Source organism: Triticum dicoccoides, chromosome 1A (genome assembly GCF_002162155.2).
Source record: "Triticum dicoccoides isolate Atlit2015 ecotype Zavitan chromosome 1A, WEW_v2.0, whole genome shotgun sequence".
In the NCBI taxonomy this organism is placed as follows: Eukaryota; Viridiplantae; Streptophyta; class Magnoliopsida; order Poales; family Poaceae; genus Triticum; species Triticum dicoccoides.
Window position 1 is genome coordinate 564876228 of NC_041380.1, and position 72089 is coordinate 564948316.

At 44.7% G+C, this 72089-nt stretch overlaps 1 protein-coding gene, 1 long non-coding RNA gene and 1 other non-coding gene across 3 annotated transcripts; all 3 read left to right on the forward strand.

The window, feature by feature from the left end:
• Nucleotides 1–33912: 33912 nt before the first annotated feature.
• On the forward strand, nucleotides 33913–33984 carry TRNAD-GUC. Its single transcript has one exon. It is a non-coding gene; the product is annotated as a tRNA-Asp (tRNA).
• A 12643-nt stretch (nucleotides 33985–46627) lies between these two features.
• LOC119334712 lies at nucleotides 46628–48671 on the forward strand. Its single transcript, XR_005161523.1, has 3 exons — nucleotides 46628–46938; nucleotides 47132–47249; nucleotides 47932–48671. It is a non-coding gene; the product is annotated as an uncharacterized LOC119334712 (long non-coding RNA).
• A 78-nt stretch (nucleotides 48672–48749) lies between these two features.
• On the forward strand, nucleotides 48750–51782 carry LOC119291055. The gene is made up of 4 exons (XM_037569767.1): nucleotides 48750–50439; nucleotides 50546–50848; nucleotides 50930–51035; nucleotides 51108–51782. The coding sequence occupies exons 1-4, from the start codon at nucleotides 48926–48928 to the stop codon at nucleotides 51498–51500; spliced, it is 2316 nt and encodes a 771-aa protein (XP_037425664.1). The 5' UTR covers nucleotides 48750–48925; the 3' UTR covers nucleotides 51501–51782.
• Nucleotides 51783–72089: the final 20307 nt, after the last annotated feature.

Here is a 72089-nt window from a genome sequence, read left to right on the forward strand (position 1 = left end):
AGCTTACATAGAGATTGTTCTGTGATTAAGGCTTCAAGCTGGTCATTTATGTCAGGTTTGCATGAGCTAAAAGAATAAGATACAGTGAAATCTTTCATCAGCTGATTTGACCTTTCTTATATTAATATCACAAAGTTCCGCACATATGGGCTGTTCTCTGATAAATGTGGCATCACTTCTGTATTGAAGAACATTACTAGATGGGGCCAAAAGAGTTGTCTTTGTTGATCGATATGCTATGGCCACAACATTTGTTTCATCGTTTATCCCAATTTTTGCCTTCGTCCTCCCTCTCTATTTATATCAGAATTTGGTGTGACTTTCAGATATATTTGAATGTGATTTGGATAGACATTGACATGAACATATGCCCCCTACATTAGTAGTTCAAGTAGTTTAGAATAGGAGACACCAGGATGGCAAGTAGAATACCAACCAAACCACCCCCTTATGTGATTCCTATTGCCACATATCATCCCAAGTTTTGCTCTATGTACCTTCCATCGTACAATAACCATCAACTTGATCAAAAAGGGACCAGGAATGCAAATCTTAAAGGAAAGGCTAAGACAGACTCTCTTTGTCATGATGCTATATTGTTCATACATAGTATTTGCACTACTAGGCCCGCTGCAACGCGCGGGGCATCATCTAGTTTTTATAAATTGTAGGTACATATAGATAATTTAGATGGTGTTTTCTCTAAAGATGACTTGTTAGGCTATGACACATTTATGTCACTGCATAGCATATGCTCCTTTCTTCTTTTCTTGGAGAATAAAAAAGCAGCCACTTCTCTCACTCACTCAATGCACAACAGCCTCCCGCTCTCCCTGCACAGCCAGTCAGCCACTATGTGTCGACACATGTCATCTCCCCACCATGCGTCGCTGCCACCATCTCTCTCCTCGGCACCTTCCCTCCATGCCATGGCGAATCACACCCTTCATCTCCCCACTACCTCCCCTCCACGGCATCCCTTACCCCTCCCCTCCACGCCATGGTGAATCACATGCCTCCTCTCCACATTGCCTCCCCTCCCCTCCATGGTGTCGCTCGTCCCTCCTCTCCTCGCCACGGCGTGGCCCACCTCCTCTCCCTGACAACCTCTTGCGTCCACGCCTCGGCACAGTGCTAGCGCACCCATGGGTTTGGCATCCTCGGCAGCCTGATCCGAACGAGGCGTGAAGAAGGGCGCACAATTCTCTATTAGTTCCATCCATAGCTGACCTGTTTGTATGTGGGTTGGATGACCTCGGGAATAGTTGTGTGGCTTGGTGAGGAGGTGGGAAAATGCCATAGTCGTTGGGCTTGATCTTCTATCGCAGCCGAGTCGTGTCAAGCACAGTCGTGCTGTTGGGCCATCGATCTCCATAACAAGGCCATCCCAGGTCGATTCTCGATGCCAAGGAGTGCACACCGTCACACCGAGGGCGATCACCACGGCGCACGGCCTGCTACCCGCCATAGCACTTTCCTACTCTGAGTGTGGCAGCCACCGGAGGACTAACACCACTGACTCTTAGATTTGACCTGCCCGTCCCACCCACCCTACTCGTTTGTTGTTGTTGCCGGCACAGTTGTCCTTCCTATTCATTGCCTTTCCGCGCACAACATGCACCACCTTCTCGTTTACTTCATCGGGTCATGTGAGAGATAACTCGGAAAAGATCTAAGTCACGGGCTCCTTATATCGACATGGGTGACAGAGTTCGCACCTCGGGGCCAACGTCCCAAGAGGAAATTGAGGCACAATGAAACCTGGAATATTAATTAACTAAAACTCATTAATGGGGTAATTGTAAATTCCTGAAGGGGCCCCATACTAATTCTCTAGGATCTAACAAGAGTTGCAATGAAGTTTGACATCAAGCTATGGGCATAGTTCATGGGCGCAGCTTCCCTCCCCTTCCTTCCGTTCCGCAGTCCACATCACTCCTCGCACCCCCGCTTATTCTCTTCTCCGAGCCACCGCTGCCATCCGCATAGCATTGGTTCTACTTTACTTCAAGATTTCATGTGAAAAGTATGAGAACACATGCTGCAGATAAAATTCTCAATAAGTCTCATGTCTATTTATATCAAGAGTAAGACATTGTATTTTCCATTCGGTAACAAAATATAGCACATGGAGTCAAAACAGATAGCCCCCAAAATGGAAGTCTATCAGAATTTAGTGAAGAAATCCAAATCACCACCATGATTCCACAACCAACGTATTAAAGTTTTTACGTAGTACCAGTAATAAAGTGTTTTCATTGCTCGCATGAAAAGAAATTAAAATAGCTCAACAAATGAAACCAGAACCTAAACAATGAAATCTGATCACAAATTAGTGACACGGGAACTCATCTAATTAGTTTCATTATTCTTTCTATGCATAACATTATACTCCCTCTGTAAACTAATATAAGAGCGTTTAGATAACTAAAATACTGATCTAAATGCACTTATATTAGTTTACGGAGGGAGTACTTGGTATGGAATATAGTAATGTTTTAAAACCTTTGATGTATAAATCCTGAAAATCAATACTACCTGACAACTTGAACATTAGCTATTTCAAGTACTGGGACAAATTTAGTTGAACTATACGCATTCATGTCACAATAAAACAGTGTTACTTTTAGTTGAATAAAAATAATTAATTGTTGTTTAACCGCAAATTGTAACCATGATGTACAAAAAACAGACATTGAAATGTAAAATGCTTACCAATTTGTCATTGACAAAGGAAACATGGGTCAGATAATATCATCCGAGGAAAACACTCTCTGAAAAGGAACAACAAAGAGTTGTATGAAATCCATTAATGGAAAAGGAAAATGACATAAAGTCCTTGTTTCTCATTTTAGAAAGAGACAAATATCAAAGAGATGACATAAGCATGGAAATAAAGGATAACTCAAAACTCAAAAAAGAAGCAGGCGAAAAAGTTTCCTGGCTTGAATGCATCATACGATTGGTCAGAACTCTGAGTTTCCTGGCTTCTAACTCCATGCAGGAGGAAGTTGTTTTGTGGCTAAATATTATCTCACTGATAGACTCTCTTTGAATGCATCATAAGGATCCTAAGTCAAGACAAAGAGTGAAAAATATATAGAAAAAAGATGTTCTGTGGTAGAGGGAAAACAGAGATAAACTTCTACTGATGTAGTTTGAGAGGATAAGTTCGATGATGAACAAATCGGAATAATCTGGAGTGACTATCCCTGCTATAAATTGTTTAGTACATCACACTAAGCCTGTTACCAAAGCTTGACAAACGAGAACCCGGACCAACTCATCAAAATAACACATCGCTTTCGGTACCATGTTGTTTCATCAAAAAATCCTAGAACACAAATGTTAGAACTACCATAAAGATCGGATTGGATGAAATAGGGAATGGGATCTTCACAGTTCACACTGGTGGGAGGTTGTCGATGTAACTGATGAGCATCTTGAGCTTGGGATGGATGTCTCCATGTAGGTCATGATCCAGCTCAAGGAGTGCGTTGGAGATATACTCCGGCGGCATGCCGAGCGTCCCCTCCACCTCCTCAATCATCTTCGTCACCTTCATTAGAAGCAACGACACACACTTGTAGTACATGTCAAGAAGAGAGGTGCCGACCTTGACGTCTCGCTCTAGCCAATGCCCTTGCATCAACGGCTATTCCAGGAAGCAAGCGTCAAGGGCGGCGAATAATCCCAACTCCGGCATGCTGCAACTCGTGTATCACCCTAAAGTAGTACAAAGCCATCACCCCAAGGGACCTCTGGGCACGTACTCGTCCACCATGGAGTTGTACGTGACGATGTCCCTGGCCGGTGCTCCGTCAAACACCCTCTCAGTGTCCAGCATGCCGCGGTAGGCAGCCAGAGTGCCCCCCGGCCGGGAGGCCCGCGTCGACGAAGCCCTGGATCACGGCGTTGTGGAGGAACGCACCCCGGCTCCCAGCGACCGCGAGAGACTCTAGCACAGCGTCCAGACGGCTGGCAGCGGCGTGGGATAGGCCAGTGTCCTGCGGCGGCCGGTCATTGTGGCTGAGATCTAGTGGAAGGAGAGGGCGGCAGGGCCGTGTTCCTTTGGAGTGATTGGGAGGCGGGGATGGGTGTGGCCAACGAAGTCACGGTAGGTCGTCATTTATCCCATTCACTACTCAATCATGATATGTTGATATCGAAAGACACTACAATCCACTTGATCTTACAAATAGTTTTTTTTTCAGCCACATTGAGATACGTAAGCACCAATTTACATAACTTCCTCAAGGCAAGCATTAACAAATGACACAAAACATTTAATTCACATATGCCATTAGGATTAAAATAAGCAAGTTCACATTATGATAGCCAATTTCACCACAACTTTCTTTCAAATTGTTTTTCCTATGACGTGCTAAAGATATTCTCATATATTTTCAAGGATCATAAATTAAAATGAATTCCCATCATCGATTAAAAAGTTCCTCTGCAGTATTTGGTCATCATGCGCACAAGCTAGAGATATGTAACTCTCAAAGTTATAGTATATTAAAACATTTCTCTGCAGCCAAAAAAACAGATTGTACCACCTAAAAATAAAATGGTACATGGTATGTTTTAACAAATCCCTTTAGACATGTAAGCATGTAACATGAAGAAAGTAGTACAATATAATGGCATGGCTTCATACCAATTTTGAGAGTCTATACTTTGTAACAAACTCAAGCTATTATGATGAAGAAAATTGTACATGATCATTTTCATATATGTCTATATATCTTGTACATTGAGAAAATAGGGTTCCTCTACAAAACAACAACGACTTTAAAAGGAAAAACATATAGCCCATTCACTACTCAATCTCTATGCCACAAAATATACCATCAATTATCATGATCGAGGATAGCAACTATACAAACCCAACAGTGAGAAATATCCAGAGAATTTAAGCCCCTCATTGTAAAGAAATCTGGCCAAACTATACATTTTGAAAGGAACCCATGTCCTAGATGAATAGCCTACACGCAACACACAAAATTAAATGTCTCATAATATGTAGAATAGTTATAGCTCATGTCGGGCGCGTGTGGGGTGCAGGTCTGCCGAGGCCAAGAAAAGGCTTCACTAACCTCTATTTGCAAACAATTTTTTGATCCAAACTTTAAAAAAGTAGTTGCACGTTCATGGCTGATCAGGCAGAAATGAATGATTGAGATGGAACTAAAATATCAAAACTATAATTGTCGAATAATTGGTAATGTGACTCGTAATCGGAATACCATAGGAGATAAAAAAACATACAAAACTCGATACCGTTTAGGTACAAATGTCACCCGCTCCTTTCTCGGCAGCTTGGCGACAATCTCATCTCCCACGTTCACAAGAAGAGCTCCCATGTGCGACCAAACATGACTAGTCTCCAGCCTACAGGCATGCAAGTGAGATGGATCATGACTTTCTCTTGCATGCATAGCTGATGATCCTTATGAATCTTACTCAAGTACCTTAATGTTCCAGCTTCATCTAGCTGTAAATCTTCAGAGTATACAGCAAAGACTGATTAAGGCTTTGCCACATCAATAGAATGCAGAGCCCGGGGGTCCTGCTCCTTTTCTAAAAATAACCACATCAATAGAATACAATTGCTAGACAGATTTATCTTTTTGCATAACCAACAGGCACACCTCAAATTGCCCAAATTTAATCAAAGGGACATATATATTGTTCATGCTTACTTGCCATAGCCATTCTCATGCAGAAGCATGTTGGGCATATTACCTAGAAGGAACAGACAAGCATGAATTACGATAGTGGGTATATCAGGTTTTAATACTTTTGCATATAAGCATCTTACTACAGTAAAGTGTGCCTGTAAGGTATAGGCATCTAGCTATGGATGTTTCCAGTATACTTGAATATTTTGCTTGGCCATCAGCATGTTTGAATGACGGAACATCTCCAGTTAACTATGCCAAGTCATCTTGAAAAATTACAGGAATCCTGAAGGTATAAAGTGGCAAGTCCACAGTGAGAAAATTTAGAAATACACTGGAAATACTAATGGATACTCATGGACAGAAGTTTTCTAGTCTAGGACACCCGCAATAAGATATCTAGAGTATATTAGTCATTGATATATTAGAACCTCGCATGATATTAGTCAATTATTAGCCTTTTAATTCCAGGATGTCTCCGTGGCAAAAGTATTACCATCTACTCCCTCCGTTCCTAAATATAAGTCTTTGGAGAAATTTCACTATGGGCCATATACGGAGCAAAATGAGTGAATCTATACTCTAAAATGCATCTACATTCATCAGTATGTGGTCTATAGTGAAATCTCTACAAAGACTTATATTTAGGAACGGAGGGAGTAAATTTTTTTCCATATGGTAATGCAGGGTCGGCCATTGCTCTACTTGTTCACGGATTTTAGACAAAAGCACACCATAGATGTTCCGGTTCTTAAAACAAAGCTCCTCAAGGTTGTGTGGATGCCTAAAAATATACTAGTATAACAAACAAGACATGCTCTGTTGAAATAGCGTTGTCTAATAGAGAAGCTCATGCGGATGACTGATCAAACTGACCATGGCATATTAGGGAAAGCACGCACCGTACCGGGCTAGGATTTTCTCGTTCTTCAAGATCTGGGTGTTGTGGATCAGCCGATGCTGTGGCGGCGACACCTTGCAAGTCTTGGCGACGACCTCCTTGAACATCCGTACGGTGGCACCCAGGCCGACCATGGACTTGGAGCCGCTGGTGCACCGGATCTGCCGCCGCGAGCTCGCCGCCAGCGTTGGTGTCGGCATCCCCTCTGCCCATTCCCTAGCCTCAGGGTTGATGCAGGTGCTCCGATCTGGCTTTGGGTGTGCGTGCTTCAGGCGACGACGGAGGGTGCATGTCGTTACAGAGCGATTGCGGCTGGGAGGAGTCGAGAAGAGCTTGCGAGGAGGATTCAACGGGATGGTTTCCCTTCTCAGCGGGGATTATTAGCCGGGATTATTACGTAATTTTGGGGACGTGGGGCATCCCAAACAAATCTGTGTGGGATTTCGTCTGGCAGCGGTACACACCCATCAGATGGTTTGACTAAATTTGACGGTTGATTTGATCGACCCTGGCTGATCCGGTGGTGCTAATTTATCTAGGTACAATTAGTGGGGTGTCTATAAAAAAGAAAATGTTATCTCTTTATTTGTTTCCAGAAAACTCGTTATTTGTTTCTAGAAAATCCGTTATTTGTTTCCTAAATTAAATTGCAATAATAAGAGATATCGGTTGATTTGGATAAATTAAGAAAGTTTAGTCTGTGATTTTTTGTACGTTAGGAAAGTGCTGCTTTGCGAAAACGTGAAGAGTGGTGGTGGGAGGGAAGACGAAAAAAAACTGGACGAAAAAAACCCAGACGAAAGTGGTGGGACTATTCAACCAACTCGTCCATTAAGAGTAGAGATTAGGAAAGTTAGACCTGTGATCTTTTATACGTTAGGAAATTGTTGATTTACAAGGAAAGAGTGTAGAGGAAAATAAACCCGTAGAAAAAGGGTGGAAGGAGAGACGAAAAAAACCCAGCGAAATAAAATAGTTGAAAGTGGTGAGACGAAAATAAACCGTACTATTCAACCAACTCATCCATTAGAAGTAAAGATTATAGCAAGACGGTAGGATTTCTAGTTGAACTGTCTCCGATAACGAGCCAGCCCATTAGCGCACACCCAAAAGAGAAATATAAGGATGCACTCCTAGCCAACAAGTTAGGGCCCCGTTCGTGATAAATATCAGGGTTTTTATGGGTTCTCTGTTGGTTTTTCTGGGTTTTTTCATTTTTGTTTTATCGCCGGTTTTTGTTTGCCTGTTTTTACTAGTTTTTTGTTTTTTCTTCAGTTTTCTTTATTTCTTTCTAGGTTTTTGCTGGTTTTCTCCATTTTTCTTCGGTTTTGTTTGTTTGTTTCTCATTTTGTATCGGTTTTCTTTGTTTTCTCTCGGGTTTCACATTTTTATACACAATTTTGGTATATATCTAATACATTTTTAAATACACGTTTAACATTTTTCAAATGGTTGATGAACATTTTAAAAATACTAGATTAACATTTTCTGGAATACATGGTCAACACTTTTTCTCTACAGATTTAACATTTTTTAAAATGCTTGATTAACAATTTTTTAAATGCAACTTCAACATTTTTGTAATACATGGTCAAGAGTTTTTCTATACACACTTGACATTTTTTGAATATATGGTCAACACTTTTTCTATAAACATTTTCTTTTTCAAATGGTGGTTTAACATTTTTTGAATACATGGTCAACATTTTTATACACATTTAACATTTTTCTAATGCTTCATTATTTTTTTCTTCAATAATTGTTTTTTTTCAAATGCTTAGATTAACATTTTGAAATACATGATCAACTTCTGTACTCACATGGTAGATTTTTAGTATACATTTTCGTATACATGAGAACCATTTTCTGTATACATATTTAACATTTTTCAAATGCTTGGTTATTTTTTGAAATACTTTATGTAAAGTCTTTTTGGTAATATATTTATTTACAATATTTGAATTGTAAGCGAAAGTAAGCAAAGAATAAAAACAAAAAACAAAAAACTTGGAAAGACAAAAAAAGAGACAGTGGCCTCCCGCGTGGCTGGGTCTGCCCATCTCGCGCTCAGTTCGATGCGAGGGTTCCTAGGTCTCGCTATAGCCAGACATAGGAGTGCCCCTCGAGCGAGACCGTGCCAACTATAAGTTGCTTCGTAGGAGTGCTCTTTTTTTTGACGGGTAACTAGGGACTTTATTGAGTAGTAATCAACATCGGAATACAAATAATGTCTGGTAATGTCCCTAGCCAAATGTGACGGCCTACAGTAAGAGAAGATGCCGCTTTCGCCAGTGCATGAGCTTCGAAATTATTTTCTCTATGTTCAAACTTGAACTTGACATGGTGGAAGTCCCTTCTTCTCTCCGATATTTCATGTAGCACCGATGCATAATGTGTCACCGTTGCTGCTTCTATCCTTTTCACCACTTCTAGACAATCGGAGGCAATCAGCAAACGGGTTACATGCAGGTCCATAGCCAAAGCGAGAGCTTCATTACATGTGTGTGCCTCCAGAGCTGCCGCATCGTTCAAACCATCAAAAACCAGCGCCGAAGCCCCCAGGAACAAGCCATCCTTATTTCTGCATATCACTGCTGCTGCCCCCATATGGCCCTGCCTCGAAATACCTCCATCCACATTGAATTTTGCTTCATCCCCCTCCAGTGGGAGCCATGTTTTGTGACGAGGCCAGGTACCAACAACTGACATAGTGATCGGCACTTCCCGTTTCACCGCAATCTCTAGGTCCTGGAGCTACCTAGTGATAAAGCACCAAGTTGACAACGGGCTCTGAAATTCATTGTCATGTATTGCTCTCCTGCGCGCCCACCATATAGCCCACATGGTTATCAAAACTTTTGCGAGCTCCTGTTCATTTAAGGTTTCAAACAACCAGAACAACCACAACCTAGAATCCGGAGATCGATTAGAGATGACATGTTCTAGTACTTCCTCTTCTCCCAATGCCCACACACAGCGAGCCATACGACAGTCAAACAAGGAGTGGCGCCATGTATCCTCCTATGCATTACATAATGGGCAAGCTGCTGAGTCTGCCATGTTTCGGTGATGTCGAGTAACCCCAGTTGGCAGCGAGGTATGCGCGAGGCGCCAGGTAAACACCCTGACCTTCGACGGCACCCTCGTCTTCCAGAGGCGGGTCCAATCCCGTTTGGTCGAGGCTTGATCGGATATGCTCGCGCCATGTTCTATCCAATCCTCCCGTTGATACTTTATGCCCGTCAGCATCCTATACGCTGATTTGACCGAGAAGATACCTCTCTTGTCATAGTGCCATGCATAAAAATCATCTTGCAACCTTGAGCTCAACGGGATGTTCAGAATAGCGTCCACATCAGGGCCAACAAAATGTTCAACAAGAAACTGTTTGTTCCATGTCCTCGTGACCGGGTCGATCAGCTCCGCCACCTGACGCGGTGGATCAGCCCTCAAAGCACAGAGAGGCCAAAGCTTATAGTCACGTGGTATCCAGTTGTCACTCCAAATGTCAGTATCCTCACCTGTCCCCACTCTTTTGATGATTCCGAGTGCTAGGATTTCCTTGCCCTCCATAATAGAGCGCCAAACCTGAGAGGGATGATTACCCAATGAAGCATCAAGGATGCTACTATGTGGGTACTAACGTGCCTTGAGCACTCTTGCGCTTAAGGAGTCGGGGTCCTGTAGTAAACGCCAGGCTTGTCGGGCTAGCAAAGCTAAGTTAAAGAGTTCAATATCTCTGAAACCCATTCCTCCCATGAATTTTGGCTTACACATAGTATTCCATGACACCCAAGCCGTTTTCCTTTCTCCGCCTTTGCTACCCCACCAAAATTTCCTTAGCAGACCATTAATGTGCTCACACAAACCTCGTGGCACTTTGAAACAAGCCATAGAATAAGTTGGTATGGATTGTGCTACTGATTTAATGAGAACTTCCTTCCCTCCAGCAGATAAACACTTTTCCATCCAACCTTGTACCTGCTTCCATATTCTGTCTTTTAGGTACCGAAAGCACCCCTCCTTCGAGCTGCCAACGTCGGTTGGTAGCCCAAGATATTTCTCCGAAAGTGATTCATTATGCACCTCAAGCAAACCTTTTACCTCATTCCTTAGTAGGTCTGGCACACCTTTGCTGAAGTATATTGACGATTTTCTGTGTTAATACGTTGGACGGACGCATCACAATATTTCTTCAGCAACTCACGGACTTTAATTGCACTCTCCGGTGTTGCCTCAAAGAAAAGCAAATTGTCATCCGCAAAGAGGAGGTGGTTTACCGCCGACGCTGTGGCCGCAACCGAAACTCCTCTAATCCCTGCATCTTGTGCTTTCAGTAAGCAAAAAAGGCCCTCAGCCGCCAACAGAAATAAATAGGGGGAGATAGGATCCCCCTGTCGCAAACTCCATGATGGCCTGAAAACATCCAGAATTCCACCATTAAAAAGAACTGAGAAAGAAACCGAAGATACACACCTCATGATGGTTTCAGTAAACCTTGGGCTGACACCAAGTTTTAGCATCACCGCTTTAAGATATGACCACTCAATCCTATCATAGGCCTTCATCATGTCAAGCTTCAGAGCACAGAAACGATTGCCTTTCACCCTTCTCGTCTTCATGTAATGTAAGCATTCATAAGCTCTAATGAAGTTATCTGTAATCAGACGTCCCGGGACAAAAGCTGACTGCTCTTCAGAAATCACATCCGGAAGGATTATCTTCAGCCTGTTAGCTAAAACCTTGGAAGCGATCTTGTAGATCACATTACAAAGGCTTATCGGCCGAAATTGTCCTAAAATTTTTGGACTAGCAATCTTGGGAATCAAAACGATGAACGTGTTGTTAATATCCTCCGGTGAATCATCTCCTTCAAGTAGCCTTATTACCATATCTGTCACTTCCTGGCCACAAAGATCCCAATGCCGCTGAAAAAAATGTGCTGGAAAGCCATCTAGGCCGGGAGCCTTAGTGGGAAACATCTGAAATAATGCCTCTTTTACTTCATCACTACTGTACCTCGCATTCAGACGTGCGTTCATTGCTGCATCAATTCTTCGTGGTATATGGGACAACACCTCTTCGATCCCAATAGAGCCCTCTGAAGTATACAAATCCTCATAAAAGGCACTTGTCATGTCCGCAAGCTCTCTTGGATCCGAACATGTAGTTCCATTGGCACGTACCAAACTACTGATCTTATTCTTTGCTTTCCTTGCACTAGCCTTCTTCTGGAAATACTTTGTATTTGCGTCTCCTTCTGAGAGCCATTGCACTCGTGCACGCTGCCTCATCATCACCTCTTCTCTGAAAGATAGCTCAACGATCCTGTCCTGCACCCGTTTCTCATCCGGTCCGGGACCAACCCTTAACGGGTCAGCTCGAAACCCAGCCAACTGCTGCCTCAGATCTCTCAACTCCTGCCGGACCGAACTGAAAGTTTGTCTGCTCCATCGCTTTAAGCTCGCTGCCACATTGTTCAACTTGGTTGCCAACTCGCCTACTGTGTTTGTTGGGAGTGCAGCCTCCCACGCTTGTCCCAGCACCTCACCGAACCTGTCGTCCGTTTCCCATGCACACTCGTATCGGAAAGGTTTCTTCAGTGAGTGTCTCAAGCTGATATCTTCCAGTACATTTGACAAGACAATCGGGCAATGGTCTTGTCAGGACCCCGATTCCAAGTCACATTGATCTAGCCGGTAACACCTCATATCACTTTGCGGCCTCATGCATGGTATTCCCACGAGTGTCGCCTTACCATGGCCCGGGACCGTTTGCGCCTTTTGGCTCACGTATATGATAGTGTCGCTAGCATCCATATGACAGAGAACCCGGGCCGACATGGCTAATCGTGAACCCAAAGCGGCACTAACCTATGGGGACAGGCATACATGAATCACATCGAGTGTGTCGGTTAACAGCGTGTGAATCCGGGCTGTAGCACTGGGCTAACAGGACTGCGAGAACCCGGGCTATAGCAGGCTAGGCAGGACTCCGGATGTCACCGCGTGACATTTCCCCGAAGGGACAGACAAAGGAACGAAGTGAAACACATGCCGGCCAGTCAAGTGTCCTGAGTAGTAGTGCTGGGCTAGCAGGACTCCGGTGAACCGGGCTATAGCGGATTACTATGGCTCATGGAAGCACTAGACTACATTTCCCCATATGAGAGGCTGCCAAGGATAAACCACTAGATTGTCGGATCCCACACATACCAAACTTTTCAATCATACACACAATATGCTTGATATGTGTAAATACAACATGGCATCACAACATAACTCTACAACTCAAGTATTTATTCATTAGGCTCCGAGGAGCGAGATATTACAAACATGGGTCTCATGACCCAACAATCATAGCATACAAATCAAAGCACATGCGGAAGCTTAACATGTCTTAGTACAGACATCTACAAATGGACAAGGCTGAGAAGCCTGACGATCTACCAGATCCTGCCGAGGGCACAAGATCGTAGCTGAGGTATCAAGGTAAACGTCGAAGTCCACACGAAACTACTAGCAAGACTGAAGTCTCTCTGCAAAACATAAATTAAGCAAACGTTTGTACAAATGTACCCAGGAAGACTTACATCAGAACTATCTACATATGCATCAGTATCAATAAAGGGGGTGGTGGAGTTTAACTGCAGCAAGCCAGCTTTGACTCAGTGGCTAACCTGAACTACGACTGCAAGCAACTCTTTTGAGGTGGCGCACATGAGTCCACATATTCACCATTCAATACACCACTATGGATCCGCTCCCGTCTCCCTACGGGAAGGCCATCCATAGCACCCACACTTATCTTGCGAGTTTTAGAGTATCCACTTTCACTTGTCTATGAACTGTTATAGGCAACCCAGAAGTCCATTACCGCGGACACGGCTATTCGAATAGATGATGATAACCCTGCAGGCGTGTATTTCTTCACACACGCTCTCACCACTTACCGTCGTTTACACAACATGTACTCGGCAACCTTCAAGCGGAAGCCCAACGAGGGTGTCTGCCACGGCCTACCTAAACACTCAAGTCTCTAGTCCAGGTTTATCGCCTATCCAGGTTCCATCCGCAGGGAGTCCGGCCGAGGTTTCCACATACGGCCCCGGACGATGTGTACAGGGTTCCGAGACACCAAACGGGCGCCCGGCATGCCCGGCCACGATGTATCTACCGCATCATAGCCCACCCCTAGGGTCAGCGCTACGCACGGCCGCCAACACATATCGTATAAACACCAGAAACTAGTTGCAACTCCTGGACAGAGGACAAGGGTGATCAAGAAGCCGAGAGGGTCCATCGGTTTCGGGCCCAATGCGTGGTAGTAACTGTTTCATGGATCACAAACACATAACTCAGATCCTAAGGACGGCTTCAATGAGACAACCCACCATGTACTCCTACATGGCCTCTCACTGCTACCTTTACCAAATCGTGTTCACACACTTAGCTCTCAACACTAGGACATGTTTACACACCTCCGATTCATCCCCGATGAATCAGACCTGACACAACCCTATGCAATAGCAGGCATGACAAATAAGCACGAATGAGTAGGCGCATCAGGGCTCAAACAACTCCTACTCATACTAGTGGGTTTCATCTATTTACTGTGGCAATGACAGGTCATGCAGAGGATAAGGGGCTCAACTACCGCAGCAAGTAATTGTTGAATCGTTGTTGTCCTAATGCAGTAAAAGAGAGCAGGAGCGAGAGAGTGGGATTGTATCGTAATGAACAAAGGGGTTTTGCTTACCTGGCACTTCTGAAGATATCATTGGGTCTTCATCAGTGTTAACGATCACAGCGTCGGTACAACGTCTATCGAGAGGGGACAAACACCGGCAACTGAGAAAGAACTCAATCAACACATGACGATATGCAACAATATGATGTATGCTATGACATGGCAATATGAATGTGTTTTGCACTAATGCATCTAGCAACAATTTAGATTAAGTCCATATGGACCAAGGGTTCATATGCAAACTCCATATTTAGCATTTAAAATGCCATTATCATGTTTTCACTTATACAGTGGGTATAAGCTGGTTGAACATGCATGAAAGTAGTATAAATGGATAGATTGGATTTTTCTGATAATTTTTCATATATAGATTATTTCATTTGGAGTTACGGTTGAATTTCTATGATTTTTGGAAGTTTTGGACATTTTTCTGAATTAAATAAACCATTTCTGATTTATTTAAAATCCAGAAAGCATTACTGCGTCAGCCTGACGTCAGAATGATGTCATCAAGTCAACAGCGTCAGCCCAGGTCAAACCTGACGCTGGGACCCACTAGTCAGTGTCTCAGGCTGGTTTGGGTCTATGACAGGTGGGACCGGTCAACGTTGACTTGACCAAGTCAAAGCTGACACGTGGGGTCCACACCAATTAGCACTAATCTAAACAGAAATTAAACTAATTAATTTTTGGCGCCGGGGCCCACACGGCAGTGGCACTAGGGTGTTAGTTAAGGCGTCATTAGAGGCTAATGACATCGCCACGTCGGCTTCGCCGGAGTTAGGCCATCGGTGATGGCCAGGCGCGGCGGAGGTGCTCGGAGTCGAGCTGTGGTGCTTCGTTTGAAGCTTGGCTGGGCTCTCTGGAAAGCTGGTGCGTCGAGTGGTGGTGGTTGTCGGGCCTGGGACGGCCGGAATCGACGCCAGCGACGAGCCTTGCGGCTGCCGGAGTTCGGGCGAGGCCGAACTTGTCGTTGCTGTGGCTCTGGAAGAACGGGGCCAGCTCCTACATGATCTACACGATGCGGTGAGTGTGTTGGACGCGTCGGGCGGACCATTTGGTCGCCGGAGTCGCGTCGGCGGCGAGCGCAGGCGGCGGCGGGTTCGGGCGTAGGCGGTCCGGTGGCTACGGAGACCTACAGGGAAGAAGAGAGGGATGGGCAGGGTCGGAGGCTCACAGCGAGTCAGACGGGGAGGTCAGCGAGCTCAGAGACGGTCCGGAGCAGACGGGGCGGCAAGGAGGATCTCCCACGACCGGCGAGGAAGAGGATGACGTTGGCGGCATCACAGGGCTTCCGGCGCCCTCCGCCTTGGTGAGGAGGAAGAGGGGAACAAGGCAGGGCTTCTTGGCGTGTCGGCGAGGCGTGGGGTGGCCGGTGGCCGTGGTAGAGCACGGCGGCGCCCTTTGGTGCGCTCGGGAAGAGAGGGAGAGGGAGCCAGAGGAGGGGAAAGAGGTCCTGGGAGAGAGGGGAGAGGACGAGGGGGTCGGGGGGGTGTGCGTGGCGGCGACCAGGCAGCCGGGGGGGGCACGCAGGCAGGGAGGAGCCAGCGCGGCTCGCCGGCCATCGAGCACGCAGCTGCTTCTCCTCCTAGCAGGAGGAAGAAGACAGTGCTGCCCCTGGTGGGCCGGGCTGGCTTTGGCCAGTAGGCCACTACAGTGGTGGGCTGCACGGTAAGGTACCTCTGTTTTTTGATATTTCTTGTTTTCTATTATTCTGCAACTTTGTGGCTTTATTAAAAATACTTAGACACTTCCAAAAATCAGCAAACTGCTCATGCTCACTGTATGGAATAAACCAACATGAAACATTTTAGTTTGGGATTATTTGGACATTATTTCTTATATAACAGAAATAATTCCAACCCAAATATATTATTGATTTAAATCAAAGGCCCAAATAAATTATTTTTGTGACTCCCAAAATATTGGTTTGAATTTCACCTCATTCCAATATTTTCACAGAATAATAGGAACATTTTCTTGGACTCATTTGATGAGATTTAAATGTTGGTTATTTTTAGAGGTTTTCTGAGGCTTGGAAAATTCCTCAATTCAAATTTCAATTGAATTTAAACATGATGCAGCAACCAAACTAGTCCAAGGCCAGGGTAAAGCTAGGGCTATGACAACTCACCCCCACTAAACAGGAATCTCGTCCCGACATTCAAGACGTGAGGTAAGAAGATAGAGGGACACAAGCTAACACAATCTTCACGATCCAGATGTCTTTCTTGAGGATATTGATTCATTGCGTCATCTTGATCTTGACGTCTTTGCTTTCGGGATCTTCATCCAGCATGATGACGGCAGAAAGAATTTCTATAGGAATCGATCTCCTCGGAGATCGAGCACTCAAGATCAAGTCATGGGGTGAGATATAAAACATTTCTTGAGCTGAGACACGAAACACACATCAGGGGTGATGGAAAGAAGCGGATGATAAGGGTTCAAATTTGGTAGGCAACAATTCCACGCTTAAGTAGGATGGTGCATGGTTTCAAAGTAGCGAGGAGATAATTGCCATGATACCATAACGAGACATCTTAAGGAAGGTGACTCGCAGAAATATTCCCTTAAGTGGCAAAAGGAATTACTTTTGATTCAGAGATCATTGAAACTCTTCATACCAGCTTAAGGCAATTTACAATTGATCATTTGAGATAGCTCGAAGAAAAGGCATACTTGGACTAGGATGGATGATGTGGACTACCTTGTTGAAGACAACGCAATGGATGATTTTTGCTTATCATCAGAGATGGATGGAACCCATGGTAGGACCACTTTGAAGATGATCCTGACCAGTAATTACTGAGAAGGGTAGTCCGTAGTAGGATGACACAATGGCGGTGCAAGCTGGGAACAAAATGCAAATTCTAGAAATGATTCTAGTAACTGGAGAGAAACCCAACAGTAGAGAGAGATTCCACTGTTTGAAAGGTTATGGCATAATCGAAGAAACTGAGAACGGATCCCAATTAATGCCGACGATAAATCCTAGTGCTCTCAAGAACTTGAGCATTTCCGTATTCATCAAGGTTCTGCCAATATCCGTGTCAAGGATCCTGGCAACACAATATGCTACCATGATGAATAATGGTGGAAGATGCAGATGCAAAGAAAGATAACACTTTCTCAGATTTCACCTTAGCGAGGCCAAGGGATCAGAATCTGGATGATCGACCGAGAGACAGTTAGCACTCCACCTCTAATGTTCTCCTTGATGTGCTAGTGTAATCCATTCATAGATATGGTTTGATATCTAGAACATCAAGTAAAAGGTCGGACTTCGAAGCTCAAGAATCCATAAGGAATAACTACGGAGGCAGATCCTGCGAGATCCTTATGGGGAGGTGACTAACTTCTTCAACCAGGATACTACAATAATAGGCCTTCCGGTTAGGTGTGTCGGCCACGACATCCACATTACTGGTTATAGAGGGACCAACAATATAGTTCTTGGAGTACGTTCCAACCATCATATCTGCCCGAGATTCAGATCTGGTTGGTGTTAGGATATTCCAGACTCATCGAGTCTATAAAGAAAATGAAAGTTTGCAACACAAATCGACGAGATGTCATTGCGAGATTCTCAGGAAATGGACTATGGTAGTAAGCTCCAAAACATGAGCCCGTTTTGCTACAAACCTATGAACACGTTGTCCCAGACAATCATGACCACATAGTAGTCTTATAATAAAACACTACTGAGTCTTGGCGCGTCGGCGAGGCGTGGGGTGGCCGGTGGCCGTGGTAGAGTACGGTGGCGCCCTCTGGTGCGCTCGGGAAGAGAGGGAGAGGGAGCCAGAGGAGGGGAAAGAGGTCCAGGGAGAGAGGGGAGAGGACGAGGGGGTCGGGGGGGTGTGCGTGGTGGCGACCAGGCAGCCCGGGGGGCACACAGGCAGGGAGGAGCCAGCGCGGCTCGCCGGCCATCGGGCACGCAGCTGCTTCTCCTCCTGGCAGGAGGAAGAAGACAGTGCTGCCCCTGGTGGGCCGGGCTGGCTTTGGCCAGTAGGCCACTACAGTGGTGGGCTGCACGGTAAGGTACCTCTCTTTTTTATATTTCTTGTTTTCTATTATTCTGCAACTTTGTGGCTTTATTAAAAATACTTAGACACTTCCAAAAATCAGCAAACTGCTCATGCTCACTGTATGGAATAAACCCAACATGAAACATTTCAGTTTGGGATTATTTGGACATTATTTCTTATATAACAGAAATAATTCCAACCCAAATATATTATTGATTTAAATCAAAGGCCCAAATAAATTATTTCTGTGACTCCCAAAATATTGGTTTGAATTTCACCTCATGCCAATATTTTCACAGAATAATAGGAACATTTTCTTGGACTCATTTGATGAGATTTAAATGTTGGTTATTTTTAGAGGTTTTCTGAGGCTTGGAAAATTCCTCAATTCAAATTTCAATTGAATTTAAACATGATGCAGCAACCAAACTAGTCGAAGGCCAGGGTAAAGCTAGGGCTGTGACAGGTCTGACATTGCTGCGGTGAGGCGTTCCACTGAAGCAAATGGAAACAAAGCCGACCAGCTAGGAGTAGCTAGGGCTGTATCTAGACGTACGCGGCAAAACTCACCCCCACCACTCTCTTTTCAAAAGTCAAATCCAGTCCCTTGTACCCCAAGTCAGCTAGGTTGCAAACATCAACAGCTTCTCGGAAGCCTGCAATTTGTGCGCTATCCCGTTCATTTGGTCCCATTTGTTCCTTTGGCCGGAGTATCTCATTAAAGTCCCCCATGCACACCCAGGGCAGCGTGTTTTCACCTCTCAGGATCTTCATCGTGTCCCATGTTTTGTATCTCAAGCTCCTGTTTGCAGCACCATAAAAGCAAGAAAGACGCCAGGGTTCCTCCCCGGGTTGGGAAATCACCGAATCAATGTGATACTGAGAAAAGTTTTTATTTCGAGATTGATATCATTCTTCTAGTACAAGCACATACCCCCACTTCTTACACTACTACCTACTCCAAAGCTACTACTAAAACCTAACCTACCCGCCAAACCTTCCACTCGGTACTTTGCCAGTTGGGTTTCAACGATACACAACACCGACGGCGCACTAGCCTCCACAAGATCGTGCAGCTCGCGAACTGTCGTATGGTCGCCAATTCCTCGACAGTTCCAACACATAGTCCTCATTGGGCTCGGCGGTCCTCCTTGCGGGAGACCGCCTTAGTAGTGTATTCAGTTCCATCCACAACCATACCCTCATCCTGCTTCCTCCGCTTCACCAATTGCACTTTCTCTGGCGTGGATGTTGATTCATTGGTGCCCGAAGAGGTAGCACCCTCAATACGGAGGACCGAACCTGCCACTCTACCAGCTAAATTAGGTACCGGTTGGCCCCTCACATTCACACTGCCATCTGCTGCTACCACTCTCTTGCGGGCTCCTTTCTCACCCCCTCTTCCCCTTGTTGGTGACTCAGGTCAGACTCCACTCCATCCATCTCCGTCCGCTGTGATTCGTCCGTATCATTGAAGGATGCACTCCCACTTGTAGGTACTGGGCCGGCTCATATTTGTTATTTTTTCCGTTCGCTGGATTTAAATTGCGTTCGCGATGATCGTTGGTTACCCCAGTTTATTTTTATCTTTTTTTGTATTCTTTTGTTTGTCTTTACATTTTTCTTTGATTTTCATTTTTTTTCAAAATCCTTTTCACGGTTCTTACTAGATTTCTTTGTTTCTTCACGATTTTTCTTCGGTTTTTGTGTTCTCTTTGTTTTTTCATTGGTTATCTTCATTGTTTCCTTGTTTTTCACTGATTTTTTTCTTCATTTCCTTTTTTGTTTCTTTCTTGATTTTCTTGTTTCTTCGTTTCATTTTATTTTTCGTCTTCTCTCAATTTTCAGTACACATTCAAAATTTCTGTAAACATCAGAAACATTTATATATACACGTTTAGAAAAAAATAGGAATGCTTGATTAAGAATTTTCAAATACAATATTAACTTTTTTAAATGCTTGATTAATATTTTTAAATAGATGATCACTTTTTTCACACATGTTGTATTTGTTTGTATACATCTTGATTAACATTTTTAATTACATGATCAATTTTTTCCATACACGTTATATTTGTTTCTATACATCGGAAACATTTTCTCCATACATATTTAATGAAAGCATAGTTTAAAAAACTGAACTCGTAATCGAACCGGTGAGGCAACCGGTTCAGGTTTTTACCGGTCGGACTGCCAGTTCACCAGTTCGATTATCAGTTTTTTAAGACCTAAAATAATATATATTTTAGCAATAAATACATCAATCAATAGATAAAAAACATGTAATCAGGCCACGAGCGTCCTGGTCGTGCTCGTTTGGAACAGAGGAAGTGCTGATCCTGGTCCTCTAGCGGGCCTATGGGACGGCTGGACTGGAGCAGATGGAGGCCTTGGACCAGGCGGTGGCGTCCCCTGCCGTCAGCAGTGGTGTCACACTGGTGCGGGACAACAGGAGATGGGAGGGGCGGCCAGGGTGGCGAGGGACAAAGAAAGCGGTGACGTGACCAAGCTGGGGCAGGGAAGCGATGCGGGCGTTGGGCAAGGGTGGCGGCGGCGGCCCAATTAGGTGAGAGGAGACGAGAGAAACGAGCTAACTAATCAAGTGTTTTGGCCGAAACCCTACAAAGCATGGTGTTTTCCTCTTTTCCCTTTCTACCCCTAGCTTGTCATGAAAAAAGAAGTGGATTGATGGGTTTTTCTAAAAGCCGCCTGGTTCACCGGTTTTGCAAAAACCGGCGAGTTTGACCAATATTTTCCGGTTTGATTGCACAAGTGGTCCACGATGCTTCAAAAACAGATGGGGTCACTGGTTAACACTATTGCCCCCGGTCCATTCACTTTATATATTTACTAAAACCCTAAAAATACCTTGCCGCAATTTATTTATTTTTATTTTACTTTTTATTCTATCTATTTATCACTACCAGATTTAATCCTTACAATTGATGAGAACAACGAGATTGACAACTCCCTTGTTGTCATTGGGTACAAGCATTTGTTTGTTTGTGTGTGTGTGCAAGTACCATTTATCTTGTCTAAGTGGCGTCTTCTATTGGTTCTAAACCTAGGTTCTTATCTCGGAAAAAATATTTTTTCTGCTAGTACACTACTTAGCCCTTCTCTTCGGGGAATCCCAACGCCTATCATAAGTAGCAATGGGATGCCACGTCTCCTCTCCGCCAGCACCGCCACACGCTCATCCCGCCAATAAGTCCCTGCCAAGCTCCCACTAGACCAGGCGCAACTGCTCTACACCGCTGCTACTCGCTCCCTGCGGCAGCACCTCCATGCAAAACTCCCAAAACAACCGCTCCTCTCCACCGCCGCCACGGCACACTTCTTGAGCCAATACCTCGCCACCGTGTTGCGAATCGACGAATCCACGGAGGTTGCCGTAGCAGCGATAGTGCGGCACAATCTCACATGGCCGCCACGCACATAGTTAGACCCCCGACTACCATCTCGCTATGGCTGCGGGTAGGAAGAAGCCGGCACGCCGCCGCCGCCATTCGGCAGCACCAGTGACCCATCCACCGCGCATACTCAACCAACATCGTTGCGCAACACCGGCCACCACCAAATCCGCAGGTTCGGCCACCTCCCCGTCGTGGCTCCTCTCTAGCACCACCGCTGTGTGCTCCTCAAGTGCCAGATCCCCAACGCGTAGTCAATATCGGATCCATGGGCTGTCACTGCATCGCCGTCTCCGCCTCTCCGGGAATTGCCAGGAAAGACATCGGGGGAAGTGGGTGGTCGGCAGGGAGGGAGGGGGAATGAGAGAGATAGTGAGGTGTGTGTGTCCCTGTGGGTAATAGGGAAAAAAGCATAGTGCGTCGAGAAATCATTCGCTCACTTTGGCCGTCCCATGGAATGACAGAAAAAGTGACGTGGCGCCCCCCTCCCCCCGCCAAGATCCGTACTCAGTGATCTAATGGTAGATAAAGCGTTCGGGCTGGAGTTCTTCATGCCACACATGTGGCACTGTTTTTCAAAACGGAAGCGAAAGATTTGCCTCATCGATTAAGTAAGAAGAAAAGAATTGCCTAGTTAATTAACGGAAAACCAGGCGAAAACCGATACCGACCAACCACACGTAGACTACTCTCAGAGCATGCAACCTGACAACCAAACCGAACACCTAACGACCATCAATACATCGCAAAGACACCCCAACAAGAGTAACTCGGCCGAAGACCACGCGCACAACCAAATCAACGAAGATAAGTCAGGCCATAAGGACAACCCAGGAGACTGATAACCATCCATCAAGTAGCTGCGGACGCCTTTTCTGTGGCGCCACTCTTCTTTCCTTTGCTCCTAAGAGCCTCCTCCACAATCGCCTTGCCAGATCCAGGGCTCATCCTCTCCAAACGTTTGAGCAAGCTGTGAAGCTCTATCTGGAAGAGAATCTCATTGACCTTGTCACGCACAAAAACCTGCCCAACAATCACGTGCGAGTGGGTGCCCGCAACATCGGAACCTCCACACGCCACAGGGGCGAGCGGTTGGTTGGGCTTAGAAGGATCAGGCGCCAATGTACCAACCGCCTTAACATCATCAGTCACAGGTATCGCTGACACGATGGACTCAGGCATCTCCACTTGTTCACATGACAGAGCCTCAGAGTTAGGTGTCAACACACATGTATCATCAACCTCTCCACTCAAAGACGCCACATGCCCAATGGCCGTAGATGAGGCAGTGATAGAACCAACCAAGTCTCCATTGTCCGCAAAGGCGGGCGGTAGAGGTAGCGAGGGTGTCATGGCCACCACCAAGGACTCCAATGAGCCCAGCTCCATCGGTAACACTATAGATGATTCCCCACAAAGCTCCTGCAACTCAGGCATAATCTGCAGAATTGGAGCCACGACCTCGGAGATGACCCCACTCCCCGGGGAAGACGGCGTCACATGTAGAGCACGAGGAGAAAAATCTCTGAAGAAGCATTCAGCCTCCTCGATGGAACCAACTGGGAGCTCGGGCAACAAAGGCACAACCGACACAACCTGAAGTTTGGCAAGTGCGTCGTGAAGCTCAGTGCAAAACAACTCAATCTTCTGAAGAAGCTCCGTACGAAGCAAGGCAAGCTGGGATTCCAAAGTAGAGTCCAAAAAGACACTGACATTGGAATCCTTACAACACCCAGATTGGGACCTTGGCGGCACTGATACACGCAATGACGAGCAGCCCACGACCTCTGCCCAACTCCTAGTCAGCGAAGCACAAGCCTGGACGGACGGGGAGCTGCTCCGCTGGCATGGAGCGCGAGTGACCGACGAGCCAACGCGAGCGACCGGAGAGCAATCTCGAGCAACCGGAGAGCGATCTGGAGCAACCGGAGAGCGAGCACAACAGAATCTCTCCCTATGACCAGGGCGATGACAGCGAATGCATCTGAATGGCCCATGGCATGCACTCACTTGGTGGCCACGCACAAGGCAACGGTAGCACCTTCCTCGAGCCCAACGCTTGAAGGCGAGGCCACGCTCGAGCCCTTCTCGCAACGGCTCGAGGGGAGTGCCTCCGCCGGACTGGCGCCCATGACCCACATGCTCCCAGCCCGCCTCGTCTTCAAGAGTGGCAGCGGCGGCAGAGAGGCCCTTATGATTTAGGTAAAAAAACTACGGGAATCGCAGCCCATTAAGACAGTTGGGCTAGTTCGAGGCCTAGACTTAGATCCGACGGACATAGACGTTCCAGACACGAAATCTAACAACTCATGATTGAGGATGCAGAGGGTTGGATTACGCTTGGTTTTGCTGTCCTAAATGAGTCGTGAGAAAATTTCTTTTCTGCAATCATTTCTAAAGAAATACCCCCCTGCATTTTGCTCAACTTTTAATTTGTTTGCTAGGACTTTTCAGAGTTCATGAATCCTTCACCGTAGCCAGCACGCTTGTACCAAAAAAGAAGTGTAGCCAGCAAGCTCGCTACAACACTACACTAGAAGTAGAGTGAAGTATGATGTGCTCTATATGACGTTGCTGGTAATCCGCTGCTTCAGGTTTTGCTGCATACATGCTGTTGTGGTCCACGATCTTGGCCTAGGTATAGCATCGCCGGATCGGTGTTACCGTGACCTACGACCCAAGGCCGCCCCGGCGCGGTCGCCGGTAGGTCTGCTCACACGTAAGCGACGCGATCGGGTGAATAAGTCGTCTTCTCTTTCCTATAAATCTCTCCGTTTATCGCACAAATTAATTGTGTCAAGTTTTATTCCTATGAATACACTCGTTTCTGCTAACCCAAACTATTGTGCTAACGACATGAAACATGTGAATACATATGTAATTCTCTCAAAATCTGAAACTAACCACATTGGTGACCAGTATCTACGTGTCGACATTATGGCAGTGACTACAGGGCTCTAGGACCTCAAACAGAACATGTGTTGGAACTCTCCGTGTTTTTTTTGAAAAGGGGGGATTCCCCGGCCTCTGCATCAGAAAGATGCATACGGCCATCTTATTAACCAAATAAAGTAGTGCCAACATGGTTTCAAAGGTCTCCAAAAGTAATAAAAAAGCACAGAAAGCTCACACAGAGCCAATAAGGGCTAGAAACACCAACTAGCCATGAAAAGACGCCACAACCGGCTGGCTAAAACTAGATAGGGAAACTAATTGCCTATCCTATTACATGACCGCCATCCAAACCGGTTGAAGATATCCCGAGCTACCATCTCCCAGCGGAACGACCCAGTAAGCAAATGCTCCCTGGCCTCCGTCTGGGTGAGTAGCGACCACGAACGGATCAGAGCCGTAGTTCGGAATATGACCTGCAAAAAATGTATACATGATATTCTGTTAAAAACCAAATCATTTCTGCAAGTCCAGATAGTCCACAGCAAAGCACAAACTCCAACCCGAATATGTCTCGCTAAGTCAGGCTCAATCCCATTAACCCATGTCCCAAATAACGCATTAATAGAATTCGATGTATTGATATTAAAAGCAATGTGGACCGTCTACCAAAGTACCTTGGCCAACGGGCAATCAAAAAAGAGGTGTTTGATAGTCTCATCCCGATCGCAGAAACTACACCTAGTAGGTCCTGTCCAATTACGCTTTATCAAGTTGTCCTTAGTTAAAATAACTTGTTTATGGACAAACCACATAAACACTTTTATTTTCAAAGGAACTTTGACATCCCAAACATGCTTGGACGTAGGAATGGAGTTTGAATTAATAACATCAATATACATTGATTTAACCGTGAATACTCCAGACTTAGTCAATTTCTAGCGTAATTCATCGGGTTGTTGTGAAAGTTGGACCTCCATCAGTCTCCTAACTAGACGGAGCCATTCTTCCCAATGATTGCCCGCTAACGTTCGTCGGAACTGAATATTAAGGTGGGTATATTGAAAGACCGATGCGACAAACACCTCACGTCGTTGAACAATGCGGTATAAAGACGGATATTGGATGGCCAAGGGTGTCTCGCCGAGCCAAGTATCCTCCCAGAAACGTGTACTCGTGCCGTTTCCAATAACAAACTTCGTCCTATTAAACAAGGACTGTTTGACTTTCATCAGGCCTTTCCAGAAAGGTGAATTGGTCGGCCTGACTGTAACCTGGGACAAAGTTTTTGTCTGGAGGTACTTGCTGCGAAGGATTTGAGCCCACATAGCATCATTCTCCGATGAGAGCTTCCACAGCCACTTGCTAAGAAGGCATTTATTCTTAACTTCTAGATTCTCAATACCTAGACCCCCTTGGTCTTTCGGTCTACAGATGATATCCCATTTGGCAAGCCGATATTTTCTTTTAAGCTCATCACCCTGCCAAAAGAAACGCGATCGATAGAAGTCCAGTCTCTTCCTAACACCAACTGGGACCTCAAAGAACGATAGGAGAAACATTGGCATACTCGTGAGCACCGAATTAATCAGGATTAATCGGCCTCCGTATGACATGAGCTTACCCTTCCAACAACTCATTTTCTTCTCAAATCGGTCCTCGATGCACTTCCACTCTTTGTTTGTCAGCCTACGATGGTGGATTGGAATCCCCAGGTAAGAGAAGGGTAACTCTCCCAAGTCACACCCAAACAATTGCCTATAAGCATCATGTTCGTCTTTGGCCCTACCAAAACAGAACAGCTCGCTCTTATGAAAGATAATCTTTAACACGGTCAATTGTTCAAATAGGCATAACACAAGCTTCATATTTCTCGCCTTGGCCAAGTCATGCTCCATAAAGATGATTGTATCATCAGCATACTGAAGGATGGATACACCTCCATCAATAAGATGAGGTACCAATCCACCTACTTGACCATTTTCCTTAGCCCTTCCTATCAAAATTGCTAACATATCCACCACAATGTCAAACAGTATAGGGGACATCGGATCTCCTTGTCTTAGGCCTTTATATGTCTGGAAGTAATGACCTATGTCATCATTAACTTTAATTCCCACACTACCTTTTTGCGTAAATGATTCAACCTGTCGGCGCCAGGCTTCATCAAAACCTTTCATACGCAATGACTGTTGGAGGAATGGCCATTTGACCTTATCGTACACTTTCTCGAAATCCACCTTAAAATTTACTCCATCTAATTTTTTGGAATGGATTTCATGGAGTGTTTCATGCAGGACGACCACCCCTTCAAGGATATTTCTGTCCGGCATGAAAGCAGTTTGGGACTGTTGCACCACAGAATGCGCAATCTGTGTGAGCCTGTTAGTCCCGACCTTGGTGAAAATTTCGAAACTAACATTGAGGAGACAGATCGGCCTGAATTGCTCAATTCTCACAACATCCGTTTTCTTGGGAAGCAGTGTGATAGTCCGAAAATTCAAGTGAAATAATTGAAGCTGTCCAGAGAACAGATCATGGAACATAGGTAGTAAATCCCCCTTAATATGTGCCAGCACTTTTTATAGAACTCTGCCGGGAATCCATCCGGTCCGGGAGCCTTATTGTTTTTCATCTGTGCAATAGCATCAAACACCTCCTTCTTCGAGAACGGGGCAACCAGAATATCACTATCGTCAGCCAATAGCTGGGGCACATCCTCAGTCCTGGACTCATCAGGGACACACAATTATCTTCCGGAGGTCCAAATAACTGCTTATAATAGTCGGTAATATATGTTTTTAGGTTATCCTGACCTAAAATAGTGCCCTCGTCTTGCTCAAGCTAAAAGATTCGCTTCTTTTTGTGCTTGCCATTAGCTATCAAATGGAAGAATTGAGTATTCGCGTCCCCTTGGACCACTTTGCGGACTTTAGCACGCAAAGCCCACTTCAATTCTTCTTCGCGGAGCAGTTCTTTCAACCTCTTCTCTGCCTCATTTTTAACCTGAAGCTCGGCTGGCGATAAAATAGTGGATTCGGCCTGTATGTCCAGGGCCTGTATAAGAGTAAGAAGTCTACCCTATTCAATCTTATACACACCACTGAGGTGCTTAGCCCAACCCCGTAAGAAACTTCTCAAATGCCTAATCTTATTCTGCCAACGCTCTATCGCAGTCTTGCCTCCTACACCTCTATCCCATTCCCTGGCGATCAAGTCCACGAACCCCTCACGTTCAAACCATGACATCTCGAAAGAGAAGGTGTTCTTGTTACCCACGTGGTTCGGCTCCCCTAAGTCCACGAACAATGGGGTGTGATCAGATATTCCCCTCGAAAGAGCTTGCACCGTAACCAGAGGGAACTTTTGTTCCCACTCCACGCTCGCAAGAACTCGATCAAGTTTTTCATAGGTAGGGTTTGGCAGAGCATTAGCCCAGGTAAACTTTCTACTAGAAAGCTCTATCTCTCTCAGATCCAAGCTTTCAATAATGGTATTGAACATAAACGACCATCTGCCGTCAAAGTTATCATTGTTCTTCTCCTCTCTCCTCCTGATGATATTGAAATCACCTCCAACTAAAATTGGAAGCTGTTCTGACCCACAGATTCGAACAAGGTCCGCCAGAAACTCCGCTTTAAGCTCGGGCTGTGCGGCACCATAAACCGCCACCAAAGCCCAGTTAAAACCATCTATCCTAGACCTGACTCGAAACTTCACCGCGAAGTCGCCCATCACTACATTTCGGACTTCAAGCGAATCGCATCTCACACCTAGTAAGATACCACCCGATCTTCCTCGCGGAGGGAGGCAATGCCAATCGAAATCAATACCACCCACAAGAGAAGAAATAAACTGGGGCGCAAAGTTATCTCTACCCGTCTCCGATAGAGCAACAAAATCTAACCTCTGCTCTAAAGCTGCCTCAGCTAGGAATCTTCTTTTAGCCAAGTCCTTCAGACCTCTGCTATTCCAAAAGATTCCTCTCATATTTCATCATGGAATTTTTTAGTGGTTCGAATCCTAGAACTCCTACGAACTGCGGAATCGGGATAGATCTTCCTTTTCCACTTACGCTTAGGTTTACTAGGCTCTATCGCCCGGTCCTCATAACCAGGTTCACATATATTACTAGCATCATTCTCTAGGGGTACATCATGTTCCTCAGAGTCATGATTGGGGGGTGCTAGATCCGCACACAAATTATCGAGCACTCTAACCCCTAATGCATCAATCTCATCATCATTCATTGGTTTAACTGTTGCAAGATTACGAATAGTCTCTAAGGCACGTTCCGCCTCCAAATCTAATAGATCATTTACCGAATTGGTAATCTCACTATCCGTAGAACCTAGTGAAACTCCTAATTGGTTTGCATTATTTATAATCTCCTCATTAGAAAAATGCAATAATGAATTAGATAAGTTGACGGACATACCAGAAGATAATGCAGCCTCCTGAAGCTTGGCCGCCCTCATAGCGCAACACTGCTGCATATCATCCACCTCCGGGATGTCGAGGATGCGAGCACTCATCCGTCTCCCCTCGGAGATCGGGTTCGGGATCCCGCCAAACCCGACAACCTCCTCCCTAGTAAAACCTGGCACAGAGTCCCTCAAAGGGTCTACCGAGGTTACCAGAAAAGGCGTCTGCGGGCTCCCGAGCCCCTCAGATGGGTGCCCCACACCAGGGACCCCGGCCATGGGTATGAGCGAAGAGGGGATGACGGGGACCGCCTGCCCGCGCCCTCCTCCCACCCCACCCGCCGGCTCAGACGGATGAGCCATCGGCGAAGGAGAAGCGGTCCTCCTGACTGTCGGGGAAGAAGGAGGAGCTAGGGCCTCCTGCCCCAGCACCCCCCAACGCAGCTGCTGCCGCGGTGGTTACCGCCACCACCGGAGTAGCAGGAGCCAAGGCCGCCTGCCTCGGGCTCCCTCTCCCAGCACCGGCCGACCCCCTCGGGGCCGGCATCACCGACGCCACCGAGATCAGGATGGGGATGGGATAAGGCGAGGCCACCTGCCCCGAACTCCCTCCCCCACGACCCATCTCGCCCACAGTCGCCGACACCGGAGTCGCGTCCACATGAGGCACCAGGACAAGAGAAGCACCCCCTGGCCTCCTCTCCGTAGCTTCAACCAAAGTCCTTGCCGACCATCCAGCACACAATCCAGCATCCCCCTCGAACTCCAACGGAGGGAGCGTGTGCTCAAGATAATCATCAGAATCTACCCGGTCACACCATAGTTTGGGAGGTGTCGAGGCTGGCTCAAAGGACCCAAAACGCAGAGTAGTCATGGGCACCGCTGGTGATGCTGCGGGCTCAACCCTGGTCCCATCCCCAGGCAACTGAGTAGCTGGGTGAGAACCGTGAGACCCCTCTCGCGTGGGCTCATCTGACGGTGCCCCCTTTCCCCCCGCATTTCCATCACTGTCGTGCATGTCAACATCGTTACCATTAACCGCATCAGCAAATAAATCAGTGTCCTCAAACTCGATCTCTAGCGGGAACACATCTCCCCTATAGGTCCAGTTGACCTTATCAGGCACAAACTCAATATCCAGAACACTCACTAAAAGCCGGGCCACCCCATGGGCACGTGTGAAAGCCATATCCATTTTTTCTGTCTTCCCAACCAAGATGCCCATACTAGCCACCACTCGAGCATCCTGCAAAGGCTTAGATGGAGCCCCTCTAAACCGCAACAAGACCTGCGTAAGCGGCTTTCCCTTAGGCTCAACCTGCTTCCACTCGTGGAACTCCAGGATACACTTAGTACCGGGGACTCTGCACAAGCCAAAGCTCAACAATCTCTGCAAATCATCCACAGTTGGGAAATCAACCTTAAAAACCCTGTCCTCGATGAGCACCAATTCCCATCTAAAATCCCCGGGAGCCAGCTCCTGAAGCCTCCTCACAATTTGTGCCTCAGTCACCTCGCCCTGGGTCGCTTTCACAATCCCGGTAGTCAAGCTCAGGGTATCCTCCGGGACCTCTCTCGCCGCCGGGGACTCAAAAAACATGAGCTCAGCACAATAGACTCCATAAATATTAAGCGTCGGAGGCAGGTCACGCAACAACGGGCACTCCCCCGAGTCATGTGCAGGCTTGCCACACGACTCACACAGTTGGGCCTCACACTCAGCAATGAAGTGGCCCTTCTCACCACAATGGTAACAAATCATCCTCTCCTTCTTACGTGCATATTTGGACGCCCTCTTGGCATCAGACCTGTCGGTAGCCTCATCCACCGTCCCAGCCTCAGGAACCTCAACACTGGCCAAGGCATTCACCACCTCCATCGCCTGGGGAGGAAGCTCAGTGGAAGTATGGCCGGACTCCACTGTAGACGTCGCAGGCTCAACTCCCCTGGGCGGGGGCGGTCGGCGAAATCTCCCACGGCCCCCACCCCGACCACCACGATGGCCACGAAAGCCTCCTCTCTAATGGTGATCCGGGCCGGAGGCCCCCTCGACAAAACCAACCGGCCCAGCCGCACCCATCAGCTGATTCAAACGAATCGACCTCGCGGTCGAGATCTCGGTCGCCGCTGCAACCATGACGGGTGTCGCCGACGCCTGCCGACCGACGTGCCGCCTCGCATTCTTCCGCTTCTTCACCGTAATCCAAGATTCCGGTCTAATCATATCTCTCCGTGTGATGCACCTGCCCGCAACCTCCACGGCTCTACAAGCTCCCACGACATCTGTCTTGCTCATCGGCTGGTACTGACCACTTTTTGTGGAGGTGGGGCATTTGTCAACGGTAACAAACCTTCTATCACAGCCGTTGGTCGTGTCTAGCGTTAGACGTTTCAGGAAAGGCGCGCTCTCGAGGATGTGGATCGTGAGCTCGACCAGGCCCTTGGATGGATAGAATCCCGTGATCAGCACCTGCCTGACGCAGTCATATCGGTACTCTAGCTTTCGTCTAGAATACTTATAGTCGTCTTCAGAAACGAGATGCAGCGTACTAGCACCATTCTCAACCTGCACATACATTAGTGTCATTGTTTCAGTGAAAAGTGTAACACACTATTTGTCATAGATAGCTTGGAGTGTTGTGGATATTGACTTACCCGCAAAATGAAAGAATCTAGAACAGGAGCAGCATCAAGAAAAGAGACCAAAGAGAATATGTCAAGGAAGAGAATTGCTTCTCGATGGAGTATGATTTCCAGTTTCTTGAGGTGGGGGAACTTGGAGGGCAATATTGGCATTCTGAATAAGGAGAAACCCCAAGATTAATCAAAATGTTGTTGTATACATACAATAGTTGTTCAGTGCATACTTAAGTATGTCAATGTAATTTGGTCATTAAGATGCTAAAGCCATATACCTCTCCATAGTATGAGCGCAGGGAAAGACTTTGAACATTGTGTATGATGGATGGCAGCCTGGCGTGAGCATCTGAGAGAAGAATGCTTGTCAAATCCACATTTTTAAGTTGAGAAGAATTTCTCACAGCTGTCAGGATCCCAATCCCATCAGAGCGAAAGGAGCAGAGATTTGGGGCATCGATTTGTACTGACTGCATCCGTATGCAATGTATCAAACTAATGTATTTGAGATGCTGCAACGCACAATCTATTCGCAAGCAAATTATCCCCCTACAAAAGGAGATGTCCAACTCCTCCAGGGCAAAGGATTTTGAGAGCAAAATCCCTAACCCTTCCTCTGTAACATGGAGAATACACAAATGTAAACATGTCAATCTTCTCAAGAGGCCAAGTGACGACGTTGGATGAAAAGCGCAGTTGTAGAGGCGGAGAGACTGGATTGAACTTGCAGCTGCCTCATCAGACAAGACGGCACACATGAAGTTGTATTCTCCCCTCACGCGTAAAGGCATTGACAAGTCAAGTTTTTTTTATCCCACACTTGGCAGTGATTTGGAGCCACCTGTCGAGGCTGGAGGCTTTGATGTTGCGATAAGCGGCAAGTCTAAATTTAAGTGTCTCCACCTTAACCCCATTCTTGTGATGGTTTTCAAGTATTTGGTCAACTTTTTGAATGATATAGGTTTCTTGTTCTTCGGTTGTCTTATCAGCCAATCCAAGTGTATGTACATTTAGTTTAATGTGGGAATAGCACCTCTAGGCACGTAGAAATCCACGAGACACGCATGCGACACGAGCAGCATCCTGAACTGTCAAGAGGGAGTGTATAGAATGTAGAATGTCCTGCAGAATCGAGGTTGACAAATTAAACAGTTAGCTAACTATAGTTTGTAGTTGACTATAATATAAACAACAAAATTGTATTTATATAGCTTGCTACTTTGTGCATCTAGTTTGCATCAAGACCTGGAATCAATTAGAGTAGTTCATCAACACAGCTAAGTAAGTACACTAATATGGGGCTGAGAAGGTACACTTATAACTATTGTTGCAAACTTGCGATTTACGATGAACTGTGATTCTTATGGAAACAAGCATGCATGGTTACAATTCACGCGATATCGCATTGTGAAATTATTAGCAAAAGCAAGCAAAATTCCAAGGGCTAGATACATCATATATATATATATATATATATATATATATATATATATATATATATATATATATATATATATATATATATATATTGCGATGGTAGATACATCATATATTGATGTGACAAGAATTTTTTTGGGGATCATGTGATAGACGTTTCCACTGCCAGCAAGAACGTATACCTCTGGGAGTTGCTCAAAACCAGGTCGTCTTCTCATATTTCGTGCACCTTGAGAAATATGGCCTTGTTGTTGGCGAGATGCACTATTTGCTCCAGCCGACGAAGCCTCTGGCCCACTATCTGCAATTTGGTGGAGATAGTAGTAGTAAATATGTAGTATCACTTTTTCGCATGCTGCTTAAATTTTGCAATAGAGAAGTATGAATTCTCAAGAACTAGATCTGCTGCTTCAACATCTAGCAGAAGAACCGATCGAGATGGGTTGGAGAGTACGGACGGAGACGTACTTGCGGGAGGAGTAGCAGGGAGCGTGGTGCGTATGGCGTCATGGATCGCCGTGGACGGAGATGGTGAAGGCTCGGGTGGGAGGTGCCGACGAGAAGGGGAGTTGGACATGGCCATCTTGCGGGAGCGCTAAGGAAGTTTTCGCCGGAAACGGCGGCGGTTCGATTTCCTGCTCGATCGAGCTCCCAAGCCCCCAACACGGCCGTGCGTTTATACACTTTGAGTTTTAACAATGTAACCTGATTACGTAAATTTCGCTAATTAATAAAAGCACCATTAAAGTCGTTGTAGTATAGTGGTAAGTATTCCCGCCTGTCACGCGGGTGACCCGGGTTCGATCCCCGGCAACGGCGCGTTACTTTATTTTTCGTTTTTGTTCTTGTTTTTGCACAACTGCAGGAGTTGGCGATGGGTGCAGCAAGCCAACCAATACAAAGTTCGTCCAAAGTTAACATCGTTAGCTTTACTTTGATGAAAATTCTATGGATCACTGGTGGTACAATACTATGCGTTAACAGTAGACCATGTATTTACTAGACGAAATACGGCCTGAAAATATCCTGATCTGAAAGTGCTTGTGGTATCTTTTAGAGACGAAATACACTCTACCCTTATGAGCATCTTTCAGAGACTGAGCCGGCATATCATCTTGAGATTTACAAAGTCACCATAAGCGCCTCGTTGTCGACAGGAACATCTCCTCCCACTGAAAGCGCATCGCCGAAAATTCTGAAATAAATTCAGGAATAATGCGAGCACCAGGACTTCAATGATGGTGTTGGAAGATTAAATTTGTCTAGGTATGGTCCTTCAGATCTTGCTTCGCTAGATCGATTTTGGATTTTTTTTCTCATGGTCGCCGCGAGGAGGATTGTCCTCGCAATATCTGTCTCGATTGCTACTTCCTCGACAATGGTAATTCGTACTCTCGGATCCCAGCGACATCGACCTGGTTGTTCGGTTTTTTGTCCCTGGAATACTGGTTTTGGTACTCTTGCCGATATTGGTTGATTACTTTATTGGTGGCGTGCATGCATCGCAGCCTTGGCATTGTGGCTCAAATTAAAACAATGGGAGAATCCTCGTTGATATTTACAGGTCTGTGGTTTGATATTTTTGTTATGTTCCTACGTCTGCCTTCAGAAAATTATAAGATTGTGTCATGGAAGAAGGAAGAGTTTGAAGATCTCGAAAATTTGCTTGTTTCTTTTAGACTTTATTTTGTAATCGCTGTAGTCAGCTCTTGTATCTCTATCATGTACAATTTGCTATTATAAATATATCTAGTATTGAATGTAAAAAAAGTCGTTTTAGTATTGTCATGCGGGTGACCCGGATTCGATCCCCGGCAACAGCATATTTTGCCATATTCTTTTGTTGTACTTTCTCAGTTAATTGATCAAAGCAATGCGAGCAGCTTCCAACTGTCATAATGGTGTAAACCAACCTTTTGCCAACAGTTAATCAAAGCAATGCAGGCATATAGTCACAGCCAGAGGCAGCAGTAAGACAACCTTTCACGGCTTTGCCACTCCACCTCTCTTTTTCCCCATTGCCGGTTGATCAAAGCTTCGGCAGTCACAAAGGAAACAGTAAGCCAACCCTTTGCCACTTGATGAAGGCAACTAGTCACAATCAGAGGCAGCACTAAGCCAACTCGATTGTGCTATCAAAAAATGCGTATTGTTTGGCGATACCGACATGAAACACATGAAAAATTCTATAATCCGAGACCAACCTCATTGTTAACCGCATCTACCGCTCGACACTATGGCATCGGGTGCAAGGCCCTAGGACCTCGAACTGAACATTGGATGGAACTCTCCCCGCGATGTACTGACCAGCAATCTCCACCCCTCTATGAGCTCCCGCGAGATCTTTCTTGCTCATCGACAAACATAGGCCATTCTTTGTTGAGGCGGGGCATTTGCCAAAGGTACCCCACCTCCTATCATAGCCGTAGGTCATGTCCAATGTCAGACGCTCGAGGGAAGCTGCACTCTCAAGGATGTGGATCGTGAGCTCGACCAGGCTCCGGGATGGAGAGAACCCTGTGATCAACACCTTCCTGAGACGGTCAAGTCGGTACTCTAGCTTTCGTCTAGTATACACATCATCCTCTCCAGAAATGAGATCGGGTGTAATCGCATCATGCTCTACCTGCATGTAGTGCCATTGTTGCAATAAAAAAAGTGTAACACACTATTTGTCGTAGATAGCTTTGAGTGTTATGAATAGTGACTTACCCGAAGAATGAAAGAATCCAGGACCGGAGAAGCGTCAACAAAAGAAATCAAAGAAAATATGTCATGGCTTGGAGGGAATGGCATTGTTGCTGGATGGAGTCTGATTTCCAGGTTCTTGAGGTAGGGGAACTTGGAGGGCAGCATTGGAAATGGGGTGTTGACAATCTGAATAACGACGAACCCCAATATTAATTAAAATGGGTTGTATACATAATCACTGTGAGAACCCGGAAATTATTTCCAGACCCTCCTGTGTATATTTGTCAATCCAGGATCAACTTTACAACACAGCGAAAATTGTATCTTTGCAGAACAATAAAATAAGTATAAGTTTAATAACTCTTGCCACAAGGCATACATAGTGAAATGTCTCATGACATTTATTACAACCAGAAACACAGCGGAATATATAAATACGTAGCGACTCCATCTCAACCACAGGCAGTCGATGTAGTCAACGTGTCCTCACTCCTCAGGATCATCATAATAGTCGTAGTCGACGCCCTCGTTTTCATAGATCTCTGTTGTTCAACAAAAGTATTTCCATGAGTACATTACGTACTCAACATGCCTCCCACGGGGAAGGACCTAATAACTACATGCGGCTTCAAAGGAAGGCTGTATGACTCATTTGCGTAAAGCTAATTTTGTTTAACAAATAAAGTAGTTGGATAAAAGCAATTTTAGATGAAAACATGTTTATCTTCAGAACAGCTTTCATCAAGTGAGGATCCTCGATCAACCCACATCCTTCATAGGTTTCAAGAATATGGACAAAGAGGGAATAAGCAAGACAGGTCCTGTACGTCAAGAAAGATTCATGTGTCGTCCATGACCGTGGACACGGCTATTCGAATAGTTTTACACTCTGCAGAGGTTTTACACTTTACCCACACGACACAATCCTGACTTGTTGCCACCAGTGGCCGCTGGTATAGTACTCTATTTGGTGTACCGGCAGGGGGATTGTGACGAGGTCTTTGGACTAGATCCCCCAAAGATGTGACATGCCCACCGGGTCTGGCGCACTGAACTGAGAGTACGTCCTCAAACCGGTCCCCCCATCTGTGCCGAGGATACTTCTCGCAAGGCAGCTATCCCATCTGCGGTACGGCAACATCGACACCTAAGGCTGACTAGCTTACTTGACCAAGCTAGTGCCCATATAGCATGTGGCTGTGCTATTATCACAATCTTCAAATCCAAGACTTATTAGACCTTATGCGGCAGGGACGACTGATTGCCCCCTTCAACTTGTGAAGGGCAGCCAATCACTCCTTCAATCCTTGATTCAGCTGTCGCCCGCACCAGTATTCAGATGGTAAGTTTCACCCAGAGTAGAAGAGGATAGAGAAGGTCAACAAGGGCCAACTGGCCTAGCTCAGCATTAAGTTTCAACTGTCAATGACTCGAAGGTCATTCAACAAGGCACCTACAGGGTGATAAGCATGGCTAAGCATTTCTACTCTACCGGAATTATATACTTCTACTCAGGTGTCAAGTAAATAGGCGACAAGCAGATCAGGGTAATGTGTCAATTAACATGCTAGCTATGAGAATTAAAATAGTATGCACATAGCAACAATAAAACTCAATGCAATTTTGCAAACCATAGGATAAGTATGATCAAAGAAGGAGGCATGCCTTCGTTGTCGAGTTCCCCGTTTCCTTCTTCCTTGTAGTGCTCCTCTCCCGTACCGTCGCCTCCTACTCGTAGTAACGGCGAAGCACAATAAATAACAAGCAATAAAATCCAATAACATCCAATGAAATAACAAAATAGGAAGGATTGGTAGAAAGATGTGGATGGATATGGAGATTTCGAAGGAGGTAGATCGATTGATGATGAGTAGAGGGATTGAATGGATTGGTTGGGTATAGGTTTATCCGGACTAAGTAAACTCGGCCATCATGTCTAACATTCTAAATAGCAATACGCTAACTGAACTTTAATAGTGCCCAATACAAATACTTCGGCTAACTATAAAGAAAAGACAAAATAATGACTGACGTGACACAAACACAAAACAATAACTATCATATGCATTTGAACGACATGACTCAACATAGCATGGCAATACAAATTTACCCACAAATCAATATTTAGATAAAATCTAAATATTTATAATGGTTAAAACATCAAATATAGAATTTAACAACAAGCGTCTTAAAAGTCAACCAAGCTACTTCCTAAACAAACTCGTTAAGTTACAAAACATCAAACAATAGCACGATCCTAAAGAAATGCTAAAACATAATAGACTCAAATCATGTAGCATATAATTAAAATAATCTAGATACATTTGAAGCAAATGGATCAGCAATAATCTAGTCATAGCATGATCAACTCTTGTAACAAAAATCATGCACATGATATAACTCACAACACCACCTAGACTCAATCAAACTAATTTAAACAATAATTCTACAATCGTTCCGAAACTAAACTGGAACATAAATATTGCTACACATGACAATATTATTTAGAAAGTACGCATGCATATACTATGTCTATGAACAAATAAAAATTATCGCACTTCACTAACATGCATCAAAAATAATAATTGTACAACTAGTTCTAGAAATTCTATGACCAATTCTAATATATCCTAGAATCACTCAACAATATTTAGGACAAACCCTAAGCATGCTACCGACATGACAATAATACATAAACAATTTTGCATGATTACTTATATAAAACATCATACACACTTAATAAAAAAATAACACAATTAAATATCTATTCAAACAAAACAATTAACTCGTTCCTAGCATCATCGAAACAACCTATGGGTTTAGCATTGGTTTTGGGTCACCGAGTAGTCGTTCGAGATGGAACCGGTGGTGTTGAGTGAGCGAGCGCCGGTGCGCGTCGTCGTCGTCGTCCGAACTCCGGTGATGAAGAGATGGTGGTGAGTGATGCTCCTAGTGACGAGAAGTCACCGGGACACGGATGGACATAACGGACAATCGGCGGGTGACGTCGACGTTAGTCCCGAATAGAGCAGCGGCACGGCTCCATTGTGCGTGCGGCCAATGATTGCCAACGACTGGGAAATGATGTCTAGGAGGTAGGCTTTGGCAAGGGGATTCCGTTGGTGGGAGGAATTGGACTAGGATGCTCACCTTAGGCGACGGTAGAACAATAGAGATGGGTCTGTATTGCGGGGTGGATTACGAGTGATTGGAAAGGAATTGGAGGATGGGATGATGGGGCTTTTATAGAGGTGCTCCTGGCGCACGTCGTGACGCGAAGGGTCTGCCGAATGGTAGCCGGAGGAGAGAGATTAGGAGGTGAATGCCATTGTTGGGCCAATAACTTCGTCAGTTACTTGCATGAGATTAAGCGCATCATGAGTGGAGCCATTAGACTGAACGGACTCGTCGTTGAGTGGGGAGTAAATCTTGTGTTGATGACGAATGGAAACGGTGAAGGGATTAATGGGATTTGAAGGGAAAAGAAGAGGCAACTATGGAGGTTTCTTCTCTGTAACATGTACGTGCACGCGTGCGGGAGGAAGGAGAAGAGCCGAGCCGTCCGCTCGCTCGCTCACTCGGCTGGGCCGCTGGCCTGCTGGTTGGGCCTTGGGCCAAGTCTCTTTGGTGGTTGGACACAAAAAAAACAAATAGAAGAGATGGCCCAGTGCATATGTGAATGTGTGTGATCAATTTTGGTGCATACGTGCAATAGGCCAACAACGGCTAGGCTAGGATGCACGTATTGTTCAAGGACCAATAAAAGAAAGAGAAACTAAAGAAGAGAGAAGAAAAGAAAATCAATATAATATAATATTGATTTCTTTTACTAGGATTGCTACAAGAGAAACTGAAACAAAGACAACTAAAAAGTCTTCAAGAATCGAAGAAATCAAAGTAACAAAAAAAACTTAAATGAAATATTACGAACGAATAAATCGACTCAGGATATTACGGAAAATATTTTCCACCTAACGTGTGCTAAATTAATTCCAAACAACTTGGTATTAATTTGAGCAATCTCCAAAATATATAATTAAAGATTACGTTGCAACATCCCTTGGCTTTAAAAAAATGAACTCTCGAAAAAAATCAGGATGTTACAACTCTACCCCCCTTACAAGGAATCTCGACCCCGAGATTCAGAGCTAAGAGAAAAGATTTGGGAACTCCTCCCTGAGGTCGTCTTCTCGCTCCCAAGTTGCTTCCTTCTCAGTGTGATTGCTCCACTGCAACTTGCAAAGTTTGATCACCTTTCTCCTAGTTGTACGCAACTGCTCATCAAGAATCTTGATAGGATATTCTTCATATGTCAGGTCATCTTTGACTTCTATGTTGTCAAGTGAAGTCTTCTGCACCTCTTCCTCGGGTTTCTTAAAACACTTCTTCAACTGTGACACATGGAAAACATTGTGCACATTTGACAACTTCTCTGGGAGTGCCAATTGATAGGCTACCTCTCCACGTCGAGCGGTAATCCCAAACGGACCAATGTAGCGGGGCGCTAGCTTACCCTTGATTCCAAATCGACGCATTCCACGTAGTGGAGATACCATCATGTACACATCATCTCCTATCTTGAATGATATGTCATGACGACGTTCATCCGAATAAGCCTTATGTCTAGACTGGGCTGCCTTCAACCTTTCTTGAATCATTTTCACTTGCTTGTCCGCCTCTTCCAACGCGTCAGGTCCAAACACTTGGTTTTCACCTACTTCATGCCAATTAAGAGGTGTACGACACTTTTGTCCATATAAAGCCTCAAAAGGAGCCATCTTTATACTTGCTTGATAACTGTTGTTATAAGAAAACTCAGCATAAGGAAGACTCTTATCCCAACTACGTTGATAAGTCAAAGCACAAGCTCGAAGCATGTCTTCAAGAATTTGGTTTACCCGTTCCGTTTGTCCATCAGTCTGTGGGTGATACGCTGTACTGAAATCCAACTGAGTTCCCAGAACTTCATGTATTTTCTTCCAAAACCGCGAGGTAAACTAAGTACCTCGATCTGACACTATCCTCTTAGGAACTCCATGTGCACAAATGATTCTTGTCATATACAATTCTGCGAGCTTCTCTCCACCATAGGTAGTCTTTACTGGAATGAAATGAGATGACTTGGTCAATCTGTCCACTATGACCCAAATAGAATCAAATCCAGAAGATGTCCTTGGAAGGCCTGTGATAAAGTCCATTCCAATTTCTTCCCATTTCCACACTGGAACCTTAAGTGGTTGTAGTAGTCCCGCGGGTTTCTGATGCTCCGCCTTGACCCTTCGACATACGTCGCACTGTGAAACATACTCAGCGATTTCTCGCTTCATAATCGACCACCAAAAACTACCCCGAAGATCATTATACATCTTTGTACTTCCAGGGTGTATTGAGTATGCTGACTCATGAGCTTCCTTCATGATCGTGTCCTCGATATCCTTTTGGTCTGGCACCAACAAACGGTCTCGAAACCATATGCTTTCACTCTCATCCTCTTTATAGTCGGGTGCTTCACCCAATTTGATTTTCTCTCGAATCTCTTCAATGCCCTTGTCATCTTTTTGCGCTTCTCGCACTTGATCTTGGAGAGTAAACTTGACCTCTAACATTTCACCATTTTCAGCAAGGCTCACATACAGATTCATCTTTCGAATTTCCTCATAAAGTTCTGGCGCTTCCTTCTGAATCATCACATTGTTGACATAAACGTTCCTGCTCAGTGCATCAGCTACGACATTGGCTTTACCAGGATGGTAGTTAATGTTCAGATTATAGTCCTTGACCAAATCTAGCCACCTTCTCTGTCTAAGATTCAAATTCGGTTGTGTGAAAATGTATTTCAAACTCTTATGATCCGAGTATATCTCACACCTATTTCCGATAAGGTAGTGCCTCCAAGTTTTCAAGGCATGCACTACGGCGGCTAATTCTAAATCATGTGTGGGATAGTTAACCTCATGAGGGCGTAGCTGTCTCGATGAATAAGCTACAACCTTTCCTTGTTGCATAAGCACACATCCCAAACCCTGTTGAGAAGCATCGCAATAAACCTCAAAATCTTGCTGAATATCTGGCAATACCAATACTGGACCAGTTGTCAACCTCCTCTTGAGTTCTTGGAAACTTGCTTCACAAGCTTCTGACCACTCAAATTTTTTATCCTTCTTTAACAACTGAGTCATAGGTCTAGCTATTCGGTAAAAATCTTCAATGAACCAACGGTAATACTCGGCTAGTCCAAGGAAACTGCATATTTCTAACACATTCTTGGGTTGCTTCCAACTGAGTACTGATTCCACTTTTGCTGGATCCATGGCAACTCCTTCGGCTGAGATGACATGTCCTAGAAAGTCCACTTGTTTTAACCAGAATTCACACTTACTAAACTTGGCATAGAGTTGATGAGCCCTTAGCCTCTCCAAAACCACTCGAAGGTGTTTCTCGTGCTCTTCTTCACTCCGGGAATAGATCAAAACATCGTCAATGAACACTACAACAAACTTATCCAAGCAATCCATGAATACGCTGTTCATGAGATACATGAAGTAAGCTGGTGCATTCGTGAGTCCAAAAGACATTACCAAAAACTCATAGAGACCATATCGAGTAACAAAGGCGGTCTTTGGAACATCTTGCGGGCGAATCTTCAACTGGTGGTATCCCGATCGGAGATCTATTTTGGAAAACACACGTGCTCCCTTCAACTGTTCGAACAAGTCATTAATCCTTGGCAGGGGATACTTATTCTTAATAGTTGCTGCATTCAGCTCTCGGTAATCCACACACATGCGCATGCTACCATCTTTCTTTTTCACAAATAACACAGGTGCGCCCCATGGTGATGTGCTCGGCCTAATGTAACCCTTCTCTTCTAACTCCCGAATTTGCTTCTTCAACTCGGCTAATTCATTCGCTGTCATCTTATAAGGTCTCTTCGCAATAGGAGCGGTGCCCGGTATTAACTCAATGACAAACTCAATCTCACGGTCTGGTGGCAATCCAGGCAATTCATCCGGAAAGACATCTGGATATTCCTTCACCACTGGAACATCCTCCAAAGTTAACTCCTTCACTTTGTTCAGCATGCAATCAACCTCGGGTTGAGGTGCAATCCTAGCTTGGTATTCCACAGTGGCCCCTTCAGTGCTTGTTAATGTAACAAAGGTCCTAGCACAATCTACAAATGCCTTATGTTTCCTTAACCAATTCATTCCTAAAATGATATCCAAGCCTTTGGAGTCTATCAAGATAAGATTTGCTAGGAACTCTACCCCTTCTATAACTATAACCACTTTAGGACACTTCTGCCCAGTCCTTAAAATACCCCCAGGTGATTGCACTACCATTTGCAAGTTCAAACCCTCAGTTCGAAAATGATGTTTTTCAGCAAAACTCCTTGAAATGAACGAATGAGAAGCTCCAGTATCAAAAAGTACTGAACTGTAATATGAGTTGATCGGGAACATACCAAGAACAACATCTGGTGACTCTTGAGCCTGCTCGATGGTGACATGATTGACCCTTCCACGTCCTGATGCATGAGGTGCACCCCCTGGTGTATTGAGAATGCCTCGGCCACGTCCAGCTGCGGGTGTCCTAGCTACAGAACCCAAATTGAACTTCACTGGAGTGGGACCAGTGTTCTTGTTGAGACATGCAACAGCAAAGTGACCCTCTTGCCCACAACTGAAGCATGCCTTTCCAGCTATATTAGCATGATTACCTCCCACTTCAGCTCGTGGAGTCTTATATGCATTTGGCTGATAGGTGTTGTTGGGCCTTGATGGCTTGACATACTGTGCACGATAGCCGGGATGATGACCAATCTTCTGTCGGGAGCTACCTGCCCCATGGTGATTCTGTGGTGCTCTACGCTTGCGGTGCTCCTCTAACTCCCTCCTTGAGTTCTCCTGGAGTATAGCCTTGTTGACAAGTGCTTGAAAGGTAAGGAAATCATGAGATACCAGCATGTCCTTCAACCCAGGGTTCAGCCCCTTCAAAAACTTGGCAGTCTTGTCAGCTTCAGTTGGAATATCTGCCCTTCCATAACATGCCAGCTGCGTGAAACGACTAAGATATTCCGACACTGTCATCCTTCCTTGAGTAAGAGCTCGGAACTCATCCCTCTTCAGCTCCATGATGCCGGCAGGAATATGTGCGGTGCGGAAAGCTTCTGCAAACTCATTCCAAGTGATAGTTTGGGCATCCTCATGAGCTTCACAATAATTCTCCCACCAATCTGCAGCCACACCCTTGAGCTGGTGTGCCGCAAACTGGACATGATTTTCCACGGTGCAATTGGCCAAGTTTTGAGTCTTCCTGATGTCCTTCAACCAATCATCAGCGTCAAGTGGGTCTGCTGATCCCTCAAAAGTTGGCGGTTTTGCCCTCATGAACTGAGCAAATCCCGACTGTGGTGGTTGACCCTGATTCTGATTCGCAACATTGGTTGCAAGCTGCTGAAGTATCTGTGTTTGCATCAACATTATCTGTGCCATATTGGGTGGCGGCGGTGGTGGTGGCACATCATCTCCTCCAAAGTCAGAGTTGGTATCATGGACATGTCCCTCCTTAAAGTTTTCTTCAAAGACATGTTCCCCAAAACCTGGTCCACGACCGCATCCACGTCCACGACCGCGACCACGTCCGCGTGCTCCATGGCCACGACCTTCGCGATTAGCATCCATCATGTTGGCCTTCCGGTGTTAGAATAGAAGAGAGGGAAATATCTAACCCATAAACCCAATATGATAACAAATGAACAAATAAAACCAGCAACTGAACTCCAGATAAAACTCCAATTAAAACACTCAAGCATGAAAGTACTGGACAACATAGTAGCTATACCACATATATCGGTATAGTCTACCATGGACATAGCAAACATGAAAATAAATAATATTCACTCGCATCATCAAAGATATCGCTCATCGTTCCTATAGTCCATCTACTCGCTGAGATCTCCATCGTACTGGTGGGTAGGTGCTGATGCAAAGTGAAGCCCGGATGGTGGTGATGCGGTCCCCTCTAGCGTAGCAGGAACTCTCTCCTCAGGCTCAGTCTCCTCCTCAGTGTCGTCGAGCTGCTGCTCGCGAGTCGATGGTGCTGGAGGTGCAGGCGGTGCCGAAGGTGCAATGGCGCGATGTGTCAGGCGACGCTTCTTCGCTAGAGCGCTCTTCTTCGTCCGAGTTATCTTGATGCGTGGATGAAGCCTCTGGCGTGGAGGAGGTGTAGGGTCCTCTGGTGGCATTTTCCTGTTGGTCACCATTCTCCACGGCAAGCATAGCGTTCGTCGAGATGATACCCTGCTCTGCAACTGCCTCAGCGGCCTCCCGTGCTTCATGGGCAGCGGCTAAGGAAGTGTTCGCCTCCACCAATCTCTCCTCAAGTATCTCCACACGCTCCTGGTAATACTCTAAGCGCTGACGGTTCTCCTCCAGCATAGTCCTAGTCATAGCAAGGTTTTGCTCAAGTCCAAGGGTAAGTGAAGCCATACGAATGATCGTGGGATCATCCTCCTCCATGTACCCCAAGTTCTGCTGAATCGCTCCGTCCCCAATGCGGAAAGTGAAGTACCGGAACGGGGTGTGCCTCAGCTCATCCTGATGAAGTCCGGCTATCCGATGCATCGCCTGATGAACCACTCCAATGACAGCATCAAAGAAGTCTTCTCCATCATATGTGTATCGGTAACTGCTGGTCTGTTCTTCCATCCTCGGATACACCACCAAGTTGACCTTGAAAGTTCCTCGCCCCCGATCATGCGGTAGGAGTGTCACTACAACAAAAACTGCTTGTATGGTCGCTTTTTCTGAGACGCTATTTGTCTTCGTCTATATGCCCATGAACACTAGCAAGCTAAAGACGCTTCTTAAGACGTTTATGGGGCGTCACAGACTTTTGCTTATAATTGGCCATTTAGAAAATAGCTATATAATTTTAATTAACTTAGAGACGATTTGTGAGACGTTTTATATGCGACTATAATCAAAAAAATTGTACTCAAAAGGTAAATAAAATCGTACTTGTGGTAAAATTCGACGTATATCAACAAATGATTGGAGTTTCATCCGTGGTCAATGTATATTACAAAAATGTTCGATGTATATTTAAAATTTGTGCATCATATATCACAAAAATTTAGACTGTGTAGTTAAAAAATTGTTCGGCATATATTCACAAAAAATTAAATGTATATCACAAAAATTCAACAAATGTTTGGAGTTTCATCCGTGGTCAATAATTATTACGTTCTTTTTTTTTTGTAAAAATCACGTTTTGAAATTTTGTTTGAGAAAACGTTATTCATTTCTTGAAGGAATGATTAAAAGACGGATCTACCTCTGTACATAATACCTATCTTTGAGCGTTGTAATTTAACATATGGTCAGTCGCTGGTGCAGTGGGGAACAAAGCTGCTATATCGCGATGGGTCGCGGGTTCTAGTCCATGGAACGCTCCATTTTTTTGGTGGCATTTCTCTTTTTAGGTTCGCTCGTTGGAATGGCCGGCCCTTTTTGCGCTAATCCTTCAGCGTGTGGGTGAGCTCGTTGCCGGCCATTTCTCTTTTTAGGCGTGGACTATGAAAGAGTTTTGGAGTTTTGTGCAAAACAAATACTACGTGTATTATAAGGTAATGAGTGACTAGGCCGTTGGCCCATGAGCCCAAACACAACCAGGCAGCCACGCTCGTTACCAGACTCGAGCGACGTGGCGTCTGGTCAGGCGCGCGAGTAGCCGACGTGTTTCCCTTCCTCGATTCCAACTTTTCCCCAACCTGCTAGCTGAAGGCTCTGGCGGCGGCGAGCGATTCTTGGTCCGGCGGCGGCGGCCGGCTCTCCTGCCTCTCCCTTGGTCCCTTCCCTCCCCTCCATCCGGCCATCTCACTCCCCTGCCCTCGGCCTCCGGCGCCCAGCCCTCTCCTCCGCGGCTCCCCCAGGCACCAGGCCACCAGTCCGCCTCCGGCCTCCCGAGCGCGGCGGCAGCCGGCAGCGTCCTCCAGGCTCCAGCCACCGTCCTCGGGCCTCCCCGGCGCGGCGGCAGAAACATCCAGCAGTCCGGCCTTCGTTCCTCAACAGCCACAATGTAGTGCATCTATTCTTTCCCTCCGTTTCTATTTTCTAAACAAATTGAAGATTATTCTGTGATTGCTTGTAAATTTAAATTGAACTTGATTCATTCGCTGCGTATGATCATAAATGATTGCTACTTACTAATTACTATGTGATTCATTTGCTTCTTACTATGGAAATTGAAATGTTTATCCAATGTACATCAGACCCTGACACCGGTTGCCCCGGCAAAACGCCGCTCCCCGCCAACGCCCCTCTCTCTCAGCTGCCGACCTCGGCAACGAGCTCACCCACACGCCTCTGCTGCCAGAAGATTGCCCGCAGGTTGTTGTTTTCTTTTTTTTATATCTCTGCATCATGTGGAACATAGCTCGAATTGAGATATATCACTTGTGTTTTCCCTTTCTATCTTACTGTGATGCACTGTATTATTGCAATTTGAAAATTGTTGTTAAAAATCGGTGAACCTTTTTGGTTGTTGAATAACAATTGTTGTTAAAAACAGTGGTACTGTTGATTGGATGACGCTCATTTATGACATAATATTCTTAAGTCGATCTGGTTAGGGGGGACTGCCTATGAATGCCAGAGAAGAATATTCAGCAGTGTGATGCAAAATTTGAATTACCTAAGTTGTGTGTCATCTCTACTTTTCTTGATTTAGCAAAGCGAAACTAGTGGATATTACTTAGATTTTTAGTAACTAGTTATACCAGCTAGCCTTCTGCTGTTTGTCACTTGAATGCAGAAAAAAATCAAGCATTGGAGACATCCATTTTTTGTCATCGATGAAAACTTCTTTATGTACTTCACATAAATTCTTCTAGTAAAGACACATCTCAATTTATGTTTTGTAATGTAAGGTGAATGATGTCGGTAAATCATATTATACAATTTGAACCTAAGTATCGAATGCATAGTTTAAAATATTCATATAAACCTATGCTTAATGTAAAAGAGCATATGGAAAATTATAAACTGATCTATTTTGTTTTCATGACTACAGCTAGCAAAGGCTAATGGATCGAGGTTGGATGAGTAAACCAAGATCAACTACTGATTATAAAGAAGGTGTCGAGCAATTTCTATCTTTTGCCTTCCATGATGTTCCACTCGGTGATAAAATTCTCTGTCCCTGTGTAAATTGTGGAAATAAGGCAACGCAGAATTACGACGAAGTGAAAACCCACCTAAGATGTGATGGTATTCTTCAGGGTTATACAAAATGGGTTTGCCATGGAGAAGAGTATGATTCACCGTCATTTGCATTTGCTCCCATGTCAAATAACAACAACAATTTTCATATTCCGGGTTTTCCAGTGAATTCTGATGTAGAAGGCAGTAATAGAAGATTGCATGACATTTCTGGGCTCTTAAGTGCCATTTTCCCCATGGCTGACAGCTTCCAATCACTATCAAGCGCATCTGATGGGGAACTAGATGGTGTTTAGTCTGAATTTGAGAACTTGGAACCTGGTATGGCTGAGAATGTCAATACAACATCTGCAGATGATGATGCAATGAGAGAACAAGACATATACGCTAGTTTCCTCGAGGAAGCAAACACAGATTTATACCCTGGATGTGCAACATATTCGAGGTTGTCATTTCTTGTCACTTTATATCACATGAAAGTCTTGCATGGATGGTCACAGGAATCATTCACACAGCTACTTGGTGTATTATCGGTTGCATTTCCTCAGATAAACCTACCCAAGAAATATTATGAGGTGAAAAAAATCATACGCGGATTAGGGCTGGACTATGAGAAAATCCATGCATGCCCAAGAGACTGCATGCTTTTTAGAGGCGAAAGAGCTAACCAGGAGTCTTGCCATGTGTGTGGTGCCTCTCGTTGGGTTACCAATGAAAATGAGAAGAAAGATTCCGCAACTGAATCTAAAAAGAAGAAGAAGAAGAAACCAGCCAAGGTGTTGCGATATTTCCCATTGATTTCAAGGCTCCAAAGGTTATTTGCAACCAAGAAGACATCAACTGACATGCATTGGCATGATGAGGGTCGTACAAAAGATGGATTGCTGCGATGTCCAGCTGATGGAGAGGCTTGGAAAGATTTTGATGCCAGATATCCTAAATTCGCTGAGGATTCCCGTAATGCGCGGCTAGGCGTTGGGTCTGATGGGTTTAATCCTTTCCGACTCATGAGTGCAGAACATAGTACTTGGCCAGTGATGCTTATTCCATACAACCTACCACCTTGGATCTGCATGAAGCAAACATCTCTAATTTTATCAATGATTATTCCTGGACCAAGTTCCCCTGGCAATGACATTGATGTATATTTGCAGCCGTTGGTGGATGAGCTGCAACAACTTTGGAAGGGTGTGGACACTTTTGACTCATGTACTCAGGAGAAATTTTCTCTTCGAGCTGCACTATTATGGACTTTGAACGATTTTCCAGCATTAGCTTACCTCTATGGGTGGAGCACGAGCGGTAAATATGCTTGCCCGTCTTGTGGTCCTTTCACAAGATCATATTGGCTAAAGAAGAGTAAGAAATTTTGTTATATGGGTCATCGCCGATGGCTACCACAGAATCATGTATTTCGGAGACGAAAGAAGGAGTTTGATAACACCGAAGAGATGGAACTTGCACCTATAACAATGAGTGGTAGCTCAGCTTTGAGAATGTTGCAGGGCAGAGTGTTTGTCTTAGGAAAAAAGGTTATTGTGGCAAAGAAAGGGAAAGGGAAAAAGAAGGGCAAAGACAGTGAAAAAGGAACTGAAGGTCCTGAAAAACAGAAGCGTAAAAGAGCGCCTAACAAGAAATCAGGTAACGTCGCACGTAAACCTGAAAAGAAGCCTGAGGATTGTTTCAAAAAGAAGTCGATATTCTTTGATTTGGAATACTGGGAGCACAACAAGTTAAGGCACAATCTAGATGTAATGCATATTGAGAAAAATGTCTTCGAAAATTTAATTGGAACCTTACTGGATATTGATTCTAAAACAAAGGATGGCCTTGATGCACGACTTGACTTAGGAGAAATTGGAATTCGATCTAGCCTTCAACCTCATGAAGGTGATAAGGGTAAAACTGAATTGCCGCATGCACCTTTTAATATGTATAAAGAAAAGAAGGAGATTCTTTGTACAGTGGTTAAGAATTGTAGGACACCTGATGGTTGTGCATCAAACTTTTCGAGGTGTGTGAACATGAAAGAATTGACATTGACTGGCCTCAAAAGCCACGACTGCCATGTTATTCTACAAGACATCCTTCCTGTGGCACTTTTACACTGTTATCCCAGTAAAGATGTCATGATAATAGTTGTTGAGGTGGCTAATTTCTTCAAGAAGCTATGCTCCAAAGTGTTAGATGTTTTTGAGCTTGACAAACTGCAAGAGAGTATTGTGAAGACACTTTGTAATATGGAAAAGGTTTTTCTTCCATCGTTTTTTACTGTCATGGTACATTTAATGGTGCATTTAGTTGAAGAAGCTAAACTTGGTGGCCCGGTGCATTACAGGTGGATGTACCCTCTCGAGAGGTATGCTACTTTGATTGATTTGTTATTTTCCACAGTGCATCTAAGTATATGATTTGATTTATTGTTTCCCATTATGCATATAACATTGTTGTTTTATGATGTTCAGATCATTTGTTTGGCTAAAGTCACTTGTGCGCAATAGAGCTTATCCTGAAGGTTCTATTGCTGAAGGATATACTGTTGAAGAATGCTTGACCTTTTGTTCAAGATTTCTAGAAGGAACCACACGTTTCACAAGAACATCTAGGAACCCTGATCCTTCAGATAATACAAAGGGCATATACATGTTTGATAGTGTTGGTGAGCCAATTGGAAAGGCTGTCACTATAGGCCAGTTGGACGATCAGCTTCTAGTTCAAGCACATCGATATGTCTTGCGACACTCTGATGAGCTTGATGATCTCCGTAGGTGTGCTTCAATGTTGTCTCCTATTTCTTTTATTTTTCACAAGTTGGAAAAATCATGATGTTAATTGTCTTATTATTACAGAGAATTTCTGGACCAAGAGAGGAGGAAACCGGGTAACTTAAATTTGACGGATGATGACAAGGAGGATTTGATTGGTAGACACTTTGCTGACTGGTTGGAACAAAAGGTATACTTCACCTTTAGCATGTTCCTTTACTGTAGTTCCATGTGAACTCAATGTAACCACTCTTACATACAGGTTATACTAGATGATGGAACGGATATCACAGAAAAGATAAGGGCATTAGCCGCAAAACCAAGCAAATGCGGGGTGCGCTATAGTGGCTATATAATTAATGGTTTCAGGTTTCATACTATCAGTCACGAGACAGGACACGTGACACAAAATAGTGGTGTCGTGAACCTTGCTGAAAATGGCGTGTCCTATTATGGTCGGTTATCTGACATCTTCGAATTGTCATACAAAGATTACAAGGTGGTCTTCTTTAAATGTGATTGGTATGATGTTCATCACAAAGCTGGTATTATAAGAGATGAGTTTGGATTCACTCATGTGAACTTCTCCCGAAAAATACATACAGGGGAGAAGTTAGAGGATGAACCTTTTGTATTTTCTTCCCAAGTGGACTAGGTCTTCTATATCCAAAATCCGAGAAGTGAGAATTGGAATACCATGGTGAAATTCAAACCTCGTGATATTTTTGACATGGGTGGAGAACCATCTTCAGATGAAACAGAGTAGTCTTTGTGTTTTTAGCTTGTTATCTCCAGCTAAGATATAGGTTGAGCAATTGTCATCCATGCTCCTAGGTAGAATTACTCCAACATAATTATTCTAGCTGGGTGGATCTTCTTCGGAATGTATGTTACTTTGTGATGAACGAGCCTATGGTCTTTTTTTTAATGTGTATGTTCCCTTTTGTTATGAATTAGTTGTATGGCTGTCCGTTCTTTGAACAATTTTTTAGCTTTCACTGACAGTACTACTGCTAAATTTTGGAACCTTCTGATGAAGTGTGCTTCAGGTTAATTTGTCCTGATTGGATGCTTCTTTGTGCTAGTTTATAGAAAAGGAAAGTAGTCTAGTCAATATTTCAATAATATTTTGCAAGTGCATGACATCGACTTTGCATGATTGACATCCCAGTTAACCAGAAAAAATTATAGTCAACAAAGATGGAGAAATTGGAAAATCATAAAAATCAAACGCAGTAAGGGATATTTGGTGAAATCAGTGAAGTGTTACAGTAACTAGTACATTTCTTTTGTTATTTTTAAAATCCTCAGAACGACTACATATGGCCTTGACTTTTATAAAAAGTAAAAAAAATTGGTGGAAAATCAAATTTGAAAATGTTTGCGATCTTGAAAAAAGAACATCAATTTGAAAAGGATTCACGCCTTCTGAAAATGTTCATGAATTTAAAAAAGGTTCACCAATTCAAAGAAATATAATCACGAACTAAAAAAATCAATTTAAAAATATTCATGACTTTTAAAAACTTTGAGTATTTGAAAAAGTTTCGTGAATTGGAAAATGGTTTATGGTTTCAAAGCTTTTTTGCAAAAAAAATGATTTTTTTTCACAAATTAGGGGACAATTCACAAATTCAAGAAATGTTTGTGAACTTCAAATTATTGTGAATTTAAAAAATGTTCACGGTTTGAAAAAAATATTCACGAATTAAAAAATAGGGGATTCTAAACAAAAGTTCACAAATTTGGAAGAACCTCAAGAATTTGAAAAAGAAGAAAGAAAGGGAAAGGAAAAAATAGAAAGGAAAAATAAATAAAAATTAAAACAAAAGGTAAAAAATAAAAGATAAAGAGAAAAAAAAGGAAAACCCATGAAAACATAGTAAAACCTGGCCAAAATAAACCTAAATAAGATAAAGATAACCGACTTTAAAAAGCTAACAAAGCTTCTAGATGCTTCCTAGAACCCAACCAAGGAAGCTTTTGGGGGCCTCGGAACCAGGGAGCAAGAGGGAGGTTCACACTTGTGCTTTAATTGGGCCGGTTATTTGTAACAAAAACAGCATGTCGCGAGAGGCTGCAACCGGCCACGCCGAGAGCTGGAAATGGTGACGGTGGCCCTGCTGGATGCTCGAGCTAGCCACACGGTTTGCTGGAATCGGTGTGGCAGGTTTATTTCGGACCATCTGCATTTTTTGCTCCAACCGGAGTTGGGTATGGACTACGACCGGCGGCATAAGATGCTGGAAATGAGTGGCGGCGCGGTGCTTCAAGTGAGGTACTACGTTGATCACTCCTACAAGGATAAATGAACACGGGGACTGAGAAGCCTACTCCGGTCGATGCGCCACATTGAAGCAGCGTCGGTCTGTCTGCCCTGGCTATTTAAGCACGACGCAAACGCCGACCAACAGACATGTTGAGGAGGAGCCCCTCTCCTATGATGAAACTATCGAGACCAAACTGGGCGTCGCATCAAAAAGGAGCCACCCCCTTACGCAACACCTTTGACTGTTTCGACCAACTGGCATCACCACCGCACCGCAACTGGCTTGACAAGGTCGTGAAGGAGGAGGAGCCCTCCCGGACGCCTCCTCCATTACCTCTACATGGCGACGACACATCATCACCCAACACCCTGACGTCGGCCAAGAGGATGGCACAGGAGAAGGAGCAGCAAGAGTGGCGCAATGCTGGGCCATGTTTGCAACATCAGATGCCGGCACCGCGGAGATGCCGACGCCGCAACAATGACCAGCTGGTCTAGATCGGCTTGGAGGAGTCGCTGCGCGCCGCCGCCCCTGTCGCCGACAAGGGCTAGGTGAAAGGATGACACGCCGGGGCGGCGTCCGCAGTCGACATGGCATCGCGCGGAGGAGGGCAAGCCCAATTTCGATCTACCACTGCCTTTATTATTTTTATTAAGCTATATCAAAAATACTTGGAACATATATTACCCAATGAAGTTTCATATTTTTTCAGAAAAGAACAAAGCATACGGAGTTATCCAATAAATGATACACCTAAAAAAATTTGGCGCTAAAATGTTTTATTTACCGTGGGAAAGACTTCCCACATCTCTGCTATTTTTTCTCCCCCTCCATCTTCTCCACCTCCCCATTATCCAACCTCCTCCAATGTGCCGCCATTCCCGCACACCGCGCGGTGGCAGCCTCCGTCGCTAGCTCCGCCCGCCGACGACTCCCTTCTTCCTCCATCAACAAGGTCGCTAGTTGGAACCTCGTCGGCGTCCGTCGTCCTCACCATCACGAAGCCGCGCTACTCCCGACTTCGTCCTCACAGCCACGAAGCCGCATCCGTGCCGATCTCTCAGCCTTCACACGAAGCTGCGCCTGTCCATCCTGTACACCGTCCACCAAGCAGCTCTTGCCTCCATCTAGCATCGTCAACCTCCAGCACGTCAAGCAGGTGATCCCTCCATACATTCAGAGAAGTATTCTTGAGTAATACAATAGGTAAGGTAACCCACTAGTATGCTTCAGATTCGAATTTTCGACTAGTATGCACTCTAATTGTTTATTGAATTGCTTGCTTGCCTATAAATCAATTCCTTTTTAGGCAAAAGAATTGCAGTTGTTCTTTTTACAGTATCAGACAAGATGACTACAGATTTTCAACCTTACAGACTGAACACTAGTCATAAGCAGGCACTGTCAGTGTCATGCACAATGAATTAGCCAAGTGACTTTAAACTCTGAGAGCTTGAGTAGACAAGCCTTGGTAAAGTAGTTACAAAATCGGATCCAAATTTGAGCCTAATCCATGAGAACATTTTGTTATGATGGCTAAACACACAAACCATTTGCTAAAATCCTCTCTAACCATAGAAAGGCGTTCATGTTAATCACCTAGACCGACTTGCTGTTAATAGCAAGTTTATACAAACATGTACTGTACAGGAAGGATGGAGTTAGTTAAATGCCATTGACACTCAAGGTCAGATATAGGACTTAGAACCCAGCAACCTGATTCCTTTACTTTATGCATGCATACAGCGAGATATCCCTATACTACTGAAGCATACTTCTCTGAATTTGGTACAGAGAAGTATGTGTACATACTAGTGGGTTACCTACCGTACTACTGAATTATACTTCTCTGAATATATCCTTTGCCCAAAATAATTGTAAACTTCCAAGCTACTGCTACTCATGATAAAAAGTACAGTATGTTATGTAAACTAAGTGTCCATATGCTTAGTACTTTATAAATTTGGTTCCAAGAAATTTGTTAAATCATATGCAGGACCTTGACATATGCTTTGATGCTTGACATTAACATATGATTTTAACATTGTTTGGTAAAGATATCATGTCGACGATACCTCGACGGCTTCGAAGCCTAAACATCCCTGAGCAAGCTTCTGAAAGTGTACAACCAGATGAAGAAAATTTACAAGGCCCTCCAGAGATTGATGATCTAGTACCAAAAAAGCCTCCTGAATCTACTAGGCAAATTAAAATAATTTGTAAGCTCAATTTTCTTTTTCAAACACATATCTAGTATGATGTATATGGTCCAGTTATATGCCACTGTGATACTCTTGCATGCAGGGCCAAATGGAGATGTGCGACAGATTATAGGGGAATTCCGAGGTAAAAATTTGTCGGAATTACGTGGGGGGAAGATAATTGTGGAGACTGACGGAAGTGGAATTCCAAATGGAAGGTTGGCTGCCATTCTCGGTCAGCATCTTACCTGGCTTGCAGAAAACTCAACATTTGCACCATTGCATATTCCAAGATGGGACAATGAATTGTTTCTACAAAAACATGGGCAGATGATCACAGATGTGGAGGTAAAAAAATTATAGCACTGCTCAAGACTGTTCATTTCACATTGCTGATTGTCAATTTTAATATTTGAAGGAGAAATTTATCTACCCCAATGAGACTAGACAACTTACGAGAGACTGGATCCTATTGAATATTAACAAAAAATGGAGAGTGTATAAGTCTCGTTTGAAGAGTAAATATTTCAACCGTGACAAGAAGTCTTTGGCTAAAATTGTAGCAGCTGTTCCCAAAGGTGTTAATGAACATCAATGGGGTACTCTTGTTGGGTTTTGGTGCCAGGATTCACACATGGTAATGTGTTATATTCTCATACTTAATCTGGTGTACATAACTAGTTTGGTGACATTAATATTGACTATATGTGTTGTTTTCCCAGAAATTATGTGAAAAGAACACCGAGTGTGCAAAGAAGCAGAAGACTCCACATACAACCGGGAGAAAAAGCCATGCTAGGCTCAAAAAAGAGATGGTAAAACTTTTTCTTTCTAAAGATGGATCAGAAAATGTGAAGAAAACTGAACATGTTCTAACAAAAATAGAACATTCTAATTTACTTTGTTGAACAGGAAATTAAGAGCAATCGAAAGGTTAGCAAGATTGAACTATGGGATGAAGCTCATAAGCAGAAGAAGGACGGTGAATACAAAAATGCAAATACAAAGATAGTGATGGTATACTTCTACTTGTGATTAAAGTAAAGGTTTTAATTTAAAACTACTTAGTATAATGAGATGTTTGTATTTATTTCAATAGGAGAAACTGGAAGAAAGAAAGAAAGGTAACAACGGGAGCCTTTCATTTAGTGATTATAAAGAAGTATTTAAAAGTGTGCATGGGGAAGAGGCAAAAAAACTTCGAGGGTATTATGGTGATAAGTATTGGAGCGAAATAAAAGTTTCTCAGGGACTGACTTTTGTTCAGCATCCTGAGAAAGAAGGAAATGTTCAATTTAGACTGCGGGCACTAGGAGATAATGTAGAAAATGTGACAGATGAGTTGACTATGATCCGTTCATTCCTGAAGAGAAAATTCCCCACAGAGGATTTGAGAAATGAATTTGTAACCGCGGGAAGTGATGAAGTTAGTATCTAAACCACACCTCTTTCTGCAAAGATAAAAATATGAGTACTAATATACTGTTATCCTGTTCTTGTTTCAGGTTGATCTCAATGAAAGAGTTGTTGGCAGTGATCTCCCAAATGAATCACATAACGAAGCTGAAGAATATGCTCGATTGAGTGCTATGCAGGTGATGTAATAGTTTCTTCACTAATAAATATTCTACTTCATTCTCATACTTAAACAATTGTTCATCATAAGTTGCAGGAACTACATCCTAGCGATTGTGCGCGGACTAAAGAGTGTTACACCGGTTTATCGTTACCACAAGAAAAAATGGTTGCTAAGGTGTGTGCATAAATTTCTGCTTTGTTATACTTGGACCCTATTTTGATTGAAACGGGCCAGTTTTGAAGAGGTCAATTAAGTGTTTGTGCAAGAGTATGTGTGTGTGCTTGTGTACAAGTGAGTCTAGTGAGAACAAGAGAAAACTAAAGTGTTTGCACTTCTACTTGTGTGTGAACAAGAGAAAGGCAGTTGTACTGAATATAGCTTAAGAAAAGCTGAATGTAACTGAACATAGTTTGGACATTTTAGAGCATCGTACTGGATTTAGTTGAACATAGTTTGAACCCAATTTAGTTGAAAATAGTCTGAACATATTCTCAGCCCAATTTAGTTGAACATAGTCTGACAAAGTACTAAATGGGAAAGGGAAATAGTACTGAATAGATCTTACAATCAACGACAAACATGAATTCTCACATGGTTTGACATAAGAACAGACATCAGCAAATAAGCCATTCATAAGAACAGACAGCAGCAAATAAGCCTCTGAATCTTCATTTGCAGCATCTGGATCTTCATTTGCAGCCTCTAGATCTTCATTTGCATGCTCATTTGAGTTACCTGCAGTGATTGCGAGACAATCAGTAGGTGCAAAACTAGCGACCACCGCCGTTGCCACGCCTCACTGCCTGCCGCCGCCGCCCATGAGGGACTCGCCGCTATCGCCGCCGCTCTGTTTAGGGTTCATGAATGGGAAAGGGGATTGAGAGAATGTGAGAGCGAGAGTCGACAGGTGCCCGTTTTAGTCAAAAACCAGGCCACGTGGTTCTTTTTAGTCAAAACAGGGTCACATCACTGTAAAACCACCTAAAACCATATTAGTGATGAAAAGTATCCGGTTTAGATAGTTGAGGGACTAACATTTGGTGGTTTTGAAGTTGAGGGACGATTTCTCAACTTTGGGGAGAGTTCGAGGACGAAAAATACTTATCCCTATTAAAAATACCTACGTTTTGTATAAGTTTACTTACAACTGAACTAAACCTCAATTGTAGAAAGCACACATTGAAAAGTTTGATAGGGCCAATCAAGGAAGTGCAGAATCAACTTTGCCGGACAAGCAAATCATTACCCAGGAATTGCATCCTAGTTTTTCTGTGAGAACCAAAGAGGGTTACACTGGTTTATCTTTACCATACATGGTTGCTAAGGTGTGTGCGTGGGCATAATTTTTTACTTCATTATCAACCAATGCCTATGATTGTGTATGTTTATGTCGTACTGGACTGAACCTCAAATGTAGAAGGCACGCATTGAAATGTTTGAAAAGGACAATCAAGGCCGCGCAGAATCAACCAAAGAGGGTTACACCAATGAAGGAAGTGCAGAATTAACTTTGCCGGATAAGCAGATTACTGCCCAGGAATTGCATCCTAGCTTTTCTTTGAGAACCAAAGAGGATTACACTGGTTCATCTTTACCAAACATGGTTTCTAAGGTGTGTCTGTATGCATAAACTTCTGATTCTTTGTCAAACAGTGTCTATGTTTTGTGTATGTTTACTTACAACTAAACTAAACCTCAACTGTAGAAAGCGCACATTGAAAAAAATGATAGGATAAATCAAGGTTGTGCAGAATCAACTTTACTGGACAAGATTAACCAGGAATTGCATCCTAGCAATTGCGCAAGAACCAAAGAGGGTTGCACTAGTTTATTTTCATCACATGAACATACAGTTGCTAAGGTGCGTGTGCATGCGCGCATAAATTTCTGCTATGTTATCAAACAATGTCCATGTTTTCTATAAGTGTACTTACAAATAAACTGAACATCAACTGTAGAAAGCACATGATGGTCCTGAAGCAAAGAATGGTCATGCTGAAAATAACAATGCGACCAAGCAAGGTGGTCCTGAACCAAGTGTACAACTTCATCGCATCACTAAGCAGGTATATTATATATATCTAAATGGCAATGGTTAGAATAGTTAGTTGGTCTAATTCCATGTGCAATCGTCCCTTTCTGTGTAAAGTGAAATCTTCCATGGTTTGTGATAATGAATGTTTCATTTCTTGAAAAAATAGGATAAAATGAAAGTCTTCTTGGTTTCATTGAACCCGAGATGCAAAGATAAATTTGTGGCCAATGGAACTTTAGTGAGTAGAGATATGACATATGTGGTTGGAGGAAACATGCTTGGAGAGCAATATGTAGCGGTCTCTGTTTGTGCTGTTTCAAAACTTGGAGATCAGACACTGGTTAGACCATATGGAAAATTGCAAATAGTAAGGGATGCTATTGGTCATGTTATTGCGTGGCCTCTATCACATGTAAGTGCACTTCCATGCAATCATCATATGCTCCAATGTGCGTGCTTAAGGATTTTTATTTATAAAGGATCTTTGTGGTTTTTAGGTTAAAAAACCGAAATTAACCATTCCTACACAACCTCAAAACAAGCCACCAAACACTGGTATGGTACATCATCAAAACACATTTCTTATCACAATAGGCCTAAAGCTATGTTCTAAATTTTTCTTTGTTATCTTTCTTTTTCAGGGCAGCTCAAGATTTAGAAAAGGAGTGCATTGCAGGAGCTAGGAGCAACTATAGAAGAATTAGTCTTTAGATGGACAAATATTATGTTTTATATACATATTTTAGCTTTATAGAGAAACTTAGTTCAAGTTTGTGTGATCTCTTCTTAATTATTTGCATATTTTATATGAAGATCTTATTTGATTCAGTTGTGAACCTAAGGTGTTTGTTCCTACTAAATGAAATTGTATGAATGGGATGGTTGTGTATACAATCGGTGATATGGGTGGATCCCTTCATATAATGATATTTGCTGCTTATGAATGCGATTGATGATATGGGTGGATGTTGTTATATACAATATTTCTTGATCATTCTGCACAAGCATATGGCATGAAAAAGTTACTGGATTTGAAATGGCGAAGTACAAATTTGGAATAAATCAAATATTATTTAAATTCAAATTTTACATGGTTAAAGTTTTGTATATTTAGAGACGAATATAACGTCTGTACATAGAGTGTATAGGAATGGGCCTAGGGCCTATGACAAATCAAATGGCCCTGTTAGTAGAGACGTACGAGCGCGCCTAACAGAACGACTCTACATATCAGAGACGCTTTTGAACGTCCAAATATAGCGTGTCATATCTAGAGACGCCTTTGGACGTCCCAATATAGCGTCCCATGCCAAGTACAGACGCTTAGACAGCGTGTCTATATGTCTTGAGACGGTCCGTGGGGAGACGCTCCAAAGACGCTTTACTAAGTCGACTCTACGATTGCCTAGAGATGAAATAACAAGTTTCTAGCTTTGGAATATGACGTCTCTACATGCAGTTTTTGTTGTAGTGTGTCCGGAAACCTCTGGATCCTTGTTGAAGCCTAAGCATGTGAGCATGTCCCGAAATTCAAGACCGAGGTTGCCAAACTGCTCAATCCGGCGTGAGGATGATATCACCATCTACATATTTGAACAAGAAGAGAATCAGTACACAATTTAATAAGAGAAAATAGAAGAGAAATACTAGAAAATTTATAAAATAATATTTTATAAAATAATTTCTAAGGCTGTCCATTTCTAACTAAGGCCACGTTACTAGGTCGACGTCGGCTCTGATACCACTTCTGTGAGAACCCGAAAATTATTTCCAAACCCTCCTGTGTATATTTGTCAATCCAGGATCAACTTGACAACACAGCGAAAATGGTATCATTGCAGAACAGTAAAATAAGTATAAGTTTAATAACTCTTGCCACAAGGCATACATAGTGAAATGTCTCATGACATTTATTACAACCAGAAACACAGCGGAATATATAAATACGTAGCGACTCCATCTCAGCCACAGGCAGTCGATGTAGTCAACGTGTCCTCACTCCTCAGGATCATCATAATAGTCGTAGTCGACGCCCTCATTTCCATGAGTACATTACGTACTCAACATGTGTAACACCCCGGGTGTAACTTACCCATTTTGTACTCCAACTCTTGTCATTTCCGGCCTTAAGTTATTTTATTTTCTCGGGTTTGGGTTTTTGTCTCCGTGTGTTTTTATCGTTGTCATGCATCTCATATCATGTCACCATGTGCATTGCATTTGCATACGTGTTCGTCTCATGCATTCGATCATTTTCCCCGTTGTCCGTTTTGCATTCCGGCGCTTCGTTCTCCTCCGGTGGTCATTTCTACCTTTCTTTCGTGTGTGGGGATTAAACATTTCCGGATTGGACCGAGACTTGCCAAGCGGCCTTGGTTTACTACCAGTAGACCACCTGTCAAGTTTCGTACCATTTGGACTTCGTTTGATACTCCAACGGTTAACCGAGGGACCGAAAAGGCCTCGTGTGTGTTGCAGCCCAACACCCCTCCAATTTGGCCCAAAACCCACCTAAACCTTCTCCATCATCTAGAGAGTTCGATCACGATCACGTGGCCAAAAACCGCACCTCATTTGGACTCTCCTAGCTCCATCTACCTATAAATATGTGCTCCCCTCCCGAAATTCGCGGATGAACCCTAACCATCTTCCTCCTCGTGCCGCCGGACAACGTCCGTGCCGAGTCGGACATGTCCGGCTAGCCACCGCCGCCACATGTCACGCCCCCGTTGGCCCGGCCGCAACACCCGCCGCCGGCCCGCCGAAGCCCGGGGCGGGCCCTCGTCGCCGCCTCCCGGGCCGCGTCCCCGCGCCCGCGCCACCCGAGGAGATGTCGCGCGCCGCCCGCGCCGGCCGGTCGCTCCACCGCGCCGCCATCGATGAACCTCGTCGCCGTTGACGTGCCGGGCCGCCTCCTTCCATCTCCCGCCGCCCAACCTCGCCGCGGTAGCCGCCCCTCGCCGGCCCGCTGCTCCTCCGGTCCCGCCGTGCCCGGATCCGGCGGGATCCGGCCGGATCCGCCTCCTCCGACCTTCCCGGCGCCGCCCCGCGCCCTCCTCCGGTGAAGCTCCGGTGAGTGCCTCGGTTTCCGTGCCAAACCCTAGAGGTTTCCCCGAAATTCCCAGTTTCAAGTGCTCATGTTCATTGTGCCGTAACTTCGCATCCGTAGCTCCGTTTTGGGCATATAGCATATCAAAATGTTCGACTCGGAGAGTACATCATTTCATTCCATTGCATCATTTACATTTGAGTTCATCTTGATGCCCGAAATGCTGTTAGAAGAGTGCTACTTGAGATAATTGTCAGATCTGCTACTCCATTTAGATATATGTCATTTTTGCCATGATTATTGTGTGCATGATATGCCCTGGTGCTCTACATATGTTTTGTTAAGGGTTTTGCCATCTTTCCAGAGGTGCAACCCATGTATTTTTGTGATGTGTGTGGCGACTAGCACAAGCTTGCAAAGTGAGGCACTTGGTAATGCTGATTTCAGGGACTTAGCATTTCCACTAAGTCCTTGACCTGTTTATCTCATATGGCCATATGTTCACGTTGTTTCCTAGTGATCTGTGCCTCTTCTGAGGATGATCAGTAAGGATGTTTTGTTAATCTTATAGTGCTCTATCCATCCATGTCTTTGTTTGCAATTATGAAGCACCCTAGCTTGAGTCAATCAAGCTCTACTTTTGCTACTTAGTGAATCTGGGCAGATTGTCTACTTGTTAGCGATTTTGCCGAGGATGTTGTAGTTGATCCGTGCATGATATGCTATTGTTCTTGCCATGTCTAGCTTGCATTTTGTGTATTCTTGATGGGTGTATGCTTAGTTTGTCATGACTTGCTCCGTAGTGAGTGCATCGAGCTCGTAAACATGCCTACTTGATATCTGTTTTAGCATGCTCCAGTTTTCACAAAGTCTGAGAACTGATTATGTTTTTGCCATGTTCACATGCTTGCAATTGTATTTTCTGATCCCTTTTGGCTCAAGGTCACTAAGGGACTTTTGTTAAGCTCTTTGAGTAGCTCCATGCCATGCTTTACTTTGCCATGTTCAGGTCCTGTAGCATGTAGTTTTGTTGCTCCGAAGAGTGCTATATGATCTGAAATTTCAGACAAGTGTTAATTTCACTAAGTCTGAGATCTGTTTTCCATATGCATTTTTGCCATGCTTGTTTGAACCTGTTAATGGATGAATTGGCCGTAGCTCAGTGCTAGACTTTTGTTAAGCATCATGAATGCATCCCTGCCATGTATTTTGCTGTCATGTTTGAATGCTGTAGCATGTTCATCTCATTGCATTTAGATGGCTACTTGCTGTAAATCGCAGAACGTGGTCATATTTGAATCGCTTGCCATTTCCAAACCGTAACTCCGATTCCGGCGTTCTTTATATCGTTTTCTAGCGATTTCATCTCATATTCCCAGTGGCACACTTGGATTCCCAAGTTAAGGCCAGGTTCATGCATTCCTTGTCAAATCTTGCATATGCATCCCGCATCGCATCCCGCATAGCATATCATCTTTGCATCATATCGTTTGAGCTTTGCACGTGGTTGATTGTGCCCTTGTTGCTTGTTTGTCTTGTTTGGGTAGAGCCGGGAGACGAGTTCGCTAACGAGGAGCCCGTTGAGTTTGCTTTCGAGGATCCAGTCAACTCTGACAACTTTGCAGGCAAGATGATCATACCCTCGAAATCACTACTATCTTTGCTTTGCTAGATGCTCGCTCTTTTGCTATGCCAATGCTACGATGCCTACCACTTGCTTTCAAGCCTCCCAAATTGCCATGTCAAACCTCTAACCCACCATGTCCTAGCAAACCGTTGATTGGCTATGTTACCGCTTTGCTCAGCCCCTCTTATAGCATTGCTAGTTGCAGGTGAAGATTGGAGACCGTTCCTTGTTGGAACATTATTTACTTGTTGGGATATCATTATATTATCTTGTTATCTTAATGCATCTATATACTTGGTAAAAGGTGGAAGGCTCGGCCTCTCGCCTAGTGTTTTGTTCCACTCTTGTCGCCCTAGTTTCCGTCATATCGGTGTTATGTTCCCGGATTTTGCGTTCCTTACGCGGTTGGGTTATAATGGGAACCCCTTGATAGTTCGCCTTGATTAAAGCTTTTCCAGCAATGCCCAACCTTGGTTTTACCATTTACCACCTAGCCTCTTTTTCCCTTGGGTTTCCGGAGCCCGAGGGTCATCTTATTTTAGCCCCCCTGGGCCAGTGCTCCTCTGAGTGTTGGTCCAAACTAGAGTCCTGTGCAGCGCCCCATCGGGGAAACTCGAGGTTTGGTTTTAGTTGTATGGAGCGCTCATCTAAGTGTGCCCTGAGAACGAGATATGTGCAGCTCCTATCGGGATTTGTCGGCACATTCGGGCGGTGTTGCTGGTCTTGTTTTAACCTGTCGAAATGTCTTGAAGAACCGAGATACCGAGTCTGATCGGAACGTCTCGAGAGGAGGTCTATTCCTTCGTTGACCGTGAGAGCTTGTCATGGGCTAAGTTGGGACTCCCCTGCAGGGATTTGAACTTTCGAAAGCCGTGCCAGCGGTTATGGGCAGATGGGAATTTGTTAATGTCCGGTTGTAGATAACTTGAACCTTAACTTAATTAAAATGAATCAACTGAGTGTGTTACCGTGATGGCCTCTTCTCGGCGGAGTCCGGGAAGTGGACATGGTGTTGTAGTAATGCTTGCGACAGGTTGCCCTCTTTAGTTATGCGTTCGCGCTTTGCCTTCTCTTCTCGCTCTCTTTTGGGAACAGGTTAGCCACCATATATGCTAGTCGCTTGCTGCAGCTCCACATATTTTACCTTGCCTTACCTATAAGCTTAAATAGTCTTGATCGCGAAGGTGCGAGATTGCTGAGTCCCTGTGGCTCACAGATTACTATTAAACCAGATGCAGGGCCTGATGATTCCGCTCCAGGTGACGCGCTTGAGCTCAAGTGGGAGTTCGATGAGGACTCTTAACGATACTATGTTTCCTTTCCTGATGATCAGTAGTGGTGCCCAGTTGGGGGTGATCGAGACCGTGTCGCATGTTGGGTTATCTTTTATTTTGGCGCCGTAGTCGGGCCATGAGTGTTTGAATGATGTAATGTTATTTATGTACTTGATTGACGTGGCGAGTGTAAGCCAACTATGTTATCTCCCCTTTTATTATCTATATTACATGGGATGTTGTGAAGATTGCCTAACTTGCGACATATGCCGTCAATGCGATTATGCCTCTAAGTCGTGCCTCGACACGTGGGAGATATAGTCGCATCGAGGGTGTTACAAGTTGGTAATCAGAGCCTTCCCCGACCTTAGGAGCCCCATCGATTGATCGTTTTTAGCGGCCGAGTTGTGTCTAGAAAAATGTTTCGAGTCATTTAGGAATTATATATCGAAGAGTTTAGGAATTCTTTTTTACTTCCCAGTCTCCTCATCGCTCTGGTAAGGCATCCTGACATAGAGTTTTGACTCTTCTCTTCTCAAATTTCACTAAAAAAATTCTTTAGGATCACGCGGGTATCTTGGAATCGTTCCGATGGTTTTATGACGAGAACATTGTCTTGGTGCCTCCTGTCAGGGGTTTTGTGGAAGTGTCCCGGGGAGTTGAGCTCTGAGGTGTTGTCGTCATAATTTTATCGTTGCAGTTCTGGAATACCTGAGTTTAGTACGCCGACATCGAAAATCTCTTTTATGCAGTTCGTTGGTGAGATAACCTCGACGCCACCCAGTACTGGGGCGGGAGTTCGGGAGTATCGCCATAACTTGTACAACGGAAGCTTTTCGAAGGTTGAGGTAGATGGTTTCCGAAGTTTTCTCGGTTATGTGTTGAAGGATGGATACAGCTGGATGTAGGATTTGCTAGATTTGGGTGAGATATTATGCTTCCCCTGTATCCCCAACACCTGATTGCATAACCGGAAAGGTTCGGGAGTTTCATAGGTGGGAATTCTCGTAGCTCTAGTTCTTATTCCACGGATATTGGTTTGAGATTGGGATTTCTTACCGATTATTCGTTCTTGATCCGTACCTTGTTGATTTATTTCTCTACCTAAATTCTACGTGGCTTCTCAATTTATGGATATGTGACCATTTCAAGAGGAATGCATTTGTTCATTTTGTTCGGATGTGAAGACTTTATGTTGCAATTTTCATTCCGGTGGATTCAGCTTCATTTTATCTGTCTATGTGCTAACGGTGGTCAACCTCTTCAGGATGGCTCCCGCTAAGAGCACCAATCAGAATCAGAATCAAGATCCGCCACCACCTCCACCTCCTCCGGAGGCATGTCAAGCTGTGATGGTCGCAACCAATGCAAACACACAGTTGATCATGCAAATTCTTCAAGAGCGCAATCAAGGCAACCAAGGGAACCAAGGCAACAATCAGAATCACTTTGCTACACTCAACCATTTCCTTGCTAACGGGCCAAAGACTTTCAGCAATTGTGTTGAGGCAACCGATGCTGACGATTGGCTCATGGATCTGTGCAAGCATTTCGAGTGCAGTAACGTTAGGCCTGAGGACTTTGTCAAGTTCGCTTCCTTCCAACTCAAAGATCAAGCTGCAGAATGGTTCCAGCAGTACAAGGATTCCAGAGGTGGACGTGTCATTACCTGGGATGAATTCCGTCAAGATTTCAGAGCTCACCATATCCCTTAGAGAGTGGTTGAAAGCAAGCGTGAGGAATTCCGCAACCTGAAGCAAGGCTCTTTGTCTGTCTATGACTACAACAAGTTGTTTCAGAAGCTCGCCTGCTTTACCAAGCAGGACGTCCCTGATGAGAAGAGCATAATATACCAGTTCAGGGGTGGTCTCAGAGAAGAAATCCAGCTCGCTCTTGTTCTCTTTGAGCCCTTGAGGTACGATGAGTTCTACAACATGGCATTGAAGCAAGAGGCTGCTCAACTGAGGTGTGATGCTTCCAAGAAGCGAGTCAGAGATGCTACTCCTTCTTCCTCTACTCAAGTGGCCAAGAAGCACAAGTATTGGCTTCCTCCTCCTCTGTTCCATCAGCCGTATCAGCAGAAGAGCAAAGGTGGCAGTGGATCTTCCCACCCACCCAACCCTGGCTTTCAGAACAAGACTTCATCTCAAGCTCCAAGATCGAGTGCTCCGTACCACCGTCCGCTTTCAGAGGTCACGTGCAACAAGTGCCAACAGAAGGGTCACTATGCCAACAAATGCTTCAATCAGAGGCGCCTTCCTCCTCCTCCTCCTATGAGATCGGCAAGTACAGCTGTGGTCAAGCATAACCCCAAGCACTCCAAGGTCAATTTGATGAATGCAGCTCAGGCAGAGGACTCGTCAGATGTCATCATGGGTAACCTTCCTGTTAACGATGTCCCTGCAAAAGTTCTTTTTGACACTGGTGCATTGCATTGTTTCATTTCCAAACCTTTTGCATCAAAGTATGAGTGTGATTATCAGTATCTGCAAAGTTCCTTGCAAATTGTGTCACCGGGCAAGCAGATGACAGCTAACACCTGCATCCTGGAGGTTACTATCACCTTGGGCGACTACAAGTTCCTTTCTTCCCCAATTGTTCTTGGTAACTCGGATATTGATCTTATTCTCAGGATGGATTGGCTTTCTAAGCACAAGGCGCATCTTGATTGTGCTGCTAGGCAGATTCAATTGACTCATTCGTCTGAGGATGTAATTGTCTTTGCCGCTTGGGATAATACCATCCGTCTGTTTTCTCTCAATGAGAAGGGTGAACTCGATGCTATCTCACAAATTCCAGTCGTTTGCGAATATCAAGACGTCTTTCCAGAAGAGCTTCCAGGAATGCCTCCGCACCGGCCAGTTGAATTCGTTATTGATCTTGAGCCTGGCACGGAACCAGTGTGCAAGCGTCCTTACAAGCTCGGACCTGAAGAGTTGAAGGAGCTAAAGAAGCAACTCGATATTCAAGAAAGAATGGGTCTCATCCGGCCTAGTTCTTCTCCGTGGGGTTGTGGTGTTCTTTTTGTGAAGAAGAAGGATGGAACGGACCGACTTTGTGTTGATTACAGTCCATTGAACAAGAAGACCATCAAGAACAAATACCCACTTCCCAACATCAATGAGCTGTTCGAACAACTCAAAGGTGCCCAAGTATTCTCCAAGCTTGATCTCCGTATGGGTTATCATCAGATTCGTATCTGTGAACAAGATATTCCCAAGACGACTTTCAGGACAAGCTATGGTTCATATGAGTACACTGTCATGTCTTTTGGCCTCGTCAACGCTCCTCCGACTTTCTCTCGCATGATGAACTTCATCTTCAACGCCTACACCAATGACTTAGTTTTGGTCTATCTCGACGACATTCTGGTTTTCTCGAAGAACAAGGAAGATCATGCCAAGCACTTGCGTTTGGTACTCGATAAGCTGAGGGAACACAAGTTCTACGCCAAGTTCTTCAAGTGCGAATTTTAGCTCGATGAGGTTCTTTATCTTGGTCATATCATCTCTGCCAAGGGCATTGCCGTGAATCCTGAGAAGGTGTCTGCAATTGTGAATTGGGAACCTCCTCAGAACGTGAAGCAACTCCGTAGCTTCCTCGGTCTCGCAAGCTACTGTCGAAGATTCATTGAAAACTTTTCTAAGATCGCGAAGCCTCTCTCAAATCTTCTCCAGAAGCACGTCAAGTATGTTTGGTCTCCGGAGTGTGACATTGCTTTCAACACTTTGAATGAGAAATTGATCATTGCTCCAGTTCTCACTCCGCCTGATGAATCCAAGCCGTACGAGGTCTTTTGTGATGCCTCTCTCCAAGGTCTTGGCGCAGTGTTGATGCAAGAGAAGAAAGTTGTTGCTTATACCTCTCGCCAGTTGAAGCCTAATGAGAAGAACTACCCCACTCATGATCTTGAGTTGGCGGCAGTTGTGCATGCTCTTTTGACTTGGAGACATCTCTTATTGGGAAGAAAAGTGGACATTTTCACTGATCACAAGAGTCTCAAGTACATCTTCACTCAGCCTAATCTCAACCTCAGGCAAACTCGATGGGTCGAAATGATTCAAGAGTATAATCCGAGTATCGAGTATACTCCAAGCAAGGACAATGTGATTGCTGACGCATTGAGCAGGAAGGCTTACTGCAACAGTCAGATTCTCAAGCCTTATCAACCCGAGCTTTGTGAAGCTTTCCGCAAACTTAATCTGCAAGTTGTTCCTCAAGGTTTCCTAGCCAACCTTCAAGTCTCTCCTACCTTGGAAGACCAGATTCGCCAAGCCCAACTTCTCGATGCTATGGTGAAAAAGGTGAAGATTGGGATTGCCAAGAGTCAACCCAAGTACAAGTGCTACCGCCTTGATGACAAGGACACTCTCTTCTTTGAGGATCGTATTGTTGTACCCAAAGGTGAACTTCGTAAAGTGATCATGAACGAGGCTCACAATTCTCTCCTCTCCATCCACCCTGGGAGCACGAAGATGTATCATGACCTCAAGCAGGCTTATTGGTGGACTTGAATGAAGCGTGAGATTGCTCATTCGTGAATGAGTGTGATGTCTGCAGAAGAGTGAAGGCGGAACACCAAAGGCCAGCTAGTCTCCTCCAACCTCTTGCCATTCCAGAATGGAAGTTTGACCACATTGAGATGGACTTCGTGACTGGGTTTCCAAAGTCCAAGCGTGGCAATGATGCTATATTTGTTGTCATCGACAAACTCACTAAAGTGGCTCACTTTCTGCCTATCAAGGAGTCTATCACTGCAGCTCAATTGGCGGAACTCTATACCTCTCGAATTGTCTCTCTCCACGGTATTCCACAGGTGATCTCTTCAGACCGTGGAAGCATCTTTACCTCCAAGTTTTGGGATTCTTTTCAGAAGGCCATGGGCACCAACATCCGCTTCAGCACAGCTTTCCATCCTCAAACTAGTGGTCAAGTCGAGCGTGTCAACCAGATTCTTGAAGATATGCTCAAGGCTTGTGTGATCTCCTTCGGCATGAAGTGGGAGGATTGTCTTCCATATGCTGAATTCTCCTACAACAACAGTTTTCAAGAAAGTTCGGGCAAGGCCCCGTTTGAAATTTTGTATGGCAGGAAGTGTCGTACCCCTCTCAACTGGTCTGAAACCGGTGATTGTCAGCTTCTCGGAAATGACTTAATCACAGAGGCAGAGGAAATGTGCAAAGTCAATCGAGATAACCTCAAAGCAGCCCAATCCCTCCAGAAGAGCTACTATGATAGTAAGCACCGTGATTTGGCTTTCGAGATTGGAGATCATGTTTACCTCCGCGTCTCTCCTATGAAAGGTACTCGTCGCTTCGGTATCAAAGGCAAGCTTGTCCCCAGATACGTGGGACCTTTCAAGATTGTCAGCAAGAGAGGTGATCTCGCCTATCAACTCGAGCTTCCTTCAAACTTTGCAAATGTGCATGACGTGTTCCATGTCTCTCAGCTCCGAAAGTGCTTCAAGATTCCTGACCGCACCGTCAACTTCGAGGACATTGAGCTCCAAGAAGATCTCTCCTATTGTGAGCACCCCATTGCTATTCTTGAAGAGACTGAACGCAAGACTCGCAACAAGTCAATCAAATTCCTCAAAGTCAAGTGGTCACACCATTCCGATCGTGAAGCTACCTGGGAACGCGAGGATCACCTCCGTTCTGAGTACCCGGCGTTCTTTCAGTCCTAGATCTCGGGACGAGATCCTTTCGTAGTGGTAGAGTGTTGTAACACCCCGGATGTAACTTACCCAATTTGTACTCCAACTCTTGTCGGTTCCGGCCTTAAGTTATTTTTTATTTTCTCGGGTTTGGGTTTTTGTCTCCATGTGTTTTTATCGTTGTCATGCATCTCATATCATGTCACCATGTGCATTGCATTTGCATACGTGTTCGTCTCATGCATTCGATCATTTTCCCCGTTGTCCGTTTTGCATTCCAGCGCTTCGTTCTCCTCCGGTGGTCATTTCTACCTTTCTTTCGTGTGTGGGGATTAAACATTTCCGGATTGGACCGAGACTTGCCAAGCGGCCTTGGTTTACTACCGGTAGACCGCCTGTCAAGTTTCGTACCATTTGCACTTCGTTTGATATTCCAACGATTAACCAAGGGACCGAAAAGGCCTCGTGTGTGTTGCAGCCCAACACCCCTCCAATTTGGCCCAAAACCCACCTAAACCTTCTCCATCATCTAGAGCGTTCGATCACGATCGCGTGGCCGAAAATCGCACCTCATTTGGACTCTCCTAGCTCCCTCTACCTATAAATATGTGCTCCCCTCCCGAAATTCGTGGATGAACCCTAACCATCTTCCTCCTCGCGGCGCCGGACAACGTCCGCGCTGAGTTGGACATGTCTGGCTAGCCGCCGCCACGTGTCATGCCCCGTTGGCCCGGCCGCAACCCCCGCCGCCGGCCCGCCGAAGCCCGGGGCGGGCCCTCATCGCCGCCTCCCGGGCCGCGTCCCCGCGCCCGCGCCGCCTACGCCGGCCGGTCGCTCCGCCGCGCCGCCATCGATGAACCTCGTCGCCGTCGACGTGCCGGGCTGCCTCCGTCCATCTCCCGCCGCCCAACCTCGCCGTGGTCGCCGACCCTCGCCGGCCCGCTGCTCCTCCGGCCCCGCCGCGCCCGGATCCGGCCGGATCCGCCTCCTCCAACCTTCCCGGCGCCGCCCCGCGCCCTCCTCCGGTGAAGCTCCGGCGAGTGCCTCGGTTTCCGTGCCAAACCCTAGATCTGTTTTTCAGAGGGTATATTTTTCCCAAGTCTCCGAAATTCCCAGTTTCAAGTGCTCATGTTCATCGTGCCGTAACTCTGCATTCGTAGCTCCGTTTTGGGCATATAGCATATCAAAATGTTCGCCTCAGATAGTACATCATTTCATTCCATTGCATCATTTTCATTTGAGTTCATCTTGATGCCCGAAATGCTGTTAGAAGAGTGCTACTTGAGATAATTGTCAGATCTGCTACTCCATTTAGATATATGTTATTTTTGCCATGATTATTGTGTGCATGATATGCCCTGGTGCTCTACATATGTTTTGTTAAGGGTTTTGCCATCTTTCCAGAGGTGCAACTCCTGTATTTTTGTGATGTATGTGGTGACTAGCACGAGCTTGCAAAGTGAGGCACTTGGTAATGCTGATTTCAGGGACTTAGCATTTCCACTAAGTCCTTGACCTGTTTATCTCATATGGCCATATGTTCATGTTGTTTC

Bases quoted from the DNA above. Each gene is read 5' to 3' on its own strand.
- LOC119291055 (XM_037569767.1), top strand. From the start codon at position 48,926: ATGCATTGGCATGATGAGGGTCGTACAAAAGATGGATTGCTGCGATGT. The intron at 50,440-50,545 runs GTATGCTACTTT...TATGATGTTCAG, and splicing joins TGGATGTACCCTCTCGAGAG to ATCATTTGTTTGGCTAAAGT. The intron at 51,036-51,107 runs GTATACTTCACC...TCTTACATACAG, and splicing joins CTGACTGGTTGGAACAAAAG to GTTATACTAGATGATGGAAC.